The 64,244-nt window shown below is 43.6% G+C and overlaps 3 protein-coding genes across 3 annotated transcripts; 1 reads left to right on the top strand and 2 right to left on the bottom strand.

Annotated features, from left to right (window-relative positions):
* Window positions 1-4,064: 4,064 nt before the first annotated feature.
* Window positions 4,065-6,951, bottom strand: NOP10 (NOP10 ribonucleoprotein). The gene is made up of 2 exons (XM_043980630.1): window positions 6,790-6,951; window positions 4,065-4,841 (listed from the first exon to the last, which is right to left on the bottom strand). Exons 1-2 carry the CDS (start codon window positions 6,841-6,843, stop codon window positions 4,701-4,703), a joined length of 195 nt encoding a protein of 64 aa, XP_043836565.1. The 5' UTR covers window positions 6,844-6,951; the 3' UTR covers window positions 4,065-4,700.
* Window positions 6,952-6,994: 43 nt separating this feature from the next.
* On the top strand, window positions 6,995-26,122 carry NUTM1 (NUT midline carcinoma family member 1). The gene is made up of 8 exons (XM_043980541.1): window positions 6,995-7,064; window positions 8,399-8,497; window positions 10,616-11,333; window positions 14,952-15,080; window positions 21,255-21,394; window positions 22,550-22,845; window positions 23,572-23,688; window positions 23,951-26,122. Exons 1-8 carry the CDS (start codon window positions 6,995-6,997, stop codon window positions 25,916-25,918), a joined length of 3,537 nt encoding a protein of 1,178 aa, XP_043836476.1. The 3' UTR covers window positions 25,919-26,122.
* Window positions 26,123-27,080: 958 nt separating this feature from the next.
* On the bottom strand, window positions 27,081-37,462 carry LPCAT4 (lysophosphatidylcholine acyltransferase 4). Its single transcript, XM_043987245.1, has 14 exons — window positions 36,506-37,462; window positions 35,115-35,257; window positions 34,402-34,622; window positions 33,435-33,547; window positions 32,977-33,037; window positions 32,628-32,686; window positions 32,390-32,424; window positions 31,404-31,458; window positions 31,229-31,311; window positions 30,802-30,927; window positions 30,301-30,433; window positions 28,446-28,544; window positions 27,895-28,051; window positions 27,081-27,481 (listed from the first exon to the last, which is right to left on the bottom strand). Exons 1-14 carry the CDS (start codon window positions 36,617-36,619, stop codon window positions 27,306-27,308), a joined length of 1,575 nt encoding a protein of 524 aa, XP_043843180.1. The 5' UTR covers window positions 36,620-37,462; the 3' UTR covers window positions 27,081-27,305.
* Window positions 37,463-64,244: the final 26,782 nt, after the last annotated feature.

The raw sequence follows: 64,244 nt of genomic DNA, 5'->3' as shown, positions 1-64,244 counted from the left end.
TACAGGTTTAGAAAGTTGACTGGGGCATCGTTGGGTTAAGTAACTCAATGTCGAATGGTCAGAGTGTGAGACAGTCAGGCAGTATTTGAAGTCTTCCTGACACTGTAAGACCAGTTTTCTGTTATGCTATACTGCCTCTCAGTGGGACTAAACAAATGAGAAATGACATCCCTACTCTCAAAAATCTCATACTCTATGGAATTTAATTGCAACTAGGTGACACAGTGGATAAAGTGCTGAGCCTGGAGTCAGGAACTCATTTTCCTGAGTTCAAATATGACCTTAAACATTTCTTAGCTGTGTAACCTTGGGCAAGTCACTTAACCCTGCTTGCATCAGTTTCCTCATTCTGTAAAATGAGCTAGAGAATAAATGGCAAACCACTCCAGTATCTTTGCCAAGATACCCCAAATGGCATGACAAAGAGTTGGACAAGACTGAACAATGATATATTCCCATGTTGCTGAACTGCACCAATGTAGGTACTTTTTACACCAGCAGTTACTTACACAGAAGAAATAATGTCTAGACAAAATAGATATGTACAGATCTACTGTCATTGTAGGATATAGGGTTCTTAAAGGCCATGTCAACAGATTATAAACTGATATTAGAATGTAGATGAATAGTATTAGATCTGTTGCCTGCAGAATGTCATGAATTAACTGTCCTTGCACATGCCACATGTGTTCCTTAGATATGTGTCTCTCCATTTTAGAACTCTATGGACATCCATTCTTCCTGCTTAAGATGTGTGAAATAGAATGCTCTGGGTTTTTGGGATAGAAGTATTACTACTGTCTTTGTGTCATTTTATTAAATGCCTTTGCCTTTAGCTAATCATGTCCTCTGACAAGTAAACACATTATTGGAGTTTTGGGAGTTGTAGTTTCAGGGGTGCAGACTCAGAGTGTCTTGAATTGGTAGTTATCCCCAGGTAACCTAAACTTCGAGTGCAAATTGGGGATAGCCTAGAGAGAGTGCCACACACAATGTATATATACACATATGTACATATCTGTAAATTTTATATATTATACACACACATACACACACACACTCATTTCCATTAGGGATTTTTCCTTTTTTTTTTTTTTTTTGGTGGGGCAATTGGGGTTAAGCGACTTGCCCAGGGTCACACAGCTAGTAAGTATCAAGTGTCTGAGGCTGGATTTGAACTCATGTCCTCCTGAATTCAAGGCCAGTGCTTTACCCACTGTACCACCTAACTGCCCCTGATTTTTCCTTTTTGAAAAAAAGGTACCTGAACAATCTTGCCTCCACCCAACTCCATAATCTAAAAATATGCTGCAACTCTATATAAGTGACTACTTCGGGGGAAAAGCCCCCAAGTATCTACCTACCAATTTACCTTTTCTCCTGCATTTATATTATAAATTATTTAAACACAAAAGTCCCTATGAAAGAATAGGGGATAGTTTTATTCTTTTTTATCCTATTTATCTTGTAAGAGAAAACTAAAGTTAGGGATGTAGATCACAGGAAAGCCTCAAACTAGAAAACTCAGAATTCATTGCTTGTCTTGTGCTTGTGCTACATTATAAAAGCCAAATTAAGTCATCATTCCTACTATCAACCTCCTCCTCTCACCCACTTCAGTAACTACCTTATCTTCAAAAGTTATGGGGCAGTTTGCCTATTTATAAAACTTCTAGGCAGAGTTGGCCAGGAAGTGAAATCGAAGAGGGATTTTTCTATCCCTTTGCAACAGAATTTAAGAGGGAGCCAATTTAAAATAGGTTTGACATCCAGATTTTTTATTTGGGGGAAAATTATGTAAAATTGGGACACACAGCTTTCTGATTTATACTTTTTTGTTTTCTTTACAAAGCAATTTTCTCATCAGTGGCAGATTCATTTCGGACCAACACAAATACACACAACCTATAAATGAGATGGCTGAATAATATTTGGCTAATTTGGCAATAAACTCACTTCACCATCCCTTTAACTTAAAATTGGAAGGAAGATGAGATTATTCTAACACTTACGACCACATGCATGGATTCCAGAAGAAACGTCAGCTCCTCAAGGGTAGGGAATGTTTCTCATTTTCGTCTCTGTAGTCCAGTGCCTAGTATGTTTCCTTCTTTTAGAAAAGGGCCATCTAAGTTTTCCTGCCTGAATGTGTGTGGTCCAGAAAAGTATATACACTTGGTAGAAAGGATAAAGCCGAATTTCTCCAGACTTAAGATCATAGATTTTAAGAGTTGGAAAGGCCTTTAGAAGCCAGACTCCAACCTTCATTTTACAATTGAGCAAATTAGGGCTGAGAGATATGTGACTTGCTCAAGGTCACACAGCTAGTGTCTGAAACAGATCACCCTGACTTTTGAGCATGCTAACCATCATACTGCCTTTCCCTTCTCCCCCCGCCCCCCACTTTTTTTGTATCCCTAGGGCTTAGCACAGTGCCAGGCACTTAAAAGGTGCTTAATATATGTTTATTAGCTGATTTCTGAGCATTGGAGGTTGGGCCTTTCAGTTGGTATATGGCCAGAGACACCATTCATGACCTGATAAACATCACCTCACTACATTCAACCTAATTTTATTGTGCTGGCATCTTTGTCATCTTAACATTATTTTTGAGGGTTACCAGTGAGTTCTAAGTACCTCCTCCCCTATGTCCACTCATACTATTAAGACTGGTCTCTTCACTTATTGGCTACCTACTACTTCTATCTAATCAGAACTCTCATTATTTCCTCCCTCCCTACTTCCCACTTGAGAGATCATAACTCATAATTCAAACAAAATGTTTTGTTCTGTGTTTGTCATGTCTGACTTGGTTATCCCATGGTCCATAGCACAATACTGAGACATTTGCCATTTCCTTCTCCAAAGGACTAAGACAGAGATAAAGTGACTAACTCTGATTCCAGGCTGAGTGCTTAATCCACTGGGCCACCTAGCTGCCTCCTATTGTCTTGATAGGTATTACTTTTTTTTTTTTAGTGAGGCAATTGAGGTTAAGTGACTTGCCCAGGGTCACACAGCTAGTAAGTGTTAAGTGTCTGAGGCCGGATTTGAACTCAGGTACTCCTGACTCCAAGGCTGGTGCTCTATCCACTGCGCCACCTAGCTGCCCCGGTATTATTACTTTTTGAGGAAGTAGGAGATTAACAATCAGTGGGAGGAGAAAAAACCATAATCTTGAACCAAAGGTAATGTAAATTTAAGAATTTGGATACATAAAGATAAGAGTCAAAAAGTTGTCTTCATATTTTCTGTAGGGGAGTGACTCAAATATCCTTCACTAAGAGCAGAAAAGCAACATAATTATCCTCTTTGTCTATAACTAAGCCAAATGCTAAGATATCTGGTGTGGATTCTTTCTGCAAACCTATGTTAACTTGTTACTTACGCATTTGTCTTCCCTTAAGAACCATCTAAGGCCTTGACTAGGCATCGGGTTTTATCCTGAGGTCTAGAAACAGGAAGTTCTCCTGATTCAAATAAAGACACTCCAGACATCCTCCATTAGAAAAGCAGACCAAGAAAGAATGTTTTTAAAAGTATTACCATATTGTTCCTGGAGGTTTACCGGTATTCCTTTTGTTTAAGTTTTCTTTAGGCAACACCTCTCAAAAGACATTTACACTGAAGAAAAGGGGGTGGAGGTGGTTCTCCTTCTGGAAATAAGGAATCAAGAGTCACCTATAGTCTCTCTTGATTTGGGTTCTACTACATACCCCTAAGGCAAATCTTTACATTTTCTGTCCTGACAATAGGTCAGAATATCAAAACCTAATTAAAAAATTTCTCTGCTTGCTCAATCCTCAACCTGAAAACATTTGTCAGAATGCATGACTATTCTATTAAATTGACCTGATCTTCAGAATGAGACAACAGAAACAGTTCTAACAAATTACTGCCTAGTAGAACACACATAAGAAAGCTATAGGGATAGCTGAGACTCTCCCCTTCTGTAGAAAACTAAAAGTTTATGAATACCTTCAGTGGAGGCATCAACCATTTATGAGGGTTCTTTGGTTAATATCAGTATGTTCAAAACTTAAGAGAAACAAGACTCCGGAGAATGATAGCTCACACATTAAGTGTTTAATGTGTCTTAAGGTTTACAAAGCATTTTCCTTAGAACAAAGACAACCTTTCTGATCAGGAAAGGGAATAAGCATTTCTATAATACCTACTATATTCCAGGTACTGTGTTAAGCACCTTTTTGACAGATAATATTATCATCTGATCCTCAAAACAATCCTTCAAAGTAGGTGCTGAGTATCCCTATTTTATAGCTGAGGAAAATGAGGCAGACAGATGAAATGACTTGCACAGGGTCACACTGCTAGTAAATGAGACTGTATTTGAATTCAGGTCTTCCGGACTAGGCACAGCAGTGCCACACACTGACCCACCTAGCTCCCTTTAATCAATTCAAATAAGACCTTCCTTCCCCCAATTAAAAAAGAAACTAGATCTCTACATCATTTCAGCTTTAATAGCCTATAGCATTGATTGAAAAGATGTGACAACTTTAGTCCTTTTTCATTTTAGGTTGATTGCTATCATGTACAAAGGGAATAATTTCAAAGTTGTGAGAATGGATTAAGAGAATCAAAGATTTGAGCTCTTCCTGAATGAGGTCTCCTAGATGTAGAAAAAGGTTCTTGGGCCAGAGTCCTTGGTGGTTGCCATTGCTTGCTTTGTTGGTAACTCAGAGGACCAGTCGTGCTTGTTGGGTCATGAGAACCTTGAATCTCTTCTTGATAGTTATACGATGTCTTGAGTACTTGTCATCTGGGGAGAATCTTGCAGGGTGAGCTGAGCAGGTCTGTTGTCCTGCAGGGTCTGTTTTCTGTCAGGAGAACAAAGAACTGAATGTGAGTTGTCTCCTCTTACTCTGCTACCACTCATTACCCTTATTACCTCACATTTTGATTACTCTTAATAGCCTTCTGGGGGGTCTACTTGCCTCAAGTCCTTCCCAACTATAATCCATCCTCCATTCAGCTACTAAAGTACAGGTCCAACCATGTCATTCTTCAACTTAAACTCTAGTGGCTTTTGTTGCCTCCAGGATCAAATGGAAAACGAACTTTTGGGCATTCAAAGCTCTTTATAACCCAGAAACTATCTATCTTTCCAGTTGTCTTATACCTAACTCCCCACCACATATTTTTTGATTCAGTAACATGGCTTCCTGGCCTCTTTTAAGTCCCAACTAAAATCCAACCATCTAGAGAAATCTTCCCCAATGCCTTTTTTTTTTTTTTTTTGCGGGGCAATGGGGGTTAAGTGACTTGCCCAGGGTCACATAGCTAGTAAGTGGTAAGTGTTAGGTGTCTGAGGTCGGATTTGAACTCAGGTACTCCTGAATCCAGGGCCCGTGCTCTATCCACTTCGCCATCTAGCTGCCCCCCCAATGTCTCTTAATTCCGGTGTCTTCCCCAATTAGTTATTTCCTACTTATCCTGTGTATAGCTTGCCTTGTACATATTGTGTGCATGTAGTCTCCATTAGATTGTAAACTCTTTGAGGGCAGGGATTATCTTTTGCCTCTATTTGTATCCTGTGTGCTTAACACAGTGCTTACCTCTTAGTAGGGAAGACAATGTTTACTGATTGATCTGGATCATAAACAGATAAAAGGTAGAAAAAGTCCAGGCAGGTAAAGGATATGAAGTTATTTATTCTCATTCATCCCCTTGGCCCCTCCCCTCATTCTCAACTTACTCAGCTCCAGCAAAGCCTCAGTATCAATCAGCAAGCATTTAAGTGCTTACCAGCAGACAAGAACTGCAGCAAGTATGATTAGATCATTGGATTGTGACAGTATTTTCCCTCTTTTTGTATCCCAGAACCTGGTGCATAGTAGGTTTTTAATGTTTACTGACTATGAAGTGAAACACTTAATGGAGAGTGGGAAAGGGAGTGAGATGGGAAGCTTGAAGACAGATGAAAAGGTTTGGGATAGGGGGCTGCTAGGTGGCGTAGCGGATAAAGCACCAGCCCGGCCCTGGATTTAGGAGGACCCGAGTTCAAATCTGATTTCAGACACTTGACACTTACTAGCTGGGCAAGTCACTTAACCTTCATTGCCGGCACCAAAATAAATAAATAAATAAGGTTTGGGATACATAGTGAGTGAAATTTATGATTAGTGGTGGGAAATGATGCCCATCCCAACTCTGACTAGAAATCCTTAGATTCCTTCAAAGTAAAATACAGCTCAAGTACCATCCCAGCATGAAACCCTTCCTGACTCCCATCACTACCAGCACACCTTTCCCACCACCGAAATTACCACGTGGTGTCCCCGTTAGAATGTAAGTTTACAGAGGGCAAGGTCTGTTTCTTTTTTATATTTTATTCCCAGCGCCAAGCACAGCGTCTGGGCACAAAGTAGGCACTTAATAAATGTTTACCCGATTGGTTTCTATCATCGGGCCTTTGCTCCTCTTCCTTTTTTTCCCCCCCTCTTTTACACGACCATGTTGGTATAGAGTACACTGAAGGAGGGCTGTGCCAAGAAAAAAAAAGTGAATTGGGCAAATTGTTTACCGGCTCTCAGCCTTAGTTCCTTCCTCGGTAAAATGGGGATAAGACTACTTCCCAGAGTTGTTGTGAGATATTTGTAAAAGCGCTTACACACTTTAAAGCATCACGCAAATGCTGTTGCCTACGGTTGATTTTAAAGACCTGTAGGGTTATTTTCTTCCTCTCCTTCCCTTAAATTCCCACAATCCCCGTACCTTCCTCCCCAAATCAGCCCCAGCGCTCCGGGATTAGCTTCCTTTCTTTACCTTTAGGGTGTAGACCCGGTCCCCTTGCTCGTTGAGATAATACTGCAAAAACATCGCGACCGCAATCCGGATACGCCACCTCAACCACCGCCTTTGCCTCCGAGACTCCAACTACTGGCTGGGAAGCCCCGCAAGCCTACCCCAACTACCTCCACGCCCCACGTGTTTATCCAGCGACACTTCCGGAAAGTAGAGACCCCGCAGCATGCTGGGAGTTGTAGTCCCTGACGCCTCTCCTGCTGCCCTCCTGAAGGGGGAGTCCTCGCATCGGGATTGCAATTGGGACCACATCCCTCTCCTGGAAACTGGGATAGGGTACAGAAGAGAGTCTAGGGGAGAGAGGAGAGTGAGCTTCTAATACCAGTAGAGACCATTACCCAAGGATTCAGGTCTACCCCCTTCATTCAGAGAGGTTGATATTTTTGAACCCAGATCTTGAACATCCCTCCCCTGCACACATATTCCAGTAAGTACTTCCATTGAAGAACTAAAGGGCTCAGAACTTTACAGGGGTAAATACAGGGGCAAGTAAGTGCGGGCGCCAACACAGCGTCAGCCTCCCTTGACCCGGGTTTGAAGTCCGGGAAGTTCATAGGTCTCAGAGCCAAAAGAGACCTTAGAACAGCTAGATCAAACCCCTCATTTTACCAGATGAGAATATTGAAGGTCAAACAAGTTCATTAACTTGCTTAAGGTCACCCAGAGCTGGTAAGTAGGGGAGCCAGGCCAGAGATATGGACCCAAGGCCTCTTTTTTACTTCCTGCATTTTGCATATATTTTGAGGTTTTTTTGGTTGTTGTTTTTTTTTTTTGTGGAGCGATTGGGGTTAAGTGACTTGCCAAGGGTCACACAGCTAGTAAATGTTAAGTGTCTGAGGCTGCATTTGAACTCAGGTCCTCCAGAATCCAGGGCCAGTGCTCTATCCACTGTGCCACCTAGCTGCCCCACATCCTGCATTTTGGAGAGTGGATGAATGAAATTAAAGGCTAGAAGCCTAAGAATACTAGGGGAGTAGGTTAGCAGAAAAGTTTAAAAAAAAAATGGGTGAGGGGGTAGGAAGTGATGAACTTGGAAATTTGAGGAGCATAATTCAAAATAATAGTCCATGAAGAAGGTGGGTTTAATTTCTGGGTCTGGAATCTGGAGACAACCCCATTGCACTTCTTACCTGTGATCAGTGGATTTGAGAGGGAGAGCTGGAAGTGTCCCTCCCATCCCAACCTCTTATTTTATAGATGGAAACAGACATTAAGAGCTGGAAAGGACCTTATTGTCCACCTCCTCATTATACAGATGGAAACTGAGGCTGGTGAGGTTAAGTGACTTGCCTAGTCAGGATCATTTAGCTAGGAATTGTCCGAGTTAGGATCTGAATTCAGATCTTCCCGACTCCAAGAGGAGCACTACTCTCTTGTCTGTGCCTTAGCATCCTGGTTCCCCTCCCCCATCCTCCCATAGACTGTTCCTCAGCCTCATGACCTGGCCTTCACTCTTCTCTTCTCTCCCCTCCCCCACTGCAGAATGCCCTGGTTTCTAGGTTCCAGTTCTGTTTTGATTCAATCTTTTCCCTTCTGCTACCCTCAATTCTTCGGCAGCTACTGTAACCAGGTGACCCTCTGGGCTCTGGACCTGACCCTTGCCCCATCCTGGAGGCTGCTAGGCAGCCCAGATTAGTGCCCAAGCCAGAGGGTCCAGTCCCAGATGGAGGTGAGCGGGGGCTGGGGGCCTGTCACAAGAATCCATGCCCCCCACCCCCTCAAGCCCTAGGGACAGGAATTTGGGACTGGAGCCCTGGGGATCACCTTTTTTTTTTTTTTGGTCTTGAACTGTGGGAGCCAAGAGGAAGAGAGATAAATGGATCCATCCTATCCTCAGGCAACAGAACTGGGAAGTTTGGGGAACCAATTTGGAGCACTGGGGTTCACAGAGCCAATATCTTCAGAGCTGATTTGGGATGCCTTGGAGAAACAGAGCCAGGCAGCTCTGAACTGAGAGAGGAGGACCATTAGCAGCTTGATTTAAATAGGAAAGAAACTTCAAGCCACTAGGCATTAGCCCCCTTAAAGAAGGATAAAAGGTCCTAGTGGAATGAGGTCTAACATGTATGTGCTTTTTTCTGGCAACTAGACCCTCTTTTGTCAGGTTTTTGCTTTAGAAATGGATGGTTCAGCAGGGATATACTAGATCATGGGGGATAGAGGGAATCAGGTACAAAGGGCTTTTGACAGAAGTTTGGCCAGAGTGGTCCTCTTTTGTTGAAGTATGCCCTGAATCTACCAAGAGACTAGGAGACTTCAGGAGATCTCAAAACAATACCTCCCCCCCCTCCCCCGTCCCCCATAGGTTAATATAGATACAATAACTGCCCTCAGGTAGAATACCTCAGTTTCCTTGAGACCTAGTAACCTCATTTTTTCTTTGCCCAGGGAACATCTGGAGCTTGTTCCTTTGGTTTAGGAGGAACTGAAGGTTGGGTAGTATTGGGGAGGTGGCTAATATGGGGTTATTCAGCCACAGTTGGAACATAGCCAGTACTGATTTATTCAGAATTGTTTCACCTATCCTAGGATCCCTAGGCCCTTTAACGCATCTCATCTTGTTCCCTCTTTCTTTCCATATGGCTAGCATGTCCTGACCTTTCCCTGCTTGTCATCAGCATGATGACCTTGTTCACCATCTTTCACGACTCCATGATCATATATTTTATGGTCAGGGAGATAAACTGTGAGTTTGGTGTCCTTTGTGGAATAAAGTGGGATAAAGGCCTTGGTAGACTGTTAAACTATTATAATTAAGTGGAGGCTTCCCCTTAGAAGGCATCTTATGTGTTATAACTTTTCATGTGGCTCACTTTGTCCCCTCAACCAGACTGTAAATTCCTTGAGATCAGGGACAGCTTCCTATTGGGTGTTATATTTTCTTATATTCCCAATGACTTGTGCATATGATTACTTGTTAATTGAAAGTCTTGCCCTTGGGAAGCTTCCATTACTAAAGGGATAACCCAAGTAAACCACAGATAGAATCAGAATCAGTCTTAGTAGCAACTGCCAAATTTCACTGGGTTTATCAGCTAGCTGCCTGAAGCATTAGAAAACCTGTCATTTTTGACCACCCTTACTACTGCCCCCTCATTAGTCATTCTTTACTCTTGTGGAGTGGGGAGCCTCTGGGAATCTGTATGGGATTCCCCTCCTCAAGGAAATAAGACTCTAACAGGAGGATTAAGTGGCTGGAGATAACAGAATCTGGAGTGGCTGGGAGTAGGGGGATGTCTCTGATTCTACTCCCATAAGCAGAAATTAGTTGTTAACAGGAATGGGAATTTTAGGGATAAATTGGTTATGGCTATAGAATTTTTTTTCCATTGTACTTTTAGGTGAGAAGAGGAACAGGGAACTTTAAAAAAGGAGCAAGGAAAAGAAAAAGGGGAGGAATGAAGAAACGGGGCCAGGAACTGCTCTGAATTTATCTCTAATTTAGGGGCACCAAAGGAACCTAGGGAAGGGCCAGATTCTAAATTCTCCCATCTGATGCTCAATCTCCTAAATGGGGTCATGCTTTGAATTGTTACCTCCTGCATGTCAACCCTGTCCTATATCTTGGGATGCCACCCAGTGGAGGTAGATTGCTAAGAATATCCTTAAAGAAGTTGTTAGTGACATTGTGGGCATTTCCCTGTCTTTTTTTTTTTTAACTGGCAAAAATGTTTACCCTATGAGTTGGGGGACCAGTTCTGCAATGCATCAGTGTCCAAAGGGTACCCAGATGTTGAGGTCTATAGTTGCCTCATTTCCTGCTCCATTCCCTCCTTTTTCTCAACAGTTCTTCCATTGTCTGGACCTGAAATGACCCCGAAGCCGGGCCCTGTCCCACCCTGTACTTCACTTCCATTACCCCCACCCCCTCCAGGACCATCAGACAAGCCTCCCTGGGAGCCACCACCTCAAGCTCCCATTTCTTCTACATTCCCTCCTGGTAGCCCTCTGGTTCTGTCTGCTTTTCCTAGTACACTGCTGGTGACAGGGGATGGGGGAGCAGGCCCTAGTGGGAGTGGGGCTGGTAAGGTCATTGTCAAAGTCAAGACAGAGGGGGGCCCAGCTGAGGCCCCCCGAACTCAGACCTTTATCCTTACTCAGACTGCCCTCAACTGGATTGCCCCAGGTCCTCCCCGTGGGGGCCCTGAAGGCCCCACTCCCCGGTTCTTGGCAGCCACCAATGTGAAGACCATTCTTCTTGCTAAGGCTGTTGGGGTGGCCCAAGCTGGTGAAGGAGAGGGACCCCCTACCCATCCTCCCCTAGCCCCACCACCCACTGCCCAACTAGCTCCTATTGTACCCCCAGAAAAGGCTTGGAGGGGGCCAGAAGGAACTCCTGGGGAGGGAGGCCCACCCCCTCCTCGTCCCAAAGCCTCTCTGGGTGACCTTTCCTGCACCTCCAAGGGTGTTTATGAAAACTTTCGTCGCTGGCAACGTTACAAGGTACTGGCCCGGAGACACCTACCCCGGAGCCCTGATGCAGAAGCCCTTTCCTGCTTCCTCATGTGAGTTAGTGCTTGCTTTTGAAGTTATGCTTGTAGACTCCTCCAGACTATTTATTCTTGGAAGGAAAGGTCAGGAGAGGCCTAATGGGCTATAGACTACAGTTGTTTGGAAATATCTGATGGTAGGTCAGGGGCCACAGTGCAACATCCCAGAAAAAAGATAGCTCCTTCACATTCATTCGAAGGCAGAACAGTTCAAATGAGTCAGCAGGACAGGGACATTCCTGGGGGGATGAGAGTCTGTTTAGCAAATAACACTCTGTGCCTTTATCTTACATTTATACTGGTGGAATCAAGTTTAAATGACCATCAAAGGCAGCCTTGAAGGGGGAAAAAGATCACAAGAGGGTGGCTTATGTTATTGAAAGGGCAAAGGGGCAGACTTAGCTGGAGACTTGGGGTTGGTGTGAGTGGAAAGCAAGGACAGTATTATATTATGAATCTGAATCTCAGATCCTGGGTGACAAGCTCTTTGCTGGCTGTCTCCTTGAGGTATTTCCCAGCTTAATCAAAATTAAGGTTCTGCTGCCCACCCCACCCCCCACCCCCAATCCCTTCAAAACTCAGGGCCTGAGGTAATTTCTGCGTTCTAGTATACTCTAGGGAAAATTCTGAGACCCAGGACTTTGGGAAAACAGAGTCTCAAATTTAGCCTTGCAGAGAAGTTTCATACATTTTTAGCCTGTCAAAAAACTTAGTAGATTTACAAAGGAAATACTTCCATTTTACCTTGGCCATTCACCTCAATTCTACCGCTCATGTGACAATGAACAAGTCCTTCATAGTAATAATCACCATTGATATAAAGCTTTAAAGTTAGCAAAGTGAAATAAATAACATGTTATTTAATTTAATCCTCACAACAACCCTGTAGGGTTGGTGCTATTACTGCCCTCATTTTACAGATAAAGAAACTGAGCAGGCCAAGGTTAGGTGACTTGTTCAAGGTCATATAGCTAAGCAATTGTCCGAGGCAGGATTTGAATCGAAGTTTTTCTTGACTTAATTTCCAAGACCAGCCCTCTTTCTCCCATACCACCAACCTGCCTGAATGAGTTAATCAACAAACGTTTATTAATTTCAGACTATGTACCAGGCATTAAGTCCCTTGCCCTCAACAAGTTTTAAATTCTATTGGGTGAACCAACATGTACATATATAAGTAGGAAGTGGGGGAAGGGAATAAACATTTATTCAGTGCCTGCTATGTTTCAGACCCTATGCTAAGGACTTTTTAAAATCTATTTAAAAAATTTTTTTTAGTGAGGCAATTGGGGTTAAGTGACTTGCCCAGGGTCGCACAGCTAGTAAGTGTTAAGTGTCTGAGGCCGGATTTGAACTCAGGTCCTCCTGACTCCAGGGCCAGTGCTTTATCCACTGTGCCATCTAGCTGCCCCTATATGCTAAGGACTTTTACAGATATGATCTTATTTGATCCTCCCAACAATCCTGTGAGATGAGTGCTGTCGTTTGTATTTTACAGTTGAAAAAACGGAGGCAGACAAAGCTTAAATAACTTGCCCAGGGTCGCATAGCTAGCAAGTACTCTGATTTGAACTCAGGTTTTACTGATTCTAGGCCCAGAGCACTAGCCACTTCTCTATCCAAATGCAAAAATATATCCAAAGTAAGTAGAAAGTAATTTTATGGGGTACTAGCAGCTAGGAGAAATCAAGAAAGACTTCATTTAGGAAGGGAGGTAGGCATTCTAAGAGAGAGAGTTAAGGAGGGTGTGCATTCCAGGCAAGAAGAATGGCCTCTACAAAGGCATAGAGTTGTAGGAGTACCAACAGACTTGGGATGCCGAGTCCTCTTCACTTTGCTGACAAAAAAGTGTTGGTGTGGGTTGAATAGGCAAGAAACAGCTAGAAGATTCCCTATCCCTTCCAAAAAATATGCTTAATTTAGATTTCTTCATTGACATTTCATTTGCATTAACAAGCTCCTGCTTTAAGATTCAGATATCCCTTTCAGAGTTAAACCTATCAGTTAGTCATGCCTAATAGTGTTATCTTAATTATATAATTAGAGTATTAAAGTGTAGCAATGGATCCAGTGCTAGACCTGGAATCAAGAAGTCCTGAGTTCAAATTTTTCCTCAGAACACTTACTAGCCATGTGACCTTGGAAAGTCACTTAACCCCTGCCAGCCTCAGTTTCACTGTCTAGAAAATGAGGATAATAATATCATCTACTTCCTAGACATTGTGAAGATAAAAATTAGATGTTTGTAAAATGTTTTGCAAGCCTTAAAGCTTATCATCTTCATCATCATTTCCAACACATATCTAAGATCATCACATTAAGGAAATGAAAGTTTTGACTGGGGAAGGTGTCAGAATGAAAGAGGTAATTTTGAAACATGAGATTTTGTTGTTGTTGTTGTTGTGAGGCAGTTGGGGTTAAGTGACTTGCCCAGGGTCACACAGCTAGTAATTGTTATTAAGTGTCTGAGGCCGGGTTTGAACTCAGCTCTTCCTGAATCCAGGGTCGGTGCTCTATCCACTGCGCCACCTAGCTGCCCCAACTTGAGATATTATTTAGGGGGAAGGGCTGTCTTATAGTAGGTAGGGTGCTAAACTAGGGTGCCTTGGGCTACTAGAAGATAACATGAAGCTATTAAGTCCTTAAGGACTGGGATGCAGTGAGGAAAAGGGAAGCTCCTGGAACTAGGAGAAGGACACAGAAAGGGAAGTAGAAAAACAACAATGACAAGCTCTGCTTAAGGTCCTGATAATTGCAATCACTATTCCCTACCACTGAAAAATGTCTCATGTGCTATAGATTGCCAGTTCAAGTTTTCAGGCATCTGGGCTCAGCTCCTCCTGAAAAGCTTTTGTAATGATAGAAAGATGCCAATTAGGTCTGAAGGCATGTCAGCCATAAACATATGGTTGCTTCCTCCACCAACACATTGCAAACCCACTGTGCCTTTGTGGATAGTTTCATGAGTTCCTGTGGCTCCCCCAAGCATCACCATCTGGTGGGAAGTCTGGCAATGAGCCTGTCCAAATTTAGCTAACCTGACCCTCAGTTACCAGGATCTGGACTTGAAATGCTTCTAGCTTAGGAGAATCTGTCAGACTTTGGGGATAGCTTTAGAGAACCTGTGAAGCACTGGAGTAGGATTTTAGTGGTCTCTCTCTGTCTCTGTCTCCCTCTGTTTCTCTATCTCTCTGTCTCTTTGCCTTACTGTTTCTCTGTCTCTTACACCACAATCTCTCAAATCTAGCAGCTTCTAACAGATTCTGTGAGTTTGATGAATTAGTTAATGAAAAAGCATTTAATAAGTGTTTGCTGTGTGTTGGGAATATAAAAAGAAAGACTGAAACAATTCCTTTTCTCAGGAACTTAAATTCTAAAAGATCTGCCCAAATTCTGATAGAATGAAGGATGGAGGGGGATGAGGTGGGGGCAGGATTACCACATCTACATCTGATTGGATGTGGACTGTGATGGGGACAGAGAGATGAGTGAGGTCCAGTGGGGATGGGAATGTAAAAGGTGGATGAGAGGAGTGGGTGTGAGATGAATAGGTGCCAGGATAGGTGGATGTGTGAAAGGGTCACGATGGGGAGAAATATAAGTAGGATGTGACAGGAATAGGGGTATTTTTAGCCCAGTGCTTCGTTCCTTGGCCCGGTTAAAGCCAGCTATGACCCTGGAGGATGGACTACCACGGGCGGTGCAGGAGTGGGAGCGCAGTAGCAACTTTGACCGAATGATCTTCTACGAGATGGCAGAAAAGTGAGTTTGACCCTTGTTCCCTTGACTAAGAGGGATTTATGGTAGGGATCATTTGATGAGATGATTGTGGGTGGGATGGGCATGAGTCTAGGGGGTCTAATGACAGATTGGTATCTGAAGGGTATGTGACAGGGAGGAATAGATGTGAAATGATGCAAAGTCTCATGGGTCCTTGGTGTCCCACCCCCAGTTATCTGGCAGCATGTTCTAAGCCCAATGCCTTCTCTTGCTAGATCTTGTTGCATCCATTATTTTACCCATCATGAACTGCTCTTAGGATCAGCTGATTTATAACCCTTCCCACCTACCAGAAACCTTTCTATCCCTTCTTTTTTGGGGAGCTCCCTTTCTTTGTGGACTTAGTCCACAAAGGATTTGGTGGTGACTTGGTGTGACTAGATTTGAGCCCTGAGGTCTGTTGAGTATTTATAGACTCCAGGATATGGGTTCAGAAAACCAAGGGGAGACACCCATATAGGTAGTTCTTTTTGACCTAAATGCTCCATTCTCAGGAATCTAGGCAAGAAATTAGAATATTGGGAGAATATCTAAGCAACACAGCTGGGAAGTGGGAAGCATGTTCAGAGGTTGGCAGACTTTGCTTAATAGAATTCTGGATACTTGGGTTTAGCTTATACTTGTCTCTTTCCTCCATTCCACTGTTTCCTCCTAGCCCCCAAACCCCTTTCACCTGGGCTTGGCTACCCCTTTCTCTCTATTGTTCTTAAGTCCCAAGTATCCCATTCCTATGCCAGAAATTCCTGCTTCAGGATTCCTGTGGCTGCAGGAAAACCTTTCTTTCTGCCATTGATCTCCTTGGAGAATATTCGTCTTCCTTTCTTCTTTAATGTTTGATAATCTCTTAAATGGCCTTCTCTCTCTCTCTCTCCCTCTAATTCCTCTGTCACATCACAGCTAAAATAATACACAGGTCTGACCACATCACTCCTCTACTCAAAAACCTTCAGGGGCTCCTTGGTACTTTAGGATAAAATACAAACTGGGTATCACTTCTCATGAGCAAACTCCAGTCTCTCAGCCATTCAGCATATGCCTACTATGGGAATGGACCAGCTTGGAGAGGGATTACATATGTGTATTTTTTTACATGTAGCTATTGGCTATAATCTTAATTCAGTTCAGTAATTTAATATTGGGCTTATTCTTTACTGCTTATAAAGATGCTCATGTCTCTCCTACTTACAACCTTCTGTTGGGGCAGCTAGGTGGCCCAGTGGATAAAGCACCAGCCCTGGATTCAGGAGGATCTGAGTTTAAATCTGGCCTCAGACACTTGACACTTACTAGCTGTGTGACCCTGGGCAAGTCACTTAACCCTCATTGCCCTGCAAAACAAAACAAAACAAAACAACAAAACCTTCCCTTGAACCTCAAGCTATAATCCTAAATCTTTTTTTCTTTCTTTCACAGCTAAACTCCTAGAAAGAATAGTTTTTTGTTTTCTATTTCTTCACTATCCATTTGATGCTTGATTCCATGCAGAATGATTTTCCAATCCCACCATTATAAGATAGGTTGCTAATAGTCTCTTATTCATATTTTAGCCGATTTTGTGCCTTTTAAAGTTGACCTCTGCTCGTGGGGTACAGGGTGCACTGGCCCAAGCTTCTTTTGCTGGGGGCCAGGGGCCTGGTCATTGGCTTTCTGTTGTGAGGCCTCAGTGGCTTGCAGCTCTCTCACTGAACTGGAGTGGCCCAGCTTAGTTGGGCCTGTTGTGTAGTGGACACCCCAGCTGGCAGGTTGCCTTCTGAGTTGAAGCTGGGGGCCTCACAACTGGCCAACTGTGCCACTAGCTTGCTGAGCTAGGACTGAGGGTCCTCAACTGCTGATCTGTGCTGTGACGGTTTGCCCATGACATACTCTACACTAAATTGCACTCTCCTTTTACCCAGGTTATCTTAAGCTGGAAGATTGTTTCACTCCATCTGGTAGATTCTATAGTTCTAGAATCTATTTAGAGGCTTAATTTAATGTTGTTTCCAAGGGAAATTTGGGAGAACTCAGGCAACTTCCTGGCTTCTCTCCATCACCTTCCTAATAGTCTCTCTCTTTTTTTTTTTTTGGTGAGGCGATTAGGGTTAAGTGACTTGCCCAAGGTCACACAGCTAGTTAAGTGTCAAGTATCTGAGTTCGGATTTGAACTCAGGTCCTCCTGAATCCAGGGTTGGTGCTTTATCCACTGCGCCACCTAGCTGCCCCTCCTAATAGTCTCTTAATTGCAAAATTCCATGACCTTTTCTCAGTCTTCATTGAATAGCTTGACCTTTCTGCAGTATTCAACACTCTTGTCTACTTCTAACTTCTTAGATATATACTCTACTGTATTGATTTCTGTATCATTGTTCTTTCCTGGTTCTAGGTCAGCTTCACAGCTTCATGATCATCCCCCTATTATCTAAATGTAGGTGTCCCTTAAAACTTTGTCCTAGGTGGTGCAGTGGATAGAACACCGGCCCTGGATTCAGGAGTACCTGAGTTCAAATCCGGCCTCAGACACTTGACACTTACTAGCTGTGTGACCCTGGGCAAGTCACTTAATCCCCATTGCCCTGCAAAAACAAACAAACAAACAAAACAACAAAAAAAAACCCTTTGTCCTAGGTTATCTTCTTGTCTCTTCTGTGTTGGTGATGATGGTGACAATGATAACCATTTATAGAGTGCTTTAAGATTTGGAAAGTAGGGCAGCTAGGTGGCGCAGTGGATAGAGCACCGGCCCTGGATTCATGAGGACCTGAGTTCAAATGCGGCTTCAGACACTTAACACTTACTAGCTGTGTGACCCTGGGCAAGTCACTTAACCCCAATTGCCTCACCAAAAAACAAAACAAAAGCAATAAAAAAAAAGATTTGGAAAGTGCTTTACAAATATTTATCTCATTTTATCATCTTGTTCCATAGATTTACCTCTCAACCCATAACTCCCAAATGTATATATATAGTACCAATTTTACACGATCCCCTCCCCCCTAGCTGAATATTATGATTTCATAAAACTAGTTGCCTGTTCTGCATCTCCAACTAGGCTTCATCTATCATCTCAAATTAAACATGTCTGAAACTGAACTCATTGCTTTCCCCACTAAGGTTATCTCTCCTTCCAAATTACCTTTTTAAGTTGATGGTACTACCATCCTCCCACTTACTTGGATGTGAAACCTCAAGGTAATCTTTGATTCTCCCCTTTCCCATATTCCCCTCATCCAGTTGGGCAAAAGTTTGGTCAATTCTGCCTCTAAAATATCTTACATTTGTTTTCTTCTCTCAACTCACACCAGGAACATACTAGTTCACCCTAGTTCAGCCATATCATTATTTCAAAAGAAAATTTTATTGACTTTGGTATTTTATATCACAATCATTTCCCTTTCTTCCCCCATGAAATCAAATCCTTCTTTGTGAGAACAAGATATTGTAAGCAAAGAAAGGCAACACAAGGATTATATCTGAGAGTGTAAATATCATATTCCACACCTATAGTCCCTGAATCTCTACCTGGAGGAAGGAATGTTTCCTTGACAGTTCTCTGAGATAGAGATTAGTAATTACAATTTGACTGCTTTTCAGCATTATCATTTACATTATATTATATTATAATTATTTACATTACTATAATCATCAATGTTTTCTTGGTTCTGCTTTCTTCAGTCTTCATTACTTTCTTCAGTGCCTTGTTTGGAAGGCCTTTCATATTTCATGTGCAAATTCCTAAAATTCATCATTTCTTATGATAGAATGTTTTTCCATTGCATTCACATATCAGAATTTTTTGAGCCAATCCCCAATCCATGGTTATTGTTTCCTGTTTTTTGTTACCACAAAGATTACTGCTATGAATATTTTGTTTATATATGTGTGTATCTATGTTTGTGTATTTATATATGTGTATATGAACACACATATACCCTCACACCTTTTTCTTTGTCACTGATCTCCTTGGGGCATATTACTTTTTGCCTGGACTTCTATAGGATAATCTCCTAAATGGTCTCCCCTCTCTCTCCAGTTTTTCCTTCACATCATTGCTAAAATAGCACATAGCTCTAACCATGTTATTCCCTACTCAAGAACCTACAAAATACACCAACTTGCTTTTGATGCTTTTCATAACAGAATTCTAATAGCTTCCCTGCCTTATTAAAACTGATTCTTCCACTCTGGGTTTCAGGCACATTGTACTTCTTACTGTCTCCCTAGCTTGATATGCTATCTCTGACCTCTGTACATTTGCATAGACTTCTATTCACAGAATGTACTCTCTCCCTTATCTCTGCATTTTGGAATCCTCTTCCTTTAAGACTCAGGCTTGGTGCCAACTCCACTGTGAAGCCTTGCTTAATCACTCATTATTCTCTTCCTTCTCAAAGGTTCCTAGTGCATTTTGTCTAGCTCTGTCCTTTGTCCCCATCATACTTCTATTATGATTATGTACAAGTCATATAAGTACTCCTCCCCTCTCCCAAAACCTTCCCTCCTCCCTTGCCAGAGCATATATCAGCTCCTTGAAGTCAGTTACTTTTGGGTTTTGTATTTCTAAGGCATAATACAATGCCTTATACAGTTGGTATTGGATTAATGTTCTTTGAGTTAAATGTCAGTTGTGTTCTCTGCTCAGTGCTGGGATATATAAAAAAAGGGAGGCGATTGTCCTGACCATGGGGAGTTTCTAAGCTCCTGTCTGGCAATACTATATCCCAATCTTATTCATTATAGGAAATATTCTTGGGTACAGATTCTGTTCTCCCCATCCCACCCCCTTCCTCAATTTGTGCCTACTTCCTACTCTGGAACTAATAAATTGGAACCAACTCTGGGATCCTCGAGACTCTCTGTACTCACTACTTTCAGAGCACAGAAACAAACAAACCAGCCTAACTATGGCCTCCTATCTCCCATCTTCTCTTAGCCAGCTAAGAATCCAGCACTCTTTGCTGTGCTTCTCAACCCAAGGCCATACCAGATGCAATCATCATAGCACCTATCTTACCAGGTTGTTGTGAGGAACAAATGAGATACTGTATATAAAGTGTTTTGCCAACTTTAAGGTGCTATAGAAATAGGAAGTATTAGTATTAGATTATAATTAAAAGTAGCATGTGTATTATTATCTTTAATTAGTATGTGCTTTTTTGCATCTCATTGGGTAAATAGGGAGAAGACAGACATGGTGATCATCAGGGGCTGTAAGATGATGGAAGGGGCTATAAAGTAAGATGAAGGGGGTGGTCTGAGCACAGGAAAGACCCTGTTTCTTTTTTCTTCTCACTGGATCTGGCAGTGGTCTTTCCAGAATGCATGTGATGACAAGGAGCACTCAATTTGGTCAGCACACCTGGGTATAAATCTTGGCTCTGTGGTTTACTGTTTGTGGTTCCTTGGTCAAGTCATTTAATATATGTGAGCTTCAGTTTTCTCATGGGTAAAATTTGGGGATTGGGGGGCAGCAGCTAGGTGGCACAGTGGATAGAGCACTGGCTCTGGAGTCAGGAGGACCTGAGTTCAAATTCGGCCTCAGACACTTAACACTTACTAGCTGTGTGACCCTAGGCAAGTCACTTAACCCTAATTGCCTCACAAAAAAAAAATGGGGGGATTGGACTACATGTTCTCTAAGGTCTCTTCCAGCTCTAAATCCATGATCCTATGACCTTATCGCACCTGGTTCAACCCTATGATCACCTTCCTAGGTGACTCATGTTAGATAGGATCTTGAGCCCCAAGTTTAGGTTGCTTCATTTCATTTCATTTTCTTTTTTTTTCTTTTTGGTGAGGCAATTGGGGTTAGTGACTTGCCTAGGGTCACACAGCTAGTAAGTGTTAAGTGTCTGAGGCTGGATTTGAACTTAGGTCCTCCTGACTCCAGAGCCAGTGCTCTATCCACTGTGCCACCTAGCTGCCCCCTTCATTTCATTTTCTTTTTTTTTTTAGTGAGGCAATTGGGGTTAAGTGACTTGCTCAGGATCACACAGCTAGTAAGTGTTAAGTGTCTGAGGCCGAATTTGAACTCAGGTACTCCTGACTCCAGGGCTGGTGCTTTATCCACTGCACCACCTAGCTGCCCCCATTTCATTTTCAATATAGGTATAGCCCCAGAACTGGAAAGTGAATCAGTGGATCTTGCCATCAGCTCCTTGCCTTCTTTATCCTCTACAGGTTCATGGAGTTTGAGGCCGAGGAAGAAATGCAGATTCAGAAGGTGCAACTGATGAGTGGGTCTCAGTGTTTGCCTCCTCCAGTCCCTCCTAAGCTGGATCCCCCAGGACCCCCAGTCCCTGAGATTTGTCAGCAGCAAGGTGAGCCAGACTTCCCCCAGAAGGGAAGAGAGTATGAACCAGCCATACATCAGCTGGGATTTGCAAGGTTATCACTGCAATCCTGCAGCCTGAAATTTTTGAATTTTGAATGTTACCCTGCATTATTTACATGCTTTTCTCTTCCTCTTGAAAAAACAACAACCTCTAAACAAAGACTCCTGCTTTGCCTTGGCATTTTCCCTCAGAAGATGCAGCTTGGTAATGGAATGAACATCCTATTAAGAGGCAGTACTGGGGGGCAGCTAGGTGGCATAGTGGATAGAGCACTGCCCTTTGGACCTGAGTTCAAATCCAGCCTCAGACACTTGACACTTATAGCTGTGTGACCTTGGGCAAGTCACTTAACCCCAATTGCCACACACACACACACACACACACACACACACACACACACACACGAGGCAGTACTGGGATTTTGGTCTTCCTTCATTTACTAACTAGTTAGGGGCAAGTAGGTGGTGTAATGGATAGCACGCTGGTCCTGGAGTCAAGAGGACCTCAGTTCAAATCTTACCTCAGACATGTATTAGCTGTGTGACCCTGGACAAGTCACTCAACTCCAGTTGCCTTAAATATCCTGAGCCATCTCTACTCATCCTGATATATATCTTTCCACTGGACCTAAATGGCACTGTAAGAGCAAGGTTGGGGACCTGGCACGGCCTTCCCTCACTTAAATCCAATTCACTGCAAGTCATGACATCACCCCAATGCATATTCCATCTTAAAGTTTTCAGACAAGGAAAATGTTTGGAGCTTAAAAATATATTGCTCCGGGGCAGCTAGGTGGTGCAGTGGATAGAGCACTGGCCCTGGATTCACAAGGACCTGAGTTCAAATCCGGCCTCAGACACTTAACACTTACTAGCTGTGTGACCCTGAGCAAGTCACTTAACCCCAATTACCTCACACACACACAAAAAAATCAAATTACAAAAAAAAAAAAATTGCTCCTTGGTTTCTGTTAAGTAGTTAGTACAAAATAAAATCACATCGACTTTTAACTAACTTGGATCCTAGCAGGATGTTTCCTTTCCAGTTACTTTTAAGGTGTTACATTTTTATATGGCTCATCACAGTATGACCACATGTGGTCTTGTGCTATCTCTCCCTCTCCTTCCCTCCCACCCCTAGTTTACATCCCAAAGAAGGCACCCTCTAAGAGTCGCCCCCCACGCCGTCGCCAACGCCGACCTCCTCGCCCTTCAGCCCCTGAAGCACCCAAGGAGATCCCACCAGAAGCTGTGAAGCAGTATGCTGACATCATGGCTGGACTGGTAGGAGTCCCCCACCCTGCCACTGGGGAGCCAGAGGGGAAACAAGAGGAAGAAGAAGAGGAAGAAGAGGATGAAGAAGAGGAGGCCTATCCTGATCCAGGTCTGCTGAGTTACATCGAGGAGCTATGTGCTCAGGATGTCTTTGTCTCCAAGGTGAGGACATACCTGGAAGGGCAGGCTCTTGCCCGGGTTCCTGGTGGGAGACCCTTGGAATCCCAATTTTGGTGTTTTTTTTTTCTTCTTTTGTTTTTTTGCCTAAGAGGAGATAAAACAAGGAGCTGGGTCCCATTGCCTAGCTTCAGATGAGAACTTGGAAGTGAGCAGGAAGAGCTGAGACTATGCAATGTGCTCCTCAGAGATTCTCTTGGTTGCCAGGTCCCCCTTGTTCCTTGACCTGTGCTTCAAATCCATCTTCCTTCTTTTCAAACTACCTTGAAGCAGGTAGATGGTGCTGTGGGTAAGAGAGCTTGACTTACGGGGCAGCTAGGTGGTGTAGTGGATAGAGCACCGGCCCTGGAGTCAGGAGGACCTGAGTTCAAATCCGGCCTCAGACACTTGACACTTACTAGCTGTGTGACCCTGGGCAAGTCACTTAACCCCAATTGCCTCACTAAAAAAAAAAAAAAAAAAGAGAGAGAGAGAGAGAGCTTGACTTGGAGCTTGGAAGACCTGAACTAAAATCCTTTTTCAGATACTTACTTGCAGGGTGACCTTGGGCAAGTCACTTAGCCTCTATCTCAGTTTCTTCATCCTTAAATGGGGATCACAAAAGCACTTATTTCCGCAGGGTTATTGTGAAGATCAGATAACATTCTCCAGTGCTTTGTAAGCCTTAAAGTGCCATAGAAATGCTGATTATTTTTTTTCCCTCTCCTCCAGGTGGAGGCTGTGATTCACCCTAGGTTTTTGGCAGAGGTGCTGTCGCCAGAGCAACAGAGGGATCCCTTGGCCCTAAGTGAGGAACTAGAACAGGAAGAGGGACTCACTCCCACTCAGGTAAATGATGGGAGGGAACTGAGATGGGGGAGGAGCAATTAGGAGAGAGAGCCAAGAGGGAAACCCAGTGAACTTGTCCAAACCCTGCTCTGCCTAGAATAGAGTTGTCTAGAGATGAGCAATTCCAGATTTGAAATGCAGGAGCAGGTGAGAAGGGCTTAGAGCTCCCACTTTTTAAGCTGTTGCACAAATTACCAGCTCTTCTCCATTCTTTTATCACCAAAAGCAGAGCTTGAGGTTCTCCTTTTCTTTTTTGTCTTAGCTAGTGCAGAAGCGGCTGTTGGCCTTGGAAGAGGAGGAGGAAGAGGAGCCCCCAAGCTGCAGTGGAGCCCAGTCAGACTCTAGTCCTTCTCCGTCTGATGAGGAGGAAGACGGGGGTGGGCGGCTTCGACCCTCACCTGGGGCTCGTATGGCCGGGGGCATTGTCCGCCTGGGGAAGATAACTTCTCCAGGAAAGCGGGCAAGGGGAGAGGGGCACAGTGGGCCAGACAGGGCAGCAGAGGGCCCAAGGGGACTAGGAAGGGATGGTAATACTTTGCCATCCCCCAGTAGCTGGGACCTTCGGCTAGAGCTCTCCACCCCACGGGTAACTAGGAGCCTTTTAGGGGCGGAGGGCAGAGGGTCTGGGAAAGGCACTACCCTGGCATCTTTATATCAGGAAGGCCACTCAGGGGGGCCCGGAGACCAAGGGGACCATTTAGTGGCTGAGGGGATCTTGGAATCCTCTCCCCAAAGCTGGCAGAAAGGACTTCACTTGGAGGCTGGACCTCCCGAACCAGTCCTCTTCAGTACTTCTCCACAAGGTCAGGGAATGGGACAACAGGTCACAAGTCACAGGAAGGGATGCCAGGCGACAGGTCTTGGGATGCTTCCTCAAGGGAAGGAGCCATCTTCTGCTCCCCAGGAAGAGACTGTGGTGGGGACTTCTTGGAGAGATGATAGAGAAGCTCCCATGATCAAAGGCTTTGGCCACAGCCCCTCCTCCAGAGAAGCTGGGGATAGGGAGAGGACCCCATTCAGCCCAGCCCCTTGGGTGAGTAGCAATGAGAACTCCACAAATTTGGAAGTGGCCCCAGGAGAGACTGAAGGGATCAGAGAAATATCTCAGTATGTGGAATGCAGAACAGAATCCCAGGGAGGCTCCCATGCCCCAGGGACCCAAAGCCACATTTCTTCCATGGGGCATAGAGAAAGTATTCCCCTTGAGGACACACAAAAAAGTATGTCCTCCTCTGGAGACAAGGATGACACAAGTCCCCTAGAAAACGCTAACTATTGCAGCCTTTCAGGGCCTCTGAGGGCCAGCAGCCCTATCTTGGGTACTGGAGGACGCATCTCTGAAAATGGAGGGGACCTTAGTGATTTGTGTCCTGGAAGTAACCCCTCAATAATAGAGAGCAAAAACGATGCCTCCAACCCAGGCTCTGCCAAAAACAGTCTCTCCCTTAGGTGTCAAGACCATGACCTACTCTCGGGGCCTCTAGAAGGTTCTTCCTTTCCAGGGATGGGGCATGATGTTAGCATAACAGGCAGTAAAGGAAACTCATGTTCCCCTCTGTTGGGAACCACTGAGAATAGCCATTTACTGGACCTTAGAGAGGACCACGACCGCCAATTAGTTATTGGAGTTAACAGAGAGGATTTTAGCCTACCAAAGTTCAAAGGCACAGGTCCCTTACCAGGAACCGAGGACGACGCTAATGCACAAGAGCCCAAACAACCAGCCTCCCCTCACCAGTGTCGTGGGGACACCCCCCCAACCCTGGAAACTTGTGACCCTTTGGCTCTTGGAGATACCTCCTCTCTAGGAAAGGAAACAATTGAAGCCATAGATAGGGTTGGCAAAGAGCAAGAGGAAGAAGATGAGGATGATGAACTTTCTAACTTTGCTTTCCTCTTGGCCTCTAAACTTAGTCTGTCCCCACGGGGGCTGCCCTTCAGTCCTCTCCCTGTCTCTACAATGGTTAGGGGACCTTGTCGAGCATCCCGCTCACTGTCTCCAGAGGTTTTAGGCCTAAGTCGACTTCCATCACCCATACTCAAGCCTGGGAAACGCTTTCTGGGTTGGGGACCATCTCCTGTAGACAAAAGGCCCCGCCCTGGGGGTGAAGTTGTTGTTTCTGGGGAACCGTCCTTGAATTTGGGGGAAGCACGGAACTCACAGTCCCGAAAGAGACACCGTGAGGGTTATGTCCCTGGGAGGAGGAAGAAGCGGAGGCGGAGTTTGTAGGGGGATGCCAAATCATCTTACCCTCAACCAGTAATTCCCCAGGGGTGGGTTCTCTGTGGATTCCGCCCGTGGCACTCAGTCAGAGCTCTTTAATCTTCTCTCAGCCATTCCTTTCTGGTTGCTCTATAAATATGGTGAGGTTTCGGGGGAGGTCAGCAACTGACCCGGATGGAGATGACCACCTCAGTGAGAAGTAAGATGTGAGAGGACCCTTTGGAGGGAGTTTTATGAGAAAGTGAATTAAAGACATCCCTGTTGGAAATGGTCTGCAGTGAATCTTTCCTTTGTTCTTACTGTCTTTGCTGCCAGGGGAACTGAGGCAGAGGAGAGGATGGGAGGAGACATCATGGGTGGATCCCAGGTTCTGTGTTCAGAGGATGTGGGATCCTTGTGCTCTCTCCCTGCAGCCATCATTAGGAGAGAACAGGTTGGCTTCCATGTCCATCTCCTGGGTTTGATAGGGTCCTTCAGATATTTCATCCATCCCCTTTCCCAACCCCTGACAGATGACAGCCCTATGCTGAGATAGCTCTAAGAGGAGTCAACTGGCCTCACTGCACGATCTGTCTCCATGTCTCACAACCCTCATCAATGGTAAGTCCTTTTTGGTATCTAACCTCTACCTGCCCTATTGACATTTAACTGATTTCCTCTAGGCTGTCCCAAGTATTTGGAACTGGGAACCTGTGTTTTATGTCCCCCCCCCTTCCCACCCCCAGGAAGAAGTTGGGCACCAGTAATATATATAAACATGTTTCTGGGTTTAGGAGCAACTTTTGGTTCAAGGGCAAGCTGATATATTAGAGCTGACAGTACTGTTCCATTTCTTCCAGCTCTCATCCTCTGCCCCTCCTTTCTTCAAAGGCTGCTGTCAGCTGTGCTGTGGTGAGCAGTCATTCTCCATCTCTAGTGATAGAACAGGAATTGGGCAGAGGATAGTGCGTGTGCGTGTGCGTGTGTACATGCGCGTTTAACATCAATGATGATTTTCATATAACAGTGGCAGGGAGAGTAGGGTAGGGTATCTTGTCCATCTGGAATTAAGAAAGAACTATTCTGGTTGTATCTTGGATGACCTTTGGAGGACCCAGCCATACCTGGACATTTGAAATACTCAAATGAAGAAGCCAACTGCCAAGCCTCCAAACAATTATGCCATCGATATGGTTGAGCTTCATTTTTTTTAATAGATATAGATATAGATTTATATTTATATATAAAATAGTTTCTTACAAAAACCCAAAACCAACTTAAAAAACCAAAACAAAACAAAACCAGGAGTCACATGAACAGAGATGGAGGCATGGGCTAGTCCCCCGGTGCTGCCCTGAGTCTGAGGGGCTGGGATCGAGCTAGGAATAAAGGGGTGTGGAGGGGGCCTGGATTCTCAGTCATTTTTCGGCTTGGAGGTGTTCACAGTCCCATTGGACGTTGGGGTAGGGATACCGTGAGATGTGGTCTCTGGAGTTTGGGGGTTGGCCCGAAGGGTATATGGGGGGCGTAGGTAGGTGCTGAAGAGTCTTCCATAGAGTGGGTCGTGCAGGGAGAAGTTCTGGAACTGGCCTAGTGAAATAGGGCAGGTAGGAAGGAAAAGGAGATAGAAAAAGAGAGAAGACGGGATGAAAAAGAGGACTCTTTCATAGCACCAGGGATGAGAGATCCTAGGTTTCCCACAAAATTGTTCCCCCACCCCGGCCTGACCTCTTCCCTTTTAGAATTCATGTTTCCTCGATCCCAGCTTTCTCCCCATAGTTTCAGCTTTCCAAAAATATAGATTTCTGCTCTCCCCAGGTCCCCACCACTTTCCCTGACTTTCTTGCCCCAAGCCCATCTCCCTTTCTAGAACTCAGATGTTTTGATTCTCAGCATCTTTTCTTCCCCACAACCCTAGTGTTTATCCATATTTCTTTTCTTCAATCCCTCCTCACTCCTTCCCACAGTGCCTTTGAGGACAGGCTTTGAAGGAGGTGACTCACAGAGGGAGAGGCCTTGGGTAGATGTGGACTGGCACAGCTCGGCATGCAGAGTGGCAGTTGAAGGTCGGGGTGAGCCCAGCAGCAGGTGCAGGATGGTGCCAAAGCCATCTTTGTACAACAAACGGCCTGGTCCCTCTGGCTCCTCTTCAGCAAAGAGCTTTTCGGGGTGGGTGTGATGGGAATCAAAAAAAGATGGAGAGCTATCAGTCTGGGATCATTTCTTTCCTCAGTCTTCCTGTGTCGCCAGGCAGATATATGATCTGTCCTCAACAGATTCTTCCCTTCCAACATAGCCCTTTCCTAAGACTATTTCAGGCTGATTACAGTAGAACCTCAGATCACTTTAGAGCCATCACCCCAGGCTGTTCTACATTGTTCTAATTCTTTTCTAGGTTTCCCCATATTAAGATTTGCTAGTCTAACGGAAGTGGCAATGGGTCAGGAACCCAGGTTCTAGAAACTACCCAAAACAGTAGGATAGACTAGGTAGTTTTGTGGGGGAGACCATGTTTTCTACATATCCAGAAATTTTACCCCACCCCTTCTAGTACCTCAAAGGCTAGACGAGTCAATTCTTCAAGGCTCCTGCCTCCATCTAGGGCAGCCAGTGCAAGAGCCACATCTCGGAAATCCACTGAACCACTGGAATCCTGTGGAAAACAGGAGAGTTATCATGGCATTGTGGTCAATAATAAGGAGGAGGGTCTTTGTTCATCCTTTCCTCTTGCTAGCTACCATCTCCCAGCTCTATATCAGCTGCCTAAGGACTGACTCATCCTGGCAGAATTATTTTCCTTTGGGGTGCGGAAGGGCGAGCCTCTCTAAAATACCATGGGCATCTTCAAGTTGTCTCCTGAGTCACCTGATAAAATGATTTCTTTCTTCAGTTTGGAGGGAGTGCCCAAGACTCCTACAGGGAATCTCTTTTAGGGAATCCCTAAGGAATGTAGGAAAGCTCCAGATTATTGACATTCTCACCACACGTGTCTGCATCATTTATTCATTGCCCTAAGCTGGATGAGCTGGTTTTGCCCTCTTCTAGTCTTGGCTGATGTGGGAAAGCTGGTCAGACAGACAGAAAGAGGGCCGCTGACATCACTTATTATAAAAATGGGGAATACACTTGCAGTGTCTGTGGGGGGATGACAGGAGAACAACTAGATTTTCACCCCTGTTCCTCCTCTGGGGGATTGTTAGAAACCTTGGTCTCCTAACACTGAGAACCACTAGATCTGGTTTGTGTCTACTGCTCTGGGGATTTTTGAGAACCATGTTATCTGTTTTGGATAAGAAAGAACTCTGTCATTGAATAAACATCAGACATCTTCCAGGAAGACCATGATTTTTCCAGTGGGCAAAGCCACTAGAAATATTTGGAATACCAGAAATTCCCTGAGAAAGCTTGGGAATATTTTTGGGAAACATGGGGAAACACAGCTTCTTAAAAAAAATCTGCCAAGATTATTGAAAATTCCTTAGGGATGGGGTGAAGCTTTGGATTCCTTGCATCGTTAACCTGCTGCTACAATGTTGCTGCTATATGCTCTTGAATGACATAAACCAGAAGTTTATGGCTTCTGGGGGACCAGATTTTACTGGGAGGATATGTGTCTGGGCTACCACCCCCACCCCCTCTCCCCTGAGCACTCTGGGATTTATCTGAGGAGGGGGCCACCCACAGACAAAGAAAGGAGGCAAAACATGTATAGAGATTCATAGGACAAAGGTAAGTGATGGTGTCAGAACTGCCAGGCCACGAGCTCTTAGCCCTCTACTCTGCTTAACGACTTCATTTCAAACCCCTCATACAGAAAGGCATTTGGCTCCATATGAGACCAGATGCTCCCCTAGCTTTAACAGTGTCCAGATACTGCTGTCAACTAACCCTTGACACCATACTTGTTATTTTTTTCCCCTGTATTTCCTTATCTTGCTTAGTTCAATCAACAAATATTTGCTGTCCACCATGGCTGGAGAGGAATATGAGGGACATTTAACATAGCAGCTAGAGTACCCCCCCTCCCCCAACTGGCTCTCTAATGTGGCCTTTAACAAACACTTAACAGGCACCTACTGTGGACAAAACATTGTGTGCTAGGCACTAGGGGGAGATACCAAGTTTAGAGTCATGGCCCACACAGAATTTAAGAGTCTAGCAGGGGGATATGACACATGCACAAATAACTATAATGAAAAATAATGCCTGATGAATGCATAAGAGATATAAACAAAATGTCTGATGAGGTCTCTGGGGGACCTTTTCAGTATGGCTTTCAATATTTTCCAGAGATAGTTTCTAATGTGTCCACCAAAAGGCATTCCCCCAATCCTAAAGTTATTCACTTTGGGGCTTGGAGTATATAGGACCCCTGATGGTAAGACTCTCCATCCCAGCTCCCTCCTCACCTGCTGAAAGTAGTCAAAGGCGCCAGCCACGGTGTGAGGGTCAGAGAGCTGCAGCTGTTTGGCAAACTCTTCTTTGCTGACCATTCGACTCCGGCCTGGCTCTGCTCCGGCATCCACACAACCAGGGGACAAACTACAATGGAAGTGTTTCAGTCTGGGAAGTTGGACCAGTTCCCTTCTCACCAGGCTTCTCAGAACTTGTGCTTGTCCCTGGAGTCTTCCCAGTGACGGATTGCCTGGGTGTGTTCCCAGATAGTACTCTTAACTAATAGCCCCTAGAGTCTCCTACCTTTCCTACTTTGGTGGTTTAATTTCTCTCCTTTTTTCCTTTGGTTTCCTTGTTTTGTTTCCTTTTTTCCCTTTCGTTGGGATTCCACCTTTCATTTGATCCCTATTCTTTGTGTTTCTTGTTCTTTATGGGTTTCCCTCTGATCTGCTCTTCACTCAGGCCCCATCTCCCCACTTCTCCCCAATTGCTTCCCTGTATTCCAAGCCACTCACCCAGCCTTTCGAAGCACTTTTCCCAGCTCCCACAGCTGGGGTTCCAATGCCACCTTTAGCTGACCAACCACAGTCACGGGCAGGTTTCCCACAAATTCACACTCTGTGGCAGGAATTCCTAAGGCCCTATAAGGTGAAGAGGAATATGAAGAAAAGGTGTTTTCAGGGATTATACATCTGGGCAACACCAATTCTACCTGCTGGAGAAAGCAAATCATAATCTCTGAATTTTCATTCCTTAAGACCTCACAAGCTTGTCTTCCAAGATTGGCTGGCCCTCCCCTTCCTGCTCTAGAAGTTTGGTTCCCTACCCCCTACCCCACTTCCACACTGCTATCCCTCTACATTTGTTGTTGCATCTCCACAGGGGCTCTATGCCCTTGGCCTTAGAAACTAAGTTGGGTGTGTAAGCAGAGAGAACACTCACTGTGCCATGACCCTCTGGACATTGTTGGCATAAAGAGTTGGGTTGCTGCTCTCTTCAAGGCTTGGCTGATACACTGGGAGGAACTGAAATGCAAACATATACCGTAGTAACAAATGTCTGTTTGGGGCACCTACTCATTCCTCATTCCCTTTCCCCAGGGCCCTCTATTTCTTACCTCCACATCCACAATGCTACAAGGCTGGGAGGCTGTAAGCCAGAGAACTTTGAGCCTGGGGGAGAAGAGAGTTTTGATGCTGACCAGGCCAGGGATCCTATCTCAACTCTTTTTTTTTTTTTTGGTGGGCAATGAGGGTTAAGTGACTTGCCCAGGGTCACACAGCTAGTAAGTGTCAAGTGTCTGAGGCCGGATTTGAACTCAGGTACTCCTGAATCCAGGGCCAGTGCTTTACCACTGCGCCATCTAGCTGCCCCCTATCTCAACTCTTCATCCAAGGACCTCAACAATCATGGGGGAAGTCACAGGCCATTTGCTCTATTCAAGAGGGAGCATGCCCTTTTAATGTAAATGAATCCTCAAAGTAGACTTTTAGCTAAACACAGCTGTGTGGAGAGGCATTTATTTGGGAAGCACCGGATGGGGTAACTGAGAGGGATAGGGAGGAAATGCACAGCCACCTTACCCCATTATATGTAATATTAGGACTAATCACAATACAAGGGCTGAAGAGTCCTAGGGATTTGTGTCAGAGGAAAAGTGCCCCAAGAGAAAGGAGGTTAGGTATGGAAGAGGCCCTGGGGGTTTCATTGTTAAGATGAGGTTATTGGGAGGTAATCACTGAGAAGAGAATAAGCATAAATAGGCTTTAACTAGAATAGGAAAGACTAAGGTAGGAAAGCAGGACAAGCATTTTTAGACTGTGATAGTTAGGAGACCCTGGAAAAGGTGATAAGGCAGTTAAGGTATTGGCTTTCCTCGAGTTCTCCCCAGCCTTGGAGATACTCATTGGAGAGGTGTTATTTTGTCTAAAAATTAGCAGGATGAGTTGGACTGGATGACCTCTGGAGGGCTTGGCCAGCCTGGTGGTAGGTAGGCTGAGAATCCCATGATGAATCCTCAGCCCTTTCCCTTTTCCACACCCCATCCTCAGCTCCCACCTCCCCCCCACCCACCACAGGCCCAACGGCACCACCAGGACTCACACTCCAGGGCCTCTCCATGCCCAGCTTGTAGTGTCCTAAGGGAGAAGCAGAGATTAGGAATGAGAGGAAAGGCTTGCTCGTTCTTTCCAGAAAGTGCCCCTCCTCCAGACTCTGCCAGCTCTACCCCTTCTGCCCAGCTTAAGTAATTTCTCTCATGATGGTGACTGATGGTTGGCCCCATCCCACATTAGGGCAGATTCAAGCTCTTTTCATCTTCACACCTTGAATTCAGACTCACCAGGCTGTTGGGGTATCGGATGAGGACAGGCTGCACAGGCACCCCTGCGATGAAAGCTCCTAAACCCCATGCCCAACCCCCAAAATAAAGGTTAGTGCATGTGTGGGGAAGAAGGGATGGAGGGTCAGAGCAATCTCTAACAGCATCTCCTGCTCTGGATCACTTGTAACAACCTGAGATCTTGACTTTTTAGTATCTAAAGTTCACCTTGGATTCTCTGGACCACTTGACTCCCTCCTGTGGGAGAGGGGGTCTCCCCCCACCCAAGCCAAAACTGTTCCTCAACTCTGATGCTTGCTTTTCCTCTAGTCCTACTTCTACCTCCACCCCTCTTCCACTCCCTGTTCACCTGGTTTGAATTTGAGCAAGGCCTTCTTGTTGGAACAGGTGCCTTCAGGAAAAAACAGCACCTAAGGAGTACAACAGGGAAGCAAAATGGGAATGGAGGTGGGAAGGAGGGCTGTATGTTCTGGGAAGGCACCTCAAAGGGACACAGGAAATGGCTCGGTGGCTTCTGGTGACACCCCCCCGGAGGTTCTCCCCTCCCCTTCTTGGGGTGACCCTCAATATTTCATGATAGACTTTACTGGATGTGGCTCCCAACTCCTATTTCATGCAGAGGCCCACCACTCCTATGCCTGAGAAAGTTCATGCATAACCATCTCATGCCTTTTTTCCCCCGAGGGCAGAATAGCACCAAGCACATTGTTGATACCCCAGCTGCTGATGTTGGTATATGGTATATGTTAGGAATTGGGTCCTATAGAAGGAGAGAGGCTCAGAGGGGGTGAGAGAACCCAGACCTACCTGAGGCCACTTGCCTTTTGAGGTTGCCCGTCTTCGGACCTCTTCTACCACCTTTCTTCGAGAAGCAGGGTCATGCCGGGACACTAGGATGGCTTGGTTGAAACGGAGAAGTGCTTGTTGGGAGGAGGGGGGATGCAGAAGTAAAAATAGTGGGGTTGGTTATGTTCCAGAATCATGGAATTTTAAGGATGGAAAACATCTAATAGATCATCTAGCTCAACTCATTTTTTTTTTTTTTGGTGAGGCAATTGAGGTTAAGTGACTTGCTCAGGGTCATACAGCTAGTAAGTGTCAAGTGTCTGAGACTAGATTTGAACTCAGGTCTTCCTGACTCCAGAGTTGGTGCTCTATTCACTGTGCCACCTAGCTGCCCCAACCCCCTCATTTAGATAGGGAAAATGAAACAGGGGAAGAGACTTTAAGTAACAAGACAGAACTAGCACCCAGTTGTCCAGCTCCAGCCCAAGCCTGGAGGTACTCATACATTTCCCCCCATATCTAAACTGTTTTCTAATCTGTGCTTTGAGGGCAACCAAATGACTTTATCACAAGATTGTGTCCAACCTCCTCATTTTACAGATAAGGAAAACTGAGGATTCTCCCTCATGTTCTGTTACTCATTCTTGTGTGACTGAATCCTCAGTCTACTTGCTACTGTTACTTGAGGCAAGTCACTTTTCACTGTTCCTCCATGGGCCTCAGTTTCCTCATTTATAAAACAATAGGGTTGGACTAGGTGATTTTTAAATATAGGATCCAACTCCTGTCATTCTGATAAAGGCCAAGTCATTAATTTACAAATGTTACTAATTTGCATGTTATTTACTGTCAACACTAATCCAAGTGGCCCTTTCCCCCTCATGAATCCAGGCCAGTTCTCCCTAGAGTATCCCCAATCCCTGGTTCTTTCCATTTAGCACCCCCACCCCCTTCCCTGCAATTCTTCAACCCTGGTGTGCTCTCTTACCTCCAATGACTGGTACAGAGAGGTTCTCAGCTCGGGATACAACCTTGGGTAGGTCACAGGGCAAGAGAACAATGGGGTCAAAGAAGGTGGAATGGGGAGCAGCAACCAGGACAGGTGCCTCTAGGCATGAGGCACGATGACCTCGAACCCGGATTCGAAGAAAGCCCAGGAGGAAAAAGAGTAGCCGACTCAGGCCTAGCACTCCACTGTGACACACTGTCCTGTAAAAGGTAACTCTGGGTATCAGTAGGGCAAATCTACTCACCCTCACCCACCACTAGGTCCCTGATACCTGGGCAAGTATCACTATTATCCTTAAAAGGCTTCTCTTCTCCCGTCCATCCATCCCTCCCCCCTCAACCCCCGCCCCCCAGGAATCCTGGCAATGGGGCTAAAAACCAGTCAAGATTTCAGGGGAATCTCACCCTGATGTTAAAACCCTTGGGAAAAGAATTGAGTCTGACAATCTTGTCATGTGACCCAATATACTTACAGCATCCCATTTTAGACATGGTGTCCCAGGTAGCAGTGGTGGATCAGAAAAACATCCCACCCACGGGGTTTTAAACCCATCAATGGATTCCAGTGTTCTACCCACATTCTCTACCCACTGTTTTGTTCCTCTTAAAGAGGAGAGGGGTGGATAGCAAGAAAGAATAAAGGACTGGGGGATGGAATAGCCATTACTGTTTGTCCCCTGCTTTCTCACTTACTTCCTCCATCCTGTGATTGGCTCCTGCAGCTGCTCCTCGGAGAGACCAGCCACTTGGAGCCAGGCAAAGGGCCAGAGGAGAAAGAGGACGAGGAAAGCCAGCAGCACTCGGATGGGGGCCAGCAGTGCCCCCAGCAGGCAGAACTGGGGACAGTGGGAAGGGGGTAGGGCTATCAGTACTTGGAAGACCTCCCTACACAACCTACTCATTTTCTTAGGGATGCTAGTAGGGCCAGAGAGGTTCCCCCTTTCTCCTGACAGAGTAAAGGGTGACACAGGCGATATGGTAGAGATAGGGTATACTTGGGGAGGAAAGAAGAATCTGGGAAAGCTAAGGAGAGAGGTCAAACTAGGAAGAAGAGAGAAAATTCCAATTCTATTTAAGACTTTATAGTTCTGTGACCAAAAGAGATAATGGATATAAAAACACTTAAATATCAAACTGGGGGAGACAGAGGGGAAGGAAAGGGGAGAGAGTATTTTGCACAGAATAAGGTCAGTGAAGACCCTGATGAGAACAGGAACATAAAAGACTAAGTGGGAGCCCCACCTTTCCTATCTTTCAGGCCCCTACCCCAACCCAAATGTAGCTCCACTATCTAGAGCTCCATGGGAACCCTCTTCTCTCCTATCTGGGATGGAGGAGGGAAGGGGATTGGGGCCCAGATTAGGGAGGTAGTGTTAGAGTTGCCAGGAGCCCGGGGTTACTCTGGCAGTAACCCTGGGGAAGGAGCAGGTAAACAAATCGCTGCCTCTAGAGCCTGGCCCTGGGAGCAGAAATCAAGAGTCAAGCCTATTTGTTCCTTTCCTAGTTCTCAACCTTCTGACCTGTGTGGGGTTGTCCTTTTCCTGCAGCCATCCTTCTCTCCATCTACACCCCCCCATCAAGGTGCTGCAGTGCAGGGGGTTGGGGGGAGGTGGGAAGGGCATAGGGACACAGGCAGGGGCAAACCCAATAGTCTTCTCCCCTAAGCCAGTTCCCAGGTGGAACGTTCAACATCCCCACCCCAAGTTCCCTTTAACCTCCTAACTCCATACTCAAGAGTCTTTAGTAGCCTTAGTATTCGATCTTCATCCCTCCCAGTGTCGTCCTACTCTTTTAGTCTCTCTGAGTCTCTTTTTGGTTCTTCTCCATCACCTTCCTAATCCTTCCAGTCCTCCATTCATTATATCTCTCTACTCTGGTATCCTTTATCCTCCTAGACGGTTCCATCCCCACAGTACCCTCCCCCCAACCATTCTCCCATATTCCCTACCTCCAAGGCTCATCTTTCCCAGTTTCCCACTTCCATCTCCCTCAGGGCCCAAACGTCCCATTCGTCCCCCATCCCCATTAGTTCATCCTGTTTTCCTCATCCAATCTCCCCTATACTTCCCCAGTCCACACCTCACCTTGACCCTCTGAAGGCGGGAGAGGTGTAGCTCGTGCACGAAGGGATTAGGTGGTGGGGGGGGCCCGGGGGTAGGGTCAAGGGGAACCCAGTCCCCCGGGCTGCCCTGGCTCATGATTTCGGGAGGCTGGGGGCCCCGGCCCCGGCCCGGGCCCCAGCTCTGCAAAGCGTGTGGCTGTAGCGGTGCTTGCTGCTGCTCCTGCTGCTGCGGTGGTGGTGGCGGCGGCGGCGGCGGCGGCGGCGACTCTGGCCCCAGGCCCAGCCTGATGCTGGGTGGAGAGAGGAAGGGAGGGGGAGAAGGAGCGCGCAACGAGCCCAGCGTTGTCAGGGCTCTGGAAAGAGGCGGGGCTTCCCGCTTTAGGAAGTCAGAGCTCCCCCACACCCACCTTCTGCATCCTCCCTAGCCACCAACCCCCCACAGCCCATCGCCCGCCCCAATTCCCAGGGCCATTGTTCCGAAGAAGCCGGATGCTCTTCGGAACGCTCAGCCCCCGCCTGGTCCTCCACTTCTCCTAGGGCCCCAGGCCTACTGTTCTTTCTCTTCCTCCCCTTGCAGTCTTCTCCTCTGAGATGCCCTCCCACTGCTTGTTCTCCACCGCTCTTCTCTCTCACCCCGCCCCCAACCTTGGACCTTTCCTTCTAGGGCTTCACTATTCTGGCGCCCAGCCTTAGTCTGGAGGAAGGTGTGGGTGGCAAGCTTCTTTTGAGGGTGTGGGGATGGGGGAATGGAGGATGGAGGGTGGGGAGGGTCCTATGGATGGAGAGGCTGGAAGGTCCCACCCTCTCAATCCAGAGCTACGAGGTTTGGAGAAGATTTCAGTTGGGGACCCTTGGCGATGACAAGAAATGGGGATAAACTAGGAGAAGACCGGGACAAGGAGTCACAGATTCCAAAGTGAAGGGTAAGGGACCACCTCCGCCTCTCCTGACTCCCGAGTACAGCCTCTACTGCCTTTCCCTCTCCCTCCCCAGTTTTCTTTAATCACACGAAGAGGGGTTAACCTCGTAGCTCCAGTCTGCCGCCCTCTGGTGGTCTCTAACTCCTCCAATCCTCGACCATTTCTTCTCTCTTCTCTACCCGCCCCCGCGCCCCCGCCCCAACTCTGATTTGGGGAGTCTTTGTATTTCTGAGATGCCCCAGGTTCCCAGAAGTCCGGTGGTTCATTTTCTCTTTGCTCTCTGAATAAGTAAACTTTGAGCTTGATTTTTAAGGAGGGGTTGATAAGAGTCCAACATTTCTGAGAGAAAGGTCAGCCCCCCTCCTTAAAAATCAAGCTCAAAGTTTACTTCTAAGAAACCCTAGCAACCTAGGGATCAGGTACTCACATTTACCCAGGCCAGGAGAGACCACCGTTTTCCTTCCCGCCGAAACCGCCTCCATCCCCCACCACGCAGGAAAGGTATAGGTATATTTTGGTGGTGGTTGTTTTTCGTCGTTCTCGAAGAGGACCATGACATCGGGGGGCTGTCATGACTTGCAGTGAATTGGATTTAAGTGTGCAAGGTTACCAACCTCACTTTCTCCTCCAGAGCCATCTGGGTCCAGTGGCAAGAGATACACACACACACACACACACACACACACACACACACACACACACACACCCATCTCCAGTCATCTATCTATCTATCTATCTATCTATCCATCTATCTATCTGACTGGAGATTGCCCCTATGTTTAAGGTAATTGGGGTTAAGTGACTTGCCCAGGTCACACAACTAATAAGTGTCCTCTTGACTAGATGTTCCATTTTGTTAGTAAATAATAAATCCACTTTCTAAGACCTCTCAATTTCTTGAGCCACTGCTGTTCCTTGCTTTGCTTTAGCCACCTACTGCAGCTCCTCCTTGTATACCTCAGGAAATGCTGTGGCATTCCTTCTCTTTCCTTCCCTTTGTTAAGTAAGCACCTTTAGGGCAGACTGTCTTTGCATATTCATTAATTTTTCCTGTACCCTCACTTAGCTGGGACTTAATTGTTGACCTTAGCCCTCCCATTGCAGTCACTTAAACTTCTTTCTCCCTCGGCCCTCTAGAAAGAAGACTTAACTGGCTGCTAGGTGGAGCAGAGCTGTACTTGGAGTCAGGTACATCTGTGTTCAAATCCGGCCTCAGACACTTATTAGCTGTGTGACCCTGGGCAAGTCTTGTCTCTGTTTCTAAATTTTAAAAATAGGGATAAGAATAGCACCTACCTCACAAAATTGTTATGAGAATCAAATAAGATAGCATGTAAAGCACTTTGTTGTCACTATTATTATAGATCAGTCAACAGTGACTTAAAGGATTATACCATTTCAGACTAGATATTGTTTATATATTATATATATTTTAAATTTTCTCTAGAGAAGATTCTGTTAGCCTATTTCAACTCTATTACCTAACTATATAACACTCTTCCCCTGTTAAGAAATCCTTTTTAATTGTAGAATCTTGTCCATTTTTTCCAGTTCTTATCTCAATGGAGGTGGAGAATGGTTGGATGGGGTCAGGCTTAGCCACAGGAAAAGCTCATACCCATATTTATCTAGCACTAAAGTTGTAAGGGTGGGAAGTCACAGAATAATCATCATCCCGCACCATTTAAGAGCCGTTCCCTGAAATAGATGGGAGTATCTCTATTCAACTAGTAAATCACTCAAAGGATTTATTAGGTACAAATCATCCTTGATTAAATTAGAAGTCAGTGAGTGAATCATTGGATGAACTGGAGTTCAAATACATAGGAAATATACTTCGATTAGGTAGCTAGGTGTAGCAGTGGGTAGGGTGCTGGGACTAAAGTCAGGAAGACTTTTTCTGATTTTAAATTTGGCTTCAGATACTTACAAGTTGTGTGCCCCTGGGCAAGTCACTTAAACTTTTTGTCTCGGGTTCCTCATCTGTAAAATGAGCTGGAAAAGGAAATGGCAAACCACTCTAGTATCTTTGTTAAGAAAACCCCAAATGGGGGCAGCTAGGTGGGGCAGTGGATGGAGAGCACTGGCCCTAGAATCAGGAGGACCTAAATTCAAATCTTACCTCAGACACTTGACACTTATTAGCTGTGTGACCCTGGGCAAGTCACTTAATCCCAATTGCCTCACAAAAAAAAAAAAAGAAAAGAAAAGAAATCCCCAAATGGGGTCTCAAAGAGTTGAACACAACTAAACAACAATATATTTGGATTGGTTAAGGGTTTTAGTCATTCCCTGTGGGACTTAATAGCAAGCTATTTTAGAATTGGGAATTAGAATGTCTTGAAATTTAGTGGTAGAAGCCCCCAGGAAAGCCTCTGAGAAGTAATCCCTTGGGGGATGGAAGAGATCAACTTGGTCCCAGTTTAGGTCTTCTCTTCTGCCACGTGTCTCCCCCCCTCCCTTTAGGGCAGTGAGGGTTAAGTGACTTGCCCAGGGTCACACAGCTAGTAAACTTAGGTCCTCCTGAATCCAGGGCCGGTGCTTTATCCACTGTGCCACCTAGCTGCCCCCTCCACTTCTCTTTTTGCATGTTGTCTCCTTCATTAGATTATAAACTCCTTAAAGGCAAGAACTGTCTCTCCCCCCCCCCTTCTTTTATACCCAGTGCTTAGCACAGTGCCTGGCATGTAGTAGGCACTTACCAAATGTTTATTGAATTGATTGAAAGATTTTGTTAGAGACTTTAGATTTTTTTTGGGGGGGAGGGGGTAGTATCATATTTTTTTCCAATTACATGTAAAGATAGTTTTCAACATTCATTTTTTTGAGTTCCATATTTTTCTCCCTTCCTCCATCTCCTCCCCGCTCTGGAAGCCAGCAAGCAATCTGATATAGGTTATTACAATTGATAACAGCAATTTACTGAGAACTGACTGATCCCCATCTACTCCCCATTCCCAGGCCAATGAATTGCTTGGGACTAACCAATCTGTCTATTCTAGACTCTTGTTTTATGGATCTCCCCCAAACAAACGATCCCCTCCCAAAGATTCCCCAATTTACTCCCTGGACTTTAGGTTATTATGTAAAAGGATCCATTTACATTAAGTAGTTTAGAGTTAAGTAGCTTCTATACTTAACTCTAGGGCAGTCTCATAGTTCCCTTTGTTCTGTTATGCCATATAAACCCTGTCCTCAGTCCCCATCTTTGCGTATTCCTAGCATTCTTGTTTTGCAATACTCCTAGTTATAGTTCCTCTGTTCTGATTATTAAAGACCTTATTTCTCCTATATTGTTTCATTAATTTTCAGGTTGACACAATCATGTTAAACATTTCACAACATTATTTATGTTGTGAAAGAAGAATCATAACAAAAGGAAAAAAAATAACACAAGAAAGAAGAAACAACAACAACACCAGAAAAAGCAACAAGAAAAGTGAAAATAGTCTGTTTTCTGCATTTAGACTCCACAATTCTTTTTCTGGATGTGGAGAGCATTTTCTATCATGAGTCTTTAGCATTATCTTGGATCATTGTATTACTGAGAAGAGCTAAGTCTATCATAGTTGATCATCACACAATGTTGTTGATACTGTGTACACTGTTCTCTTGGTTCTGCTCATTTCACTCAGCTTCAATTCACAAAAGTCTTTCCAGGTTTTTCTGAAATCTGCCTGCTCATCATTTCTTTTCTTTTTTTTATTGAGGCAATTGGGGTTAAGCGACTTGCCCAGGGTCACACAGCTAGTAAGTGTTAAGTGTCTGAGGCCGAATTTGATCTCAGGTACTCCTGACTCCAGGGCCGGTGCTCTATCCACTGTGCCACCTAGCTGCCCCTCTGCTCATCATTTCTTACAGCACAATAGTATTGCATTACATTTATGTACCACAACTTGTTTAGCCATTCCTCAACGGATGGGCATCTCTTCAATTTCCAATGCTTTGCCACCACAAAAAGAGCAGCTATAAATATTTTTGTATATGTAGGTCCTTTTCCCTTTTTAATGATCTTTTTGGGATATAGAACTAGTAGTGGTATTGCTGGGTCAAAGGGTATGCACTGTTTTATAGCCTTTTGGGCATGATTCCAAATTGCTGACACTAGATATTTTTCATTGGCAGTGTCCATGGGACAAAAGTGGCTGAAAAGTGTCTGTATCAGGAGACAAAGATATCTCTCTCCCTTTCATCTAAGTTTTAGAAAAAGTTTGGAGACTCCTAAAACACAATAATTTGTGCCTAAAAAAATACATTGTTTGAATTTGAGTGTTACTTTTAAAGACTAACATTTCCAGTTTATAGTATTAATTTATTTAGTTAATATTCTTCCCTCGTCTATATAGAATCCCATTTCAAAGCTTCTTTATGCTGAAATTGTTTCCATTTCAATACATTCTTCAAAATTCTATACAAAAGTGGTTCTTGGTAACAATAACTTTTTTACTTAAAAACTGATAGAAGGGGACAGCTAGGTGGCACAGTAGATAGAGCACCAGCCCTGGATTCAGGAGGACCTGAGTTCAAATTTGGCCTCAGACCCTTAACACTTACTAGCTATGTGACCCTGGGCAAATCACTTAACCCCAATTGTCTCACCAAAAAAACCCCAACAAACTGATAGAAGTTTGTTACTGTATGTGAGAAGTGGGAGAGATAAACTGAGTAGTTAAGTTATTTATGATTTTTGACTCCGTCATTAAATAATAATTATTATCCTTCCTGTTTCATCCAAATCATGGTAAGCCCACTTATGTAGCCAAGTCACAAAATAAAATCCACAAAGACCCAACAACTGGGATGAAGAATGAGGTAATAAGGGTTTGTAACCTTTGTTCTTTGTCTGCTTCAAATGATTTCTTTTCATTTATTAATTCACTATGGTGAGTCACCTTTAGGGACTTTAGTTACTGACTCCTCACCCTCCATCTCTATTCTGTTTCAGCTAGGAACCTGCTCAATAGTGCCTTGGACTTCATTACTACTCAAAATTCCACCTCCTTGCAATTCATCTCTCCCACTCCCCAACTCCTACCAAACCTGTCTTCCTTCCATCATTATCTGAATTTTAATCACTCAACTCTTCCCACTTTTGTTAGATCATTACTCCCTTCTTGACTACATTAAATTCCATACCCAACCTCCATGTTTAGCTGCTTCAGTGCTATCCACACCATCATAAGATCTCTTAGTCCCCTGATTTAAAAAAAAAAGTCCACTATGCTAACCCCTGCCCTCAGTCACCTTCACTTCCTGCTTTTTCTACTATTCTCTTTATCTGACTTCTTCTTGGGAACAAGGCAAACCATTATGAATTCATACTGTCCAACCCCCATTTAAAAATTCTCTTTGACCCTGTTCTCCATGTCATCTGATTAGTTCCTTAGGGCTCTACATAGAAGTTGTTTTGGATTCCTCCAGTTCTTAAACTTTGAATTTATCTTCCTTAAAACACCAGTCCTTGAGGGCAGCTAGGTGGCATAGTAGATAAAGCACTGGCCCTGGATTCAGGAGGACCTGAGTTCAAATTCGACTTCAGACACTTGACACTAGCTGCATGACCCTGGACAAGTCACTTGACCCTCATTGCCCTGCAAAAACCCAAAACAACAAAAACACCAGCCCTTAATATATCTCCAAACCCCCTAATTCATGTGGAACAGAATTGTATGGAGGGCCATCCCTGATTAGTTGAGTGAAAGCATTTCCTATGGGGCTCAATTAAATTTTTTTGGTGAGGCAGTTGGGGTTAAGTGACTTGCCCAAGGTCACACAGCTAGTAAGTGTTAAGTGTCTGAGGCCGGATTTGAACTCAGGTCCTCCTGACTCCAGGGCCGGTGCTCTATCCACTGTGCCACCTAGCTGCCCCTGGAGCTCAATTCTAAAGGACATTTACTTTGGCAGCAACTTCCTGATTGGTTCCTGTGACTGGGATGCATCAAAGGTGATTGGCTATGGAGTCAGGAGGAATTCAATATTCTTATAAGAATTGTAGAAAGGCTCAATCCTCTCACTTTTGATCCTAGCTTTTGGAACTCTTCCAACTCTCTAGACTTCTGTGGAGAAGGGGGAAATGGTATTAAAAGATGAAATATGTTGATATTATACAGCAACATATATAATGCATTTCTGAGTCTCTAAACTTTCATCTGCTGGTCTTCTGCAAAACTCCCCCCAAATTCCTATTTAATTTCTTGTGCTGACTGGGGATATATGGAAACTGTGAGGGGAAAGTTGAAATGTGGAAGGCATAACTGTAGTTTATATTCACTGATTACTTCTCCTCCAAATTGTTTATTAACCTTGTCACAGGGGAAATTGGTGGTGGGGGGTCCTTAGGTATTTCTCTTTTTATTTTTTATTTTTTTATTTTTAATTTTTTAGTGAGGCAATTGGGGTTAGGTGACTTGCCCAGGGTCACACAGCTAGTAAGTGTTAAGTGTTAAGTGTTAAGTGTCTGAGGCCGGATTTGAACTCAGGTACTCCTGACTCCAGGGCTGGTGCTCTAGGTGCAGCTAGGTGGCGCAGTGGATAGAGCACCAGCCCTGGAGTCAGGAGTACCTGAGTTCAAATCCGGCCTCAGACATTTAACACTTACTAGCTGTGTGACCCTGGGCAAGTCACTTAACCCCAATTGCCTCACCAAAAAAAAAAATTACACCCTCTCCCACACAAATCCATTAGAATAAAATAATCTTTTATTAAGGCGCTAGAGAAGAGGAACCAACAAGTCAAACTTCTCTTGAGGGGAGATGGTTTCAGAGACTTGGTTCTCTGAGATACCTATCTTTTCAAACAAGAGAAAGGCAAAAGCTTTTATACATGGTAGATGGAGATAATCACCTGCGGGTGGGATGTCCCTTACTGGGGGTGGGTTGGGAGAAGTAGGGTGAGGGGCAGCTGAAGCTATCTTTGTCCCCTTGGCACCATTCAGGCAGCAGCTGAACTTCTCTCTCTTGCTTCTCAAGGTGTGTTTGTCCTTCAATTTAGTTTCTCAAGGAGAGTTACCCCAGAACCATGTCCTTTAGGTTAGCTGGCTAGTTTAAATTTTAATAGTCCTAACCCCATAACAGTCCCATAACTCTCATGCACCTCCCTTTAGTGGTACTAAAACTGTTTTTCTTCTTGCTTTTCCTTCTGACTTCCTAAGATCCCATCTCAACCCTATATCTTTGTATCTCCCAGACAGCTAGCACTGTGCCTTACACCAGTGAGATGAAGGATCTGGACCTCTGATTTCCTCAGTGTAAAAAAATTGCTGGTATAGAAACTCTCTCTACAAATTCAGATCAGCCACTCATCTGCAACTCGGTTGTAGAAAGATGTGTAAGACATTGAGAGCTTAAGTGGCTTTCCCAGGGTAATATAGTCAGTATGTGTGTCAAAGGCAAGACTGAACCCAGTTCCTCCTGATTCCAAGGCCAGCCCTCAATCCACGATGTCAGATGTCTCTTACTACTTGTAAAGTTTCTTCCAACTCTAAATCCTGTGACTCCATCATTATTTCCTTTCAGCCTCAAATGACTAAAAATAGCTTAGCTGCTTAGGGTCTTTACTTTTTAAATATATATATTACAAGCAGCCATCACCAGGACTAGAATCCTTGTCCCTTGATTTCTAGTTTAAGTGCTCCTTTTACTTCCTGACTTTCATGTTGACATGTGACTTAGGAGAAATCAAGTTTTTACTGTGGGAAGCAAAAACCAAAGACAACCAGATAACCGGACAGACATATCTAGGAATTAAGGGACTATCAAAGTTTAGATTGACCAACTAGATATCAGAATAAACACACCTAAGAAGTAAGGGGAGATAAAATTCTATAGCAGGAGACATAGATAACTCCAAAGGTCAGGACCATCATTTAAAAAAAAATCCCCCTTTACTACTGTCCGGAACATGACAAGCATCCAAGCTTTCCCCACCCATCCCAAAAGGGAACTTTCCAGTTTTCAGGTGGATACCTCATCTATCTTCTATAAAAGCTTTTGAGTGTTAACCTGGAAATTGAGGAATCAATCAATATAGGAGAAATAAGGTCTTTAATTGGGGCAAAGGAACTATAGCTCATGGTATTGCAAAGCTTGGAAGCTAGGAATACCCAAAGATGGGAACTGAAGACAGGGTTTTTTATAGGGTAACAGAACAAAAAGGAACCAAATGATTGCTCCAAGAGTCAGGTACAACTACTTAATACAAATGAACCTTTAACAAAAGAAACAATAGAACTGCTCCTAAGTTAAGTATTGACCTACTAACTCTAAATAGAAACTACTTAATGTAAATGGGCTCTTTTACAGAATGATCATAAAGTCTAGGGAGTCAGGTGGAGAACCTTGGGAAGGGATAGGTTGCTTGGGGGAAGGTCCATAAGTCCATCAAGAGTCTGGAAATGACAAAGATTGGTTAGCCCCAGGCGATTCATTTGTCTGGAAAAGAGGGGATTGGGTAGGGAATCAGTTCTTAGGAAATTTTGTTGTTCTCAGGTGGTAGAGTAGTAGTGGTAGGAGAGGGAAGATTTTTTTTTTTTTTAGACTTTTTTTTTTTTTTTTAGTGAGGCAATTGAGGTTAAGTGACTTGCCCAGGGTCACACAGCTAGTGTTAAGTGTCTGAGGCCGGATTTGAACTCAGGTACTCCTGACTCCAGGGCCGGTGCTTTATCCACTGCGCCACCTAGCTGCCCCTAGAGGGAGGATTTTAACAGACATACTGTCTCCCCACCTTCTGCTCACATACTCAGTGCAGGCCATTTTGCTACTTTGTGACCCATTCCACATTATCTCTAGATTACAGGTATTCATTGTAGCCAAGGTATTTGTGTTCTGAATACATTGTCTACATATCTCTCTAGGCCTGCAACTGGATCACATAGTTGAGTTTATTGTATCCCCACAACTTGTCATCAGGCACATGTCATGGGGAAAATGGGGTATGGGGTAAGGGATAAAGGATAGGAGTTTGGGGTCCTTAGGAATTCCTCTTTAAAGAATTACACCCTCTTGCACACAAAAGCAATTAGAATATGATGGTAGTTTATTTAGAGGAAGGGGAAGAGAAGGGAAACCATGAAAGAAGTCCTTGGACTTCTCATGGGAAGAAAGGCATGGCACAGAGAGAGAGTGACTCTGAGATACCAATCTCCTCCAGCAGGAGACTGGCAGGTACTTTTATAGAGGACTGATGGGGGTGACCATCTGACTGGAAAATTCCTTTAGTGAGGGAGGACCATCCCCCACTGGTGGTGGCTGGAGGAATTGGGTGAGGGGTGGCTGCAGATCTCAAGCCGTCTCTTCAGGACACAAAGGAAGCAGCCACACCTAATCTTATCCTTCCAGGGTTGAAGGAGACTGGAATGAAAGGTGGGGGTCCCAGAGCTAGCTCACTTCGATCTGGTTCCACTTATCTCTCTAGGCGTGTCTGTCCTCTGGTTTAGTTTCTCAAGGAGAAGGTTCTTTGATGTGCCCCAGAGAACTTCTGGGGTGCCCTGGGCCCATAACACACATAACTTTCCATGACTGCCTAGAGAGAGGCGCTTTCACACCTCTGAGGTTTGATCTTTAAGGGTGCCAGTATTGGCCTCTTTCTATCTTGTAAGGCATGTATGAAGTTGCTTCATTAGCGTCATTCCCTTGTGTTGAGACATGTTAAAACATGTTAAGTTCATGTTAAAAAAGACATTGTTCAATTCCATTCAATAAGAACTTAAGTGCCTATTCTGCTCAAGGCAAGAGACATCTGACATAGTGGATAGAGGACTGGCCTTGGAATCAGGAGGAATTGGGTTCAGTCTTGCCTTTGACACACATACTGCCTATATTACCCTGGGAAAGCCACTTAAGCTCTCAATGTCTTACACATCTTTCTACAACTGAGTTGCAGATGAGTGGCTGATCTGAATTTGTAGAGAGAGTTTCTATACCAGCAATATTTTTGCACTGAGGAAATCAGAGGTCCAGATCCTTCACCCCACTGGTGTAAGGCACAGTGCTAGCTGTCTGGGAGATACAAAGACAAAAAGGAAAAACAGTCCATGCCCTCAGGGAGTTTATATTCTACTGGGAAAACACGTAAGAAAGAAATATAAACAAAAAGAAAATATTTTGAGGATGGAGAGAACCATAACAACTTGTTTAAATGCAAAAAAGAGGAAGGTTTGATAGTGGAAAGATCAGTCAACAGCCCTGGCAATTCTAAATCTATGCCTGGAGAGGGTAGACCATAGGGGCGTGTAGTCATGCGGTAAGCAAAAAGGTTAGCACCCAGAAGCAAAGAGGTAGGGTTGGGGAGGAGAAAGATGAAAGAGGAATCAGAGAAGCAGTGAAGCAGACATCATCTTATTCACAATTTTGTCTGGAGCCAGCCTGGTTTCTTCTTGCTCCACCCTTTCTTTAATAAGGAACTAGCTAAGAGCCACTCAAAGCATATCACTACAAGTCTGGGCCCTGAAGAGGTTTCTCTGAGTTTATGACAATCCCAGAAACCCTATGTATTTAGAGTTTAAAAGTTCATGTAGTTTTGAATATTCGATGCCTCCTGACCCTCTTTTCTCTACTCTGTTCTGTTGTCCCTTTCCTTTCTACTCCAGAACAAACCATTCTGGCACTCCCTGTTAATTAAAAGGGAGATTGACAGGTGTTAAATTGGAGCATCAAAGCCATTAATACTTGCTTGGGAGCTTTCTCCAGGATGTAATTATAGAGCCTTTAAAAAAAGACTCTTTGGGTAGGTGGACAGGGTCTGAAGCATTCTTAAATTAGGCCTAATACTCTTTATTATATTCCTGATCTCTACATGCTAGAATCCTTGACTTGGTTATATTTTTATTCTTCCTGTCTAAGTTGGTCTATAAGTAGAGCTTGGTGATAAAGTGGAGGGGAAAAGAATTGAATGAATGACCTTTATATTTAAAAAATTTTTGCATGTGTGTGTGTGTGTGTGTCAGATTGGCATGGGTAAGGATATCATCCAGATATATAGAAGGAGGAAACCCTCTCTGCCAATGTAGATTGGTCGCTCATTTACTCTTAGCCTGGGCCAGTGAGCAGTTAGTTATGTGACTTAACCAAAGTCCCATAATAGTAAATATCAGAGATGAGTCCTGGACCCAAATCATCCTAACTCAGAGACATATTTCAAACATCTATGTGAGGGAAAATTCCATCCTCTTCTCAATAATTCTCAGGAACTCAGCAGCGAGGTGACAAAGGCTTTATTTTCTTCTCATGAGAAGGAAGCACCCTAGTGTGCAGCTAGTGGGTGCCCAAAAAGGGGGCTCGCAGGCCCTGTTTTATACCCTAGTCCCTAACGCGAATGGACCTTCCCCTTTTTCATCACTGGTTGGGGTTAGAATCTACGAGCAAAAACTAGCTAATTGGACGCAGTATTCCCACCCCTCTTCCTTGTATGGGCATAACTCAGGAGTGGACCTTATACTTCCTTATATGGACAGAACTCTGGAGAGGACCTAATTGAGACCAGGGCTCCTTGAACCATGTGACCTTGCTAACCTGAGGGGGAGGAGGGGATCTGAGACCTTTGTCCTACAAACAGGTCAGGGGAGTATGACTGACTTGTTATATCCACATTGAGAGGAGACAACTACCCATTTCTCACAATCTATATTTCAGTTATGATCAATTATACACATATAAACATACTTATACACATATGCATGTGTATGTGTGTATATATGTATACACACAAAGACAGACACACACATACACACAGATGTATATATATGTGTTCAATTCAACTCAGCAAATCTTGCTATGTGCCTCTACTCATAGCTGTTGGGGAAGATACAGGATTTAGATAAACAATTGGAGCTTGATTTATTATTTTGTTGATTGTCTAGACTTAAGAAAGTGATGGGAGGCAGCTAGGCGGCACAGTGGATAAAGCACTGGCCTTGGATTCAGGAGGACCTGAGTTCAAATCTGGACTCAGATATTTGACCCTTACTAGCTGTATGACTCTGGGCAAGTCACTTAACACTCATTGCCCTGACAAAAAACAAAACAAAACAAAAAAAGAGAATGGTAGAAAGTGATGGTCAAAATATTTATAATGGAGATTGAATTTAAAAGTGTGTTGCATAATTTTGGAGAGCTGGTTTAAATATTTACCAGCACATCCCTATAACCGTGTAAGTCATGTGCCAGAAGTTTCCTTCTAGTAAGAAGAACCCTCAGACATGGAGTATGTCACATCTTACTTCTCTAGGGGTGGCTAGGTATTACAATGGATAGAGTATCAGGCCTGCAGTCAGAAAGACTCATCTTCCTGAATTCAAATCTGGGCTCAGACATTTACTAGCTGTATTTATTCTGGGCAAGCCACTTAATCCTGTTTGCCTCAATTTTTTGTAAAATGAGCCAGAGAAGGAAATGTCAAACCTCTCCAGTGTCTTTGCCCAGAAAACCTCACGTGGGGTTACAAAGAATCAGACACAATTGGACAACAACTGAACAACGCTATCTTCCCTAGGGCTCCTTTCCCTCAACTAGATGATCTAAGAACTTCTGTCTCTCATTCCTATGGTTGGAGGGAAGAGTATTACTCACCAAGGTCCTTTTACAAGCAACTGCATGATAATTATCCTCTGTTTTCTCAAACTTTGTATACAGAGATGATGCATTCCCTAAGAAAATGCAAGCTTCTGAGGGGAGGGACTATTTTGAGTTTGTCTTTTGATTTTTATCTTCAAGGCCTTGCTAGTACCTTGTCTCCCATATAGTGGGTGCTTAATAAATGTTTGTTTAAATGAATTGAACTAGAAATTCAACTTAATTATTTAAAATTATTAAAAATACTTAAAAGTTGGGGGCAGCTAGGTGGCCCAGTGGATAAAGCATTGGCCCTGGATTCAGGAGTACCTGAGTTCAAATCCGGCCTCAGACACTTGACACTTACTAGCTGTGTGACCCTGGGCGAGTCACTTAACCCCCATTGCCCCGCAAAAAAAAAATACTTAGAAGTTAATGGTTGGGTAAATTGTAGAGATTCTTTTATAAGTATTGATTAGGCTAAATAGCTAAAGAAAACAAAATTAACATTTATACAGTGAATTCTATGTGCCAGATGCTGGGCTAAGCACTTCACAGTTATTATCTCATTTGATCTTCACAACAACCCTAGGAAGGAGATGCTCTTATTATCCCTATTTTATGAATGAAGAAACTGAGGAAACAAATTAAGTGACTTGCTCAGGGTCACACATCTAGGAAGTATCTGAAGCTAGATTTGAATTCAGGTCTTCCTGATCCCAGGTGCAGTCCTCTATCAACTGATTCTCTGAAGTCCCTTCCAACTTTGAGACTTGTATAATTCTGTATGTGAAATCAGTAGGACTCTTTGTCAGAACCCATAGATCCTAGCTATACTATTTGCTCCAGAATTAGTTCTTCTTCATTGTGTCAAAGCTGTCATTAACTTTTCAGCAGTTGGTAGGTACTCATTACTTTCTCAGAGGATGAGCTTTCTAACATGACCTTACAGGGGAAGGATATTGCACAGTATGTCTTTTCAGAGTACAGTACATTCCTTTCTTTCTTTCTTTCTTTCTTTCTTTCTTTCTTTCTTTCTTTCTTTCTTTCTTTCTTTCTTTCTTTCTTTCTTTCTTTCTTTCTTTCTTTCTTTTGTATGTGTGTAACTGAAAACATTTATTTTGTTAAATATTCCCCAATTTCATGTAAATTTTTTTTAACATTCATTAAAATTTTTTTTCCTTCTTCCAGCTGTTAAAGCTAAAATTCTAGCTAAACTGTCTAAAATATCTAATGAGTGGTTGCCAATAAATTATAAGCTTTAGCAAGAGTTAGACTTTTAAGCATTTATTAAGGAGAATAAGAATTTGATAAAGAGAGAAGAAAGGCCTAGATTCCTATCTATTAAAGGGAGAGCACATTTCTAGCTCCGCTCTCCACCAGAGTCCTCAGGAAAAAGCGTGAGACCGAGCGCCAGTCTCTTCCTTCCTCCTCCCACTAGCCCACGTCACTTCCTGACAACAAAGAAAAGACTCCTGGTCTTGCCCTCAAAGACCTTCGCTTCATGGGCAGAACTCTTCTACAGTAAGTCTCCAGCAGGTGGCGTCATTCCAATCGTTACACAGCCCTTCCCTCACTTCCTAAGAAGGCAAGCAATATGATGTCGATTATACATGTTAAGTTATGCAAAACATCTTTCCTTATTAATTAATCACGTTGCAAAAGAAAACAGACAAAAACTCAAGAAAAATAAAATTAAAAAGTATGCTTCAATCTGCATTCAGAGTTCATCAATTCTCTCTCTGGAGGGGGATAGCATTTTCATCATGGGTCCTTTGGAATTGTCTTGGATCATTATCTTGGTCAGAGTAGCTAAGTTTTTCACAGTTGAACATCCTTACAGCTAGGTGGTATAATGGATAGAGTACTGCACATAGAGTAAGACCTGAATTCAAATCCAGCCTCAGATACTTGTTAGCTGTGTGACACTAAACAAGTCACTTAACCTCTTTTTGCCTCAGTTTTCTCAACTGTAAAATGGGAATAACAACACTTATCTAACTTGTCTGCCTAATTACATGCTAACTCATGGTGACTTATTGTCTCTTGGTCAGCATTTTGTCTCAGGTTTAGACGGTAGAAAGGAGCCCTCTACTCCTCTCCATGCTTCCCTTTTGGCAGCTGGGCCAACTTTTTTTTTTCTTTAATGAGGCAATTGGGGTTAAGTGACTTGCCCAGGGTCACACAGCTAGTAAGTGTTAAGTGTCTGAGGCCGGATCTGAATTTAGGTACTCCTGACTCCATGTCCGGTGCCTTATCCACTGCGCCACCTAGCTGCTGCAGCTGGGCCAACTTTTTTTTTTTTTTTTTTTGGTGAAGCAATTGGGGTTAAGTGACTTGCCCAGGGGTCACACAGCTAGTAAGTGTTAAGTGTCTGAGGTCGGATTTGAACTCAGGTCCTCCTGACTCCAGGGCCGGTGCTCTATCCACTGTGCCACCTAGCTGCCCCATGGCCAACTTTTAAAAACTACCTGGGGGGAGGGGCGGGCAGCTAGGTGGTGCAGTAGATAAAGCACTGGCCTTGGATTCAGGAGGACCTGAGTTCAAATCCGGCCTCAGACACTTGACACTTACTAACTGTGTGACCCTAGGCAAATCACTTAATCCCCCTTGCCCTGCAAAACAACAACAACAAAAAACAAATAAACAAAAAAAACTACCTGGGGGGGGGGGCAGCTAGGTGGTGCAGTGGATAAAGCACTGGCCTTGGATTCAGGAGTACCTGAGTTCAAATCCAGCCTCAGATACTTGATACTTAACTAGCTGTGTGACTCTGAGCAAGTCACTTAACCCTCATTGCCCTGCCAAAAAAAAAGAAAAAAAACCAAAAAACTACCTGGAACTATTTCCTGTCTCTAAGAGGATAAGATGAACTTCCTGAGAGTACCCTCCAGTTGAGTAATCTGGAATATATTTCTGATGGTTTGCATTCCAGTAGGGAGATAAGGCACAGATATAAGTATAATACATAATATTACATGATAAGTGTATTAAAGACAATCTAAACCTAGTCCTACATAAGGTGTAAGGGATATGGCAATTACTGATGGGAAAATCCGGGAGGACTTCATGTAGGAAGTGACATTTGAATTGGATTTTTAAAGGACATATATGGTGAAAACCATTCCAGATATAGAGAAGAACATGATTGAAGGCTAGGAGTCAGGAAAGTGGAGGAAATGTTTGATATACAGAGAATACTCCAGATTTGTGGATCCAAAATGGACAAGAGTATCATGAAACCAGGCTGAAAAGAGTAGGGTGGCATCAGATTATGGAGGGCATACTAGGCAAAGTGGTTTAAATTTTACTTGGCAAGAAATATAGCAGTTGTTGAAAAATTTGTTTTTCTTTAGCAGAGGTGGTACTTGATCAGATCTATGCACAAGAAATACTACTTTTACAGCAGAAAGTAGGATGGACTGGGAAGAAATGGAAATGGAGAGGCAGTTCTTGCAATAGACCAGGTAGGTGGTATGAAGGCCCATTTTAGGGTGGTAGCAGTGAAAGTAGAGAGAGTTTAATGGATATGAGAAATACCATGGAGGAAGAATTTATAGGACTTGTTGACTGCATAAATGTGAGAAGTGAGGGAGAGGGAAATGTGAAAGTAAAACCAAATTTTATAAGATATAATTTCTGTCAATGCTGCCATTGATAGAAATATTCCAACTTAGAAGTAAGGAAAGGTTTGAAGGAGAAAGGTTAAGCTTGGTTTTAGACACATTGATTTGAGGTGCTGGTGGGACTACAGGTATGTCCTGAAGGTAGCTGAAGATTCAGATCTAAAAGAGGGATCTGCAGGATGTCCAAATGTGTCCCATCTCGTCTGGCCCCTGACCCTTGATCCAGCTGAGTAAGACTCATCACCTAAGGTCCAGTGGGCACCGCTTGAGCAGCTGGCCATCCACACTGCCTCAAATACCAGTACCTTCTGCAGTACAATGACCCTTGCCCAGCGGGGGATCATCGAAGATCCTACCTTGCCTCATTGGACCTATGCAAGAACAGCAAATATCTACCCCAATTTCAGACCCATCCCCAGACTCCATTCTTAGGTGGTCTGTTTGGAATTGGCGCCCTCGTCTTCTGGTATTATGTTTTAAAAACTGATGGCAGGGGCAGCTAGGTGGTGCAGTGGATAGAGCAGCAGCCCTGGAGTCAGGAGTACCTGAGTTCAAATATGGCCTCAGACACTTGACACTTACTAGCTGTGTGACCCTGGGAAAGTCACTTAACCCTAACTGCCTCCACAAAAAAACAAACAAACAAAAACCTGATAGGGACAAGAGAGAAAAACTTCTTCAAGAAAAAAAATGAGAAAGACTACTGAACATGACTTATTAAGTCTATGGAAATGTGGATAATATAAGATTGCTATATATTTATTTGTTTGTTTGTTTTTTCGTGAGGCAATTGGGGTTAAGTGACTTGCCCAGGGTCACACAACTAGTAAGTGTCAAGTGTCTGAGGCCAAATTTGAACTCAGGTCCTCCTGACTCCAGGGCCAGTGCTCTATCCACTGCGCCACCCAGCTGCCCTGATTGCTATATATTTAAATCATTGTATTACAGATCTTGTTAAAATGTGGATTCTTGATTAAATAAATTTTATAATATTAAAAAAAATAAAAGATGTATATAAAGTTCCACAGATGGTTTCCGGGTAATGATTTTATTGTTAACCTGGAAATTAAGGAAACAATCAATATAGGAGAAATAAGGTCTTTAACTGGGCAGAGGAACTTTAGCTGGGGGGGGGGGCGGGTACGGTATCACAAAGGTGGAAGCTAGGAATAACCAAAGATGGGAACAGAAAAGAAACAATAGAACTGCTCCTAAGTTAAATAGAAACTACTTAGTATAGATGAACTCTTTCACATAATAATCATAAAGTCCAGGGGGAAAGGTGGGGGAGGTCCATAAATCCATCAAGAGTCTGGGAATGACAAAGACAGTCAGCCCCAGGCAATTCATCTGTCTGGGTAGGGGGACTGGATAGGGAATCAGTTCACAGTAAACTATAAAAAGGGTCATTGGCACTTTCAAATGCCAAAGACTCCTCATGAAACTCACTTAATGCTTATATGTCCTTGGAAGAGTGAGTGTTTCTGACAGTGGCAATCAAATCTGATTGGTTAACAAGTAATGAATGAATGAATACTATAATGAAATATAGACCTATTCTAATAAGGGGCTCTGATACATGACTGGTTATGCCACTCATGGACAAAGAGAGACTATTTTCAAGTTAGACCACCCCACCCTCGGCAATCTAGCCTGCCTGACAGGAACACAATATGCCAGAATTCACCTTAGATTAAATTTTTTGTAAGATTGGATGGGGCAACAACTCCATGATTTCATCTCATCATCCTCCCTGCCCTTTAGATAACTAAACTTTGACCTTATTTCCAAAGGCGAAAGGGAAAAAATCCTGGGTCTCCCCAATATTAACGTGATGTGGGGAAAATAGGGTAGGGGGATAGGGGTAGGGGTTTGGTGTCCTTAGGAATTCCTCTTTAAAGAATTACACCCTCTAGCACATAAAACCAGTAGAATAAGATAGTTTATTCAGGGGCAGGGGAAGGGAAACCAAGAGAGAAATCCTTGGACTTCTTCTCATGGGGAGAAAGGCATGGCACAGAGCGTGGCTCTGAGATACCAATCTCCTTGAACAGGAAACAGGCAGATACTTTTATAGAGGTCCCCATAACATTCCCCACATATATATATATATATGTGTGTGTGTGTGTGTATGTGTATATATGTATATATAGACATATATGTATATATACACACATATATACACACATATATATACACACACATACATATATATGTATATGTATGGAAAAGGGACGATGATTCTTCTGAAACTGCTTCATGCTGAGCGGGGTGGAAGAAATCAGGGCGTGGGGGAGGGGGAGGGGAGAAGTGGAAAAGGCCTGGTAAGGAGTGTGAGGTCCAGAGGGTGGGAGGAGACACATAGGCACAGTGGGTAGCTGTCATGAGGTTGAATCCTTGAGCCTAGATGGAACAGACTTAAACAAAAAATTTAAAAGAGTCCTGGACAAAAGATGAAAAAGGACTTATCAGATAAGGAGTAAAAAGTAGCCATTTTTTTTTCCAGCAGAAGCCAGCAAGGCTGAATGAAAGACAGGGCGTGGCCTGCCTTACAAGAGTTAAGTAATCAGATCAAAGCTTAGTTCTGTGCAGTTCAATGGTTAAAAAAAAGTTTTTTCTTTGCAACTTTTACACATTACAAATAATTCCCGATTTTAAACTATTCTACCATGAAAGATTTTAAGAGTAGCAGTAAACAGATCAACAACTGTGAGATGGCTACAGGTTATTTCTTCTGGTCTATGCAGTGAACTAAGACCCCATAAGCTAGGAATTTCTCACTGAGCTTGCTTTTTTTTTTGACATCATGCCCTAATAAGAGCCAAGGTGAAGAGGGTAGAACCAGGAAGGGATGAAGGAATTTCTGATCCTCATGCATACACATTAAAGGTAATGTTGGCCTACGTTTAAGGGGCGTTCCCCTTAAACTCCTCACAACCTGTAGCTTTGATGGAATAGTAGGACCTGAACGAGAGAATAAGACAGGGGTCACCTCTGAGTCATCCATAGACTTACCTCCTATGTCCAGCTTGACCCTGGGCTTGGCCATAGAAATATCAGTGACAAGGGGCTAGCCAGGAGACCGAACTGCAGGGAGCTGGATTTTCAATAGGCCAACTTCTTGGAGGCTACACTGGGGGCAAGGAGGTAGCCTCACCTTCGAGGAGCATTCCCCCCTCCTGTGTCCCAGTTTACTGCAGCTGCCAGAATCTTAGCCACCCAGAGATCTGCTGCTAGCAGATGTGATGGCTGCTACTATTAGTGAGGCTTGTCCTATGGAGTGGGCATGAGCCATTTCTTTTCTTTCTTTGGCTACTGCAAGGTCCCTGTTATTAAAAATCTTAAAAGCAGCATCAAGGAGCTGTAAGGGCGGGGTTTGGGGACCCAATTCCAATTTCTGGAATTTTCTCCTAATGTTAGGAGCAGATTGACTTATAAAATGCATATTGAGGACTGTAATTCCTACTTCCTTGTCCAGGTCTAGGTTTGTATATCTTTTCATAGAGTCTACGAGGTGACTCATGAAAATAGCAGGATTTTCCTCAGGGCCCTGTGTGATCTCTTTTATTTTCTCATAATTAACTTGTTTCTTAATCTGCCCCCCCCTCCTTTTTTATTCCCTCAACCAGGCAGGTGACCATGTGGTTTAGGGACCTGGGTGAAGCTGGTTGGGGAGGGGACCTGGGGGCTGGTGGAATAGGAATAGCCACATGCAGAGGGTCAGATGGAGGAGCCTGATTAGTTTGTGGAGTGGGTGGGGGAGGGGTAAAGGAGACTGGAGGAATGGGCGTAAGCAGGAATTAGGAATTAGGGAATGCAGATGAGAGAGGCTGCTGAATGAAAAAAATAGGAGAATAGAGAACGTATTGGAGCCCGCCCCCCCCCCCCCCAGATTATGACAGGGGTACAGCTGGATAGGTTGTGGAGACTGCTGTTGGGTAGGGCAAATAGAAGAATACTGATATCCACTCCCAGTGTGTCTGGAGCTCTTCTGTGGAGGGCACAGGGGATTGGTTCTGAGATAAACCAGTGGGCAAAGAGGAATCTCAGTCATGGAGTGGTATGACAGTGGTTGACCCATAGGTACGGAAGCAGGTGGGGATAAAGGGGTGAAGTGAGAAACAGGTGGGGAATGAGGCTGAGGAGCAGGAGGGGATGGGGTTCCAGATGGTGTGCCAGAAAGGTTAGCTAATCATATGGACTTGCTGAGATTTTCTACTGGCAAGAGGACATCATCCTTTCCTTTTGACTTCTGGCTTAAATCCATAAAGGTAAAAATGTATGGGATCTCTGTCCATCTCCCTTCGTGCCTGCAAAACTTGTCCATTTGCAAAATGGACAAAAAAATGGTTAACAGAAAAACCTAAGACCCAAGCTCTAATTCAGATATGAGCTCTAAGAGGGATTCAGACCCCAGTTAATGGATAACTTTCAAGTCAGGATGCTAAATTCTCTTACCCATAGAAATCAGTACCCATAATGGGAACAGAGGGAGCTAGGCCATGAAGACCTTAAATAAAATGACAAGCTATAGAAATTCTAATGAAAAATGAAGATGTTTTGAAACTAAGCATGGGAATCAGAAAGAGACATGCACAGAAAATGCCAAATTTGTCCCCAGATTCACCTTACTACGTGTAAACCCCCAAAACACACCTCCACGGGAAAAGGTACCCACCTCGGGGGTTAGCTTAGGACCCCAGGAACTCCAAATTAGAATAAGCCCTCCCCTGTACCTCCCTAAGGTGGAGATTATTATGAGACTGATAAATCAATTTATCTATACTATAAATATAACTCTTTTCTTTTACTATTCGAGAGATACCTTTCCACTTTTCTGGTTCTCTCCTTGTGATCATTCACAGCATTGCAATAAAACTTGGTAAACTGAGTCACTGAGTCTTGTAATTCTTTTGGGACAACTCACGATCAATTTGACCCCAAATTCCATTCCACATCACTAGGAATAGCCATGTATTTGGAAGACTCTAAAAGGAGTAAGTAACTCTGCTCTTGGGAATTCTCTTTTCCTCTCTTCTTGGAAAATGTAGCACATAAGACACCCTTTTTCTTTCTTTCTTCCTTGGTGAGGCAATTGGGGTTAAGTGACTTGCCCAGGGTCACACAGCTAGTACATGTTAAGTGTCTGAGGTCAGATTTGAACTCAGGTCCTCCTGAATCCAAGGCCGGTGCTCTATCCACTGCGCCACCTAGCTGTCCCTGGAATTTCCTATGAAGAATGGCAAGTACTCTTTCTGACTGTCACAGAAACTTTGAACTATTTATATATAACATTCAGGGCCATATGTTCCTAGGTGAGCTTGAAATTTTAGGCCCTGACATTCTTTTCTCCTTTGTGTTTCTTTCCTTGAAGGATAGGTGACCAGTGATATGGAGATGGGCATTTTCAACCTTGAATGTGACCTTGTGAGTTTGAAAACTTGAGAGCTTCTAGATCGCTCACTTGTTGCCAGATGTACTATAGGAGTTGTGCCCTGCATCCATGCCAGTACTTTGTGGAGGAGAAGATGACCACCCACTGAAGGAAGAGTCCAATACCTAGCTTGGCATGCCAGAAGACAACAGGCCTTGAGGGAGACAATACAAAGTCCTTTCCTCTCTCCCCTCCTAGTTTTCCCCTTCTTCCTATCAGCACCCCACCCTTTTCTTTCCCCTTTCCCCTTTCCCTTTCCTATAGGGTAAGATAAAATTCTAGACTCAATTGAATGTGTATGTTATTCCCTCTTCGAGCCAAATCAGCTAAGAGTAAGGTCAAAACAATGTTCACCCCTCCCTTCTTTCCTCCATTGTAATAGGTCTTTTGTGCCTCTTCATGTGATGTGATTTATCCTATTCTGCTTTCCCTTTCCTTTTCTCCAGTATATTTTTTGTTACTCCTTAAGGTTTTTTTTTTAAATATCATCACATCAGAATCAACTTATACTCATACCTTCTGTCTGTGTGTACTCCCATCTGCCTTAATAAAGATGCAGTTCTCAAGAGTTGCAAGTATCTTCTTCCCATGTAGGGATGCAAACATTTGAGTAACATTTTTTTCCCACTTTTTACCTTTTCATGCGTCTGTTGTTTGTTTGTTTTTGTTTTTTGTTTGTGGGGCAATGAGGGTTAAGTGACTTGCCCAAGATCACACAGCTAGTGTCAAGTGTCTGAGGCCGGATTTGAACTTAGGTCCTCCTGAATTCAGGGCCAGTGCTTTATCCACTGTGCCACCTAGTTGCCCCCTTCATGCGTCTCTTGATAATTATATTTGTAGATTGAATTTTCTGTTCATTTCTGGACTTTTCATTAGGAAAGTTTAAAGTTTCCCATTTCATTGAATGCCAAGGTGGGTTTTGGATTTGGAACTATGGGAACTGAACTAAGATATGAATCTAATTCCCTTTCCCTCAACAGTGACTGAGGGAGTCTAGGGTGTTGCTTCCTGAAGCAGCCCATTCAAATTTTGGATAGTTTTTATTGTTAAGAAGTTCTTCTTGATATCAAGCCAAAGTCTGCCTCTTTGTAAATCCCACCCATTGTTCTTTCCTGTACTTTGGCAATAAGCAGAATAAACCCAATTCCTTTTCCATGTGACAGTCAAATAACTAAAGACTGGTATTATTTTCTCCAGGCTAAAGCATCCCCAGTTCTTCAAGCATATCCTCATATGGCATGGCCTTGAAGTCCTTCACTATCCTGATCACCCTCCTCTGAATGATCTTCAGATGATCAATTTCCTTATTAAAATAAGGTACTTAGAACTAAATGCAATATTTCAGATGTTGTTTAATCAGGTCAGAGTAGAAGTGGATTATAACTTTCCTCATTTTGAAAGTGATGTCTCTCCTCTCTCTCAGGCAATTTGTGTTTAGTAACTTGCTCAGGGTCACATAGCTAGTAAATGTTTGAGGCTGGATTCGAATTCAAGTCCTCCAGACTTTAGTGTTGATGCTCTATCCACTGTTCCACCAAGCTGTCTTAAAAGTGATGTCTCTTACAGGCAGCTAGTTAACACAGTGGCTACAGCACTAGACCTGGAGTCAGGAGGATCTGGGTTCAAATGAAGCCTCAGACACTAGGTGTGTGGTCTTGGACAAGTCACCTAACCGTTGTCTGCCTCAGTTTCCTCATCTGTAAAATGGTGATGATAATAACACCACCTATTTTTCAGGGTTTATTGTGAAGATAAAATGAGATAGTACTTGTAAAGTGCTTTGTTAACCTTAAAACACTATATGATGGCTATTGTTATTTTAATATGGCATTGGCTTTTTTGGCTGCCATATCACATTGTGGACCCATAGTAAGTTTATAGTTCATTCCAACCCTCAGATTTTTCCCCACCGAGATGAACAGTGGCCTAGCCATGCCTCTTTCATATCATTTTTGTGAAGGCATTTTTTAAAAACCCAAGTATAAGATTACATTTGGCCTTGTTAAATTTCATCTTAGTAGATTAAGTCAAATATTATTAGATTTTAGCCTGTTGAGACCCCTTTGGGTCCTGATTCTAAAGGCCAACATATTTTTCCAATTTTTGTGTCATCTTTCAAATTTGTTATCAAAAGTAACCCCATGGAGGGGGTATGATCAAAACTAATCAATTCAATTTAACAAAGCTAAAGGATTAATAACAATGATTTAGTTAATTCAGTAAGGATTTTTATCTTTATCTTTATTTGCCAGGAACTGTGCTAGACTGGAAAGTATAAGACAAAAGCCTCAAGAATAAAAGGAAGGGGGCCTTTGTTCTAGCTTTGAAGATATTTTCCTAAACTAGATTTGATTATCCCCATTGATACCTATTTTGATTTTTGATTAGTCTCCTTGGTAACTGAAAGAGTACCCTTTTCCTGGGTGTTTGTAAGCCCATTATGTGGGCTGTGAGCATTATGGATCTGAAAAGAAGCCCTGAATTTGACCTTCAAAAGGGAGTAGCTAAATGGAGATTTTCAAGAGAGACACACATTAAAGCAGTTCTGAGAGATTTCACTCCATATCAAGCAACTGTAAAAAAAGATGACAAAAAAAAAGGACTTCGGGAAGATAGACACATACACACTAATGCACTGTTTGTGCTTCTGGATAGTAATTGGAAATATGCAAATAGAAAGATTACACTATCAATATCCTTTGGCCCATTGATCACATTACTGGACACATACCCCAAAGAAAACAAAGACAGAGATATATAGCAAAATATTCATAGTAGCACTCTTTGTGGTAGCAAAGAAATGGAAACAAAGTCTATTGATTGGAGATTGACTGAAAAAAACTATGGTACATGAATGTAAGGGAACATTACTGTGCAATAAAACATGACATAAAGGCTGTATGAAGTGATGCAGAGTGAAATGAGAACCCAAAGATCAACATACAAAACAATTATGGCGATATCAATTAAAAGATCACTTAATGATCCAAGACAACTCTGAAGGTCTTATGAAAAATACAATCCATCTACAGAGAGAGAACTGATGGTACTTGAATACAGATTGAAACACAATTTTTTTTGTTAGTTCCTTTATCAGAAACAAACAAACAAACAAACAAACAAACAAACAAACAAAAATGATGAGCAGGATGCTATCAGAAAACCTGGAAGGACCTATATGAACTGATGCAGAGTGAAATGTACTATATACAAAATAACAGCAATATTATAAGATGATCTGCTGTGAATGACTTGGTTATTTTCAGAAATGCAATGATCCAAGATAACTCTGAAGGACTTATGAAAATTGCAATCCATCTACAGAGAAAGAACTGATGGTATCTGAAAACAGATTGAAGCATATTTTTTTGATAGTTCCTTAATCTGAAGTTTTGTTTTTGTCTGTTTTCTTTCACAACCTGGCTAATGTGGAGATGTTTTGCATGACTTCTCAGGTATAACTTATATTGAACTGCTTGAGTTCTTGGGGTGGGGTTGGGGAGGGAAGGAGGAAGAGAAGTTGGAACACAAAATTTTAAAAAATTGATGTCAAAATTTGTTTTTACATGTAATTTGGACAAATAAAATTCTTAAAAAAAGATCACTTAACAGAAATTGACCCTGAGTAACTGAAAAACCAATGAAGGATCTGAAAAACAGATCATTGAACTTCTCCTTTAATAGAAGAGAGGAGGGGCAGCTAGGTGGTACAGTAGATAGAGTAGAGGCCCTGGATTCAGGAGGACCTGAGTTCAAATCTGACCTCAGGCATTTGACACTTAGTGGCTGTGTGACCCTAGACAAGTCACTTAACCCCAATTGCCTCACCAAAAAAAAAATAGTAGAGAGGAGAGAGATTACTTAGAAAGAATTTTGTATACATGAGTAGTTGTCCTTACAATGTTGAATTTTTTTTTCTTCATTGTTTTTCTTTGTCAGAAGGGAGGGTTCAAACTGGAAGAGAAGAAAGGTTTAAAAAAATGTCAAATGAGATGGAAAAAGCTAACTAACCAAACAATGTGGGGAATGTGTGGGTGGAGGGGAAGGGAGTAGACAGGTTTGATAAAGGGAGATGAGAGAGCTCAGTATGTAAACAACAGATATAAAAGAGATGTTAGGCACAGAGAATGAATTTGAGTCTCTGTTGAGGGGAAGTTTGTTTAACCCTTCCCAGGAAATCTCCTAGCTGTAGAAAGAGGTAATGGATTGTGGGATATATCTGTGAGAGTTTGTATGAGATGTCTATGGATTTTAGGTTTGTCGGAAGGGGGCTTTCTCAATCTAAAAAAGTATTATTGATGATTGTTGCAGGGCCAACAGAACCTTAACTTTTGCAATGTCTTCCATAATGCTTGGTCTCTTTTTCTGTGTCTCTTATAACTACTTGGTTTAGCTGACTTTTCAAGGGCAATTTGTCATTTCTCCAAGCTAATAGAACTCTAAAACTGACAAAAACTCAGTTGTATTCATTAGAACATACCCCCATTAACATTTTTCTTTTTTTAGTTAATTTTTTTTTTTTTGCGAGGGGAAACGAGGGTTAAGTAACTTGCCCAGGATCACACAGCTAGTAAGTGTCAAGTGTCTGAGGCCAGATTTGAACTCAGGTCCTCCTGAATCTGGGGCCAGTGCTTTATCCACTTTGCCACCTAGCTGCTCCCCAATTTTTTCCTAATGATTCATTAGCCTACTCTTTAAATTTCTCTGTAACCTCCACAGTTATTTGGTGATAAAAGCCTTCTCATCCTCTGATTCTCCTATAGATAAATAATAGCTAATAATACTAGCTAACACTTATATTGGGCAGCTAAATAGCTCAGTGGATAGAGCACTAGCTACCCTAAAGTCAGGAAGACCTGAGTTCAAATGTGAGCTCAGTCACTTACTACTACTGTGACCTTGGGCAAATCACTTAACCTCTGTTTGCCTAGGAGGCAGCTAGATGGCTCAGTGGTTAGAGTGCTGGGCTTGGAATAAGGAAGATCTGAGTTCAAATCCAGCCTCAGACACTTACTGTGTTACTATGGGTAAATCACTTAATCTCTATTTGCCTTAATCCACTGGAGAAGGAAATTGCAAACAATTTCAGTATTTTTGCCAAGAAAACCCCATGGACAGTATAATTCATGGGGTCATGAAGAATCAGACACAATTGAAAAACATCTACAAACATTTATATAGTACTTACTATATGCCAGTCACTGGGTTAAACACTTTACAGTTATCTCATTTGAAC

Source organism: Dromiciops gliroides, chromosome 2 (assembly GCF_019393635.1).
Source record: "Dromiciops gliroides isolate mDroGli1 chromosome 2, mDroGli1.pri, whole genome shotgun sequence".
NCBI classification, from domain to species: domain Eukaryota; kingdom Metazoa; phylum Chordata; class Mammalia; order Microbiotheria; family Microbiotheriidae; genus Dromiciops; species Dromiciops gliroides.
The sequence above is the reverse complement of the archived record's forward strand: the minus strand, read 5'-3'. Positions and strand labels throughout refer to the sequence as shown.

Coding starts and splice junctions, on each gene's coding strand:
- NOP10 (XM_043980630.1), bottom strand. CDS start 6,843: ATGTTTTTGCAGTATTATCTCAACGAGCAAGGGGACCGGGTCTACACC. Junction 4,842..6,789: donor ACCGGGTCTACACCCTAAAG/GTAAAGAAAGGA, acceptor TTCTCCTGACAG/AAAACAGACCCTGCAGGACA.
- NUTM1 (XM_043980541.1), top strand. CDS start 6,995: ATGCTGGGAGTTGTAGTCCCTGACGCCTCTCCTGCTGCCCTCCTGAAG. Junction 11,334..14,951: donor GCCCTTTCCTGCTTCCTCAT/GTGAGTTAGTGC, acceptor GGGTATTTTTAG/CCCAGTGCTTCGTTCCTTGG. Junction 22,846..23,571: donor AGGATGTCTTTGTCTCCAAG/GTGAGGACATAC, acceptor CCTCTCCTCCAG/GTGGAGGCTGTGATTCACCC.
- LPCAT4 (XM_043987245.1), bottom strand. CDS start 36,619: ATGAGCCAGGGCAGCCCGGGGGACTGGGTTCCCCTTGACCCTACCCCC. Junction 32,687..32,976: donor CTTGCTCAAATTCAAACCAG/GTGAACAGGGAG, acceptor CATGGGGTTTAG/GAGCTTTCATCGCAGGGGTG. Junction 31,312..31,403: donor GTAGCATTGTGGATGTGGAG/GTAAGAAATAGA, acceptor TTTGCATTTCAG/TTCCTCCCAGTGTATCAGCC.